This window comes from Zingiber officinale, chromosome 6B (genome assembly GCF_018446385.1).
Source record: "Zingiber officinale cultivar Zhangliang chromosome 6B, Zo_v1.1, whole genome shotgun sequence".
In the NCBI taxonomy this organism is placed as follows: domain Eukaryota; kingdom Viridiplantae; phylum Streptophyta; class Magnoliopsida; order Zingiberales; family Zingiberaceae; genus Zingiber; species Zingiber officinale.
Window position 1 is genome coordinate 6,974,931 of NC_055996.1, and position 70,900 is coordinate 7,045,830.

Genomic DNA, 70,900 nt, shown 5'->3' on the forward strand with positions numbered 1-70,900 from the left:
CCTTCTTGATGATGTGGCTGGCCACCCTTGCTTGGTGCCCAAGCAAGGGCCGGCCAATCAATCCATGATTGATGATTGATTCAATCAAGAGGAAAGAAAAGGAAAAACAAGAGAAGATTTTAATTTTTGTAAAAAGACTTTCCTTATTTGCCTTGGGCAAGTAATATAAAAGAAGGGGAGGGGAGACCTCATGAGATAACAATTCTTATTCTCTTGTTGGTGCTCCTCTTGTGGCCGACCCTCTCCCCTCTTGTTTTCCCTTTGCTCTCTTTTGCTCCTTGGTGGTGCTGGTGGCCGAAACATAGAGAAGAAGGAGAAGCTCTTTGGATGGTGTTCATCTTGGAGGTTCGTCGCCCACACGACGTCCAAGGTGAGGCGAGGAATACGACAGAAGATCTCGAGGTCATTAGCATACAAAGAGAAGGTATAACTATTAATTTTCTTCCGCATCATGCTAGTTATTTTTCTTTGTATGAATTCCAAACACAAGAGGCATTATATTCTAATTTTTCGAATTTGTTATTCGAGTTTGTGTTTTTTTTTTGTTTTTTTAATTTGTGATTCGATTGTTCCTTTTGGTTAAACCTATAGTTATATAAGGAAATTAAATATTAGCTTTCCTTAAAAGGCTTTGTCTAGGAAGTGGTGGTTGCTCCCATATCCAAGAAAGCCTAGTGTCTCGCTATGTTTAACCTGGAAGCCAATTGTGGACATTAATATTTAATTGAATTTATAACATAGGTGGATTTGGATCAATAGTGTTAAGTTCCGCTTGCGATCCAAGTCTAAACCATTAAGAACAAATAAGTTAAATTTGGAATCAATAATGTTAAGTTCCGTTTGCAATTCCTAATTTAACTTCTAAAGAACACAATAGGTTATTTAGAAAAGGTTCGACACTTGTACAAAATTTGTGTACAGTGGAACTGGTACGATTTTCCTAGGACTAACCAACACTGGTCAGCCTGTCGACCTGTCTAGACTTCATGACAGCTATCTAGTCGGCTTGATTACCAAGCTAGACTTCGTGCTAGATATCCGATCAATTCGTTGACCTATTTGGACTTCGTACCAGCTATCCAGTCAGCCCGTCGACCTAGCTAGATTTCTTGCCAGATATCCAGTCAATCCGTCGACCTATCTGGACTTCTCCTACACACTTAGTTAAATCGTTAGATCACATTAAACCTAACTCAATTTACTTTGTTATTTATCAAAATCTGAGTTAGACCGTTAGTGCAACCTGCACAATCTCCCCTTTTTTGATGCAATGACAACCTAGGTTAAGTTAGGAAAAAATAATATGCAAAAATAAATGACATAGTTTTTAAGTTAGTCTTATTTTGATGTTATGCTTGGTATTTTGCTAACTTAATCCACCTAACCCTCCCCCTTTGAGATTCATCAAAAAATAGAAATAGATAATACATAGAAAAAATTTTCTAAGTAAAGTAACCAAAAAAAAAACTTTGACAATAGAAAATTTTCAAGATTACTCAAGGGAGTTAAAAATAGCTTAGAAATAAGTTAATTAACTTGAAGAGAATCTTTAAAGACATCTTGTAAAGTGATTTTTAAAAGTAAAAATTTTATGCCAGAATTTTAAAAAATAAGATGATTTTGAAATTATTTTCCAAATCTACACAGTTTTCAAAATATAACATTTTCAAAAGATACAAAAATTTGATAATTCTAAGTTTTTGTAAAAATAACTTTAAAGATCCAAAAATTTGAAATTGTTTTCAAAATCTACTAATTTTTCATAAGGTCTTCAAAAGAAAAGTTTTTGCAAAAATAACTTTAAAGTTAGAAAATTCAAAATAAAAACAAGAAATATTTTGAAAATAGCTAGGTTTTTTAAGATAACTTTTGAAAACATTTGAAATTTTTTTTTCAGAAATATCTTTTAAAATAATATTTCAAAAACTTAAATAGTCGTCAAACTGATTTACTAAGCTATCATTTAAAGACACTAAGGGGGTGTATTCAATTAAGAGATTAAATAACTTTCATTAACTTTTTTTAATGATAGAATTTTGTGGAGTTGATAGATTTTTATTGACTTATATAGAATCTCGCGTAGTTGTGAAAAGAATTCTATAGAGTTCTATAAACTTTTTTGCAAGACTTTTATAGACATTTATAAAAGTCTCGATGTTGTTGAGATCCACATCCTCATGGTGGTCTCTGCCGCCACAAGAGGAAGGGGGGGGGGGGGCGTAGAGGCACTTCGAATTCAGTGTTCTCTCAAAGTTGTAGGTGGTGGAGTAGTTGATCTCAAATCCCTCAACACCAAACTTGTGCTTTGACATTTCTCTTTGATTGGAAATTAAAGATTTTTTAAAAGGGGAATAAAGGAACTTATGATCTTTACAATCTTACCCCGCAAGACGTTGAGATAACTTTGCAACTTGTGATTGTAGATCTTGAATCTCATCTTGGGTGCTATGACTACCGTGTAAGGCTTCCTCAACCAGAATTTATCTTTCATGACCACAATGACCATCCATGGGATTTTGAGCTCTGACGTCAACTGACATTAAGTAGGATAATGATTATCCTGCAAGCTATTGAATCCATTGATTCACGCATAAATACTGGAAGTAATATTCTAAAACCTATTGATTCAAAGAGGAATACCAAGAAATAAGAAAATAATGACAATGTCAAAACTATTATTAAATCAAAAACTTCTCCTAAACATAAACTATTGGTGTGATTAGCACTAACGGTCTAACTCAGGTTTTGATGAATGACAAATTAGGTTAAGTTAGGTTTGTCGTTATCTAACACTCTGACCGAGTGTGCAGGCGAAGTCTAGACAGGTCGACGGGCTGACCGAATGTCTAGCGCGAAGTCCAAGCGGGTCGACGGGCTGACCAGACGCTTGGCACGAAGTCCAAATGGGTCGACGAGCTGAACGGACATTTGGCACGAAGTCCAAGCGGGTTGACGGGTTGACCGGACGCTTGGCACGAAGTCCAGCTAGGTCGACGGGCTGACCGGATAGCTGGCGAGAAGTCCAGACGGGTCGAAGGGCTGACCAGACGTCTGATGGGTAAGTAAAGGTAAGTCACTAAAGGGGAGTGACTGTGAGGACGCGTTCCCGGGAAGGGAACATTAGGCGTCAATCCGGCTTAGATCCATTTCGGATATCTAAGTCGAGATCGTGACTAGATTCCGGTCTCGGAAAGACAGAATCTAAGTCATACTCTTTATGTTGAACTTATAAATTGTGCTAACACTTTGTTTTGCATGATATACATTATATATTTGACTCGGACTAACCTTGTTTTGCAGGAGGACTTTTTCTAGAGAAAGGTGGTCCGGGCGCCCGGAGGCAAATGTTATCCAGGACGCGGCGTCGACACGTGGAGCTCGCTGGTTGGGACTACCACGTCACACCAGGGCGCCCGGAAGGGATCCGGGGCACCCCGAGCCTCCTATATAAGGAGGGTCAAAGGCGGAGCTCAAAACAACAACTCTGAATTAACGATCTGCTCTCCTGTGCTCTTGCGACGCTGCGACCTCCGACAAGTTCTTTTTTACTTTCTCATTTCTATTTATTGTCGGTTTTTATTTTACTATATAATTCCTGTACTGCATTTGTAAACACCCTTTTCGAATTATTAGTATTTGCCCATCGAAAGTACCCTTGTATGCGGGCCTTGGAGTAGGAGTCGTCAAAGACTCCGAACCAAGTAAATCCTTGTGTTCTCTTTGGCTTATTCTTTCTTTTCCTCTGCGTTTACTTGACGAATTTTCGTAATCGATATTCACCTCCCCCCCTTCTATCGAACGATCACGATCGAACATAAACTAAATATACCCTTATATAAACTCTAAACCTTAAAGCCAAAGAAAGTAAATAAATCTCAATATATATACTTTAATTCCTAACTTGTAAAGAAAGGAAAGAAATCTTATAAAAAAAAACTTACAAATTTAAAAATCTCTAAATGGATTGAAAATATAAAAATATAAAAAATTATAAATTATAAAAAATAACTAAAATACCTTAAATTTCAAAAAAAATAAAAATTATCAAAAATAATAATGAAATCTTTGAATCCTACTACATCATCATCAGTTATAATAAATCCTTGTATAATCCTTGACAATAACCCTTCTATGTTTTCTTAACTTATGTCTCGTATCTTACTCCAAAATATATTTTTTTACAACAATATCAAGAAAATTAATATAAATTAATATTATATTATATAATATCAATAATATTCAAATTACTTTTAAAAAATTCTTATAATAAAAATCTTTAAGATAATTTGTCTACATACCTCCATGTAGAACCAAAAATACACTGATGTTTTTTAAATTTTTTAGTTATGTATGTAGATACACTATAATCATCGAAAGTAAAATTGCATGAAATTTTTTTTTTCAAAATAATAAATTAAAGATTAGATGAAGTTCAATTACTAATAACATCAATACTTAATAATTCTCAATAATCCTCAACATAATCCGACCATCGTGCTGCAATATCAGACTTAATTATATTTATAAAATAATATTATAACATATACCCATTACAAATAATAATTAAATCAGAACAATAACTATTAATATTATAGAACTATTGATATTTATATGTAAAAAAAATAAGCACATCCTAAAATTTAATCATAAGTATAATATGAATAGTTTATAAGTTTTCATCACTTGACTCTATTAGTATATCAAGTTTTTCACGATTAGTCGTTGGATATCTCTATATTATCTATTTTCTCATAAGTGATATTTATATCTACAACTAATTGAGATATTGATTGAATTTATGAATTAATTGAATGTATCTCCACTTCCTCATTTTAAAATGGTGGCAAAAAAGGTGAACACGCACTCGCCCTCAACGCCTCCGCCAACCTGTCCTAGGGCTAACACGAAGGAGGGCGACTACTAATCTTTGAAATAGTGACTAACACATAAAGAAGACATTTACCTCGGCTTTACCAAAATTTGAACCTCAGACCTCATGAATCATGATGACAACATCTCATTCGCTAGCCACTAGACCGTCCTGAATGTATCTCCACTTTCTCATTTTAAAATGATTATATGGACAATATAACTTATCATCATCCATATAATTTCGTCATAACGAAATTTATAAACTCTTCCACTACACTAAAATATTTATAAGTAAGAAATCCATTTTCTAATATATTGTATATCTAAATTTTATTCATATACATGGTAACTTAAAGATAAATAAATTTACAATATTATTAAATATGTAAAATTAAATATGAATATATTTATAACTTAAAAATACTATTAATACCACTTAAACTGAACATGGAGTTTTAACCTCAAAAGAAATAGTACCACTGAAAGAGAAGATGCCAAACGAGCTACTGATAAGAGCTCAAGAATGGTATTACCTCCACGGCTAAAAAAAGATAAGAGCTCCGAAAATATGGTATACCTAAAGATAATAAAAAATGATAACAAGTTAATTAAAATTAATCATATTACATAATATTTTAAATAAAACAATGAAACTCTTTAACATACCACTTGATCCTGTCCAAACGCTGAATTGATAGACGCTGGGCACATGACGCTCTCCGAACCAATGACGTGGATCTCTGACCGGCCGTATGGAACTCCGACGAACCTGCAAAGAAGTCAGGTCGGAAAGGGGTTCCCGGCGAAGACCCTCTGACGCTCAAGTCAGGCAAGAGGAAATTATGAAGTGGCTTCCAATTTCAGAGATCGCGTACCTCCGGCGAAGTATGAGGACCCTTATATAGAGCTGTGAGGAGGATTATGCACACATACCGAGGTATATACGTGTCCTCTTACCATACCTCAGTATGGGCTTGCCAGAGGAGCTTACCTGCCACCATACTGCTACAGTCCGAGCACCTCTCTGATGGGACAGTAGAACCTTCCGTCCTAGGACTCTGTGCATGGCTTGGTCTTCGAACATGCTTGTTGTCAGAAGATGTTCCTTTGTCCTTTTGTCTTTTCTCTCCCCACGCCGAGCGCCCAGCCGCTCGACAGTCCCACCACATTCGACCAGACGCAGGTACTGGTTCGCTCGGGATATTCCCGGTCGTGTGCTCGGCTGAGACTGTTCCTTCACAGCATTGCTGCTTTTGGCCTCGGCCGAGAGGGCCACCCGCTCGGCCCGACGACCTTGTTCACCAGGAGCGTCGGAAACCCGACTCCCTGCCGGGTTGTCTTTGATTCTGTTCTGACCCGTTCGGCCGGTTGACCCGATCTTTACCCGATCGGCCAAACCTCATATTGCTCTTGACTTTTGACATCTACGTGTCATTGACTCCCCTCAAAGGGGTCCCCCGTCCTTACCGCCGGATCACTTGCCCCCCCTTCAAGTCTAGTCGAGGGAGGCGATTAGTCCGACTGACTGGACTGTGGGTAACTCTGAGCGGCACATCTATGAAATCATCTTCTGCTCGGCCCCAGTGGGGGTAGCCATGGCATCAGTCGACATTATTCCTCGGATCTTCTCAGAATTTGCGCCAAATCCCCTCCATTAAAGCCGCGCACACGCGCTGCGCGCGATAAGGGCGCCCATTAAATGCGACCTATGTCGCGGCGCCATGTGGCACCCCCGATGCCGTCAGCGTACGGCGGCGGCGTTACCTTCGATGGGACCGCCTTAATTTAAACTTGACGGCCAAATGCGGGCTTCGGTTCCCGTGACCTGCAATCGACGGCTGAGGCCGCTCGGGCTCAACCCTATAAAGCCTTCGCCTTCTCCTCCTCCTCGCCGCATTTGCATCTTCGCGTGCTCTGCAGCATTTCTCTCTCAGCACTCCGGCGACCCTGTTCTTCTGGTTTCCGGCGATTCCGTGTTCTTCGTCGACCTTCATCCTTCTCTGTAAGGCTCTTCTTCTTTTCTATCTTTAGTTCTTGTGTTTTCTTTGTGTTTGTTTTCCGAGTTTTGGTCATCTGGGCGCTGTTTCATCTATCATCTTCTTCCTTCTGTCATCCGCCTCTCTTCACCTTTTGTGATTTCGCCCGTTCGGACGATGGCTAGTTCCTCTGAGCCTCAAGACCAAGCCCTCGGCCCTTGGTATACTACCCTGGAGTCGCGCTTCGATCGGCGCGACGCCGATATTCTGATTGAAAATTTTGATATCCCTTCTGATTTTGAAATCATCTTTGTAACGACCACCCTTCTTACTACTACTACTCTCTAAGGATGACCGTTACTTAACTACTAACTCTACTCAACCGGTATGATTAAAAATCACATGGAAACCCTACCGAAAAATTTCGGCAGAGTCTCCCCTGTACCGGTGACCTTAAACTGACATACATAACATAATATACACAGCCACAGGCGGCTGGAACACATATCAAACACACAAAAGGAATAACATCACCACGCAGTTTAATGAAATCAAATTATGCAAGTAATGAGTAGCGGAAACAAAATAAAAACATACAATTAACTAACAGCGGAAGACTAAATGACTCATCTAATACATTCTTAATAAATGGCAATCTTAATAAATTCTTAAACTAAGTCCCAAGGCTTCCATAGTCCTAGCATCACACACCATCCGCGCCACCTTGTCGCCTTCCTTGCTAAATCTTTTCTTTTCCTTTATCTGCAGTAAGAGAAAGTGTAGTCTATAAGCAAAATTTGCTTAGTAAGCGCTATCTAACTCACAAAATCACGAATGTGCATGTGAATATACTGAAAACTAAAACTGAATGCTCAAAAGGGAAAACTCCTCATGCTCATCTACTAGTAAATAAACAAACATACTGAAGTGCTAAACATGTAAAACTACTCATGCTCTTTTATTAGCAAAGAACAGTAAGCTAATCTAAATAACATGCTAGCATAAAAGGGAACTAAACTTGCTGATTCTAAAACAAAGTGAAACTTGATTCATTTGTTCTAACTTATTCTTTAATACTTTATGTTTATGTAAAACTCGTTTTACTTGTTCAAAAACTTATACTTATAATACTTCAAAATAATAATCAACTTCTTCTTGGGCCCGGCAACTGTGCTTTTACTTTTGTAACGACCCGACCCATTCGGCGGCCCATTTGGCGACCCTATGGTCGTCGACCGTCGGCCGAGCCGTTACTACTAGGTTATCTAAACCTAGGGACGACTATGGGAGCCCAGCCCAAGGACAGAGAGTCCAGTACAGTGCCACTGATAAAAGTAAAATACTTGTTATCTTTTAATACTTCTATATAATGCCTCGGCATTTTCTTAAGCACCTTGTGTGCCAAAATCCCTAAAGTATTGACTTTGGGATCTACTTAAGGCCTCGGCCTTTTTCTTTCTTTTCTTTATCTTTCTTATATTTTTTTCTTAACCTCTTAAAAAGAACATAGGCATGCTACAACATAATTAAATTAAAGGAAAGGAATCTGACTTCTATAAGCATGCTACATCAGAAACAAATCAAAAGAAAGTAAATCTAACTTCTTCAACATGCTACAATAGATCTTAAACAAAGGAAGACAAATCTAACTTCTTTAAAAATAGAATATAAGCCTCCTTTTATCATGTTCGTAATATGCAAAAATCTATCTTTTACTTTGAACATTAACATGGTGGAAAACATGCACTTTTGATTTAACCGAAACATGATGTCCTAGCAAGATCAATCTGAACCATTCCATCTACATTAATCCGAAGCAAATGCAAAGCTACATAAACTAAACTAAAGCACTTCCATAATTACAAACATGCATCGTTCACATCAATTATAGCAAGGATAACAGTTAACCTTTAATTCTCAACTAGCAAACATGCACTTTCAAAAGAAAATGAAACAATGAAAACATTTGCTACCACACCTAAGCATAATCCTTCTAATCTGTTCGGAAATTCTGCAGTCAACTCATATCAATGTAAGCTTAAACATAATAGCAATATATTGGTCATGGAAAAATCCTAACAATACACAAGAAACCATTGCAAAATAGTCCTCAGGTTCTTTACTGTCGAAAAGGAAAAGAAATCCCAAAGCCATCACCAAATACAGAAACTCATCTCGAAAATCCCATGGTCACATACTTAATTAAGCAAATCTCGGAAATCTCCTTAAAATCCCTAGCAACAATTCACTTACAAGTAAGCTCTAAGGTTTCATGCAAAGCTTCGGACACAAAGAAAGGGACAAGGAATAATGCTCGGAGCTATCCTACTGCAGGTGAGTAGCAACTTACCTTGCTTCTTGGACTCACAACCGAACAAAAAGGGCTTCTAGGACCTTAGCCGTCCGCCGAAGATGATGCCCTAACTCCCTTTCGTTTTCTGCCCGAGCTCCGCCATCGTACGCAGAAGAGAAGGAGAGAATGGTTTAAGTCATGGGAAAACAGAGCATCAACTTATCCCTTTTTATAACTTAATATTTCTGTTAACTCCTTAAATAAATTCGCTATCTTTTCTAAACAGACAAGTCCAACATCAACTTATCCCTTTTATAATCCAATATTCTGTTAATTATTTTAAATAAATTCGCTACTTTTTCTAAACAAACAAATCCAACATCAACTTATCCCTTTTATAATATTCTGTTAATTATCTTAAATAAATTCGCTACCTTTTCTAAACAAACAAATCCAAGATCATCTTATCCCTTTTATAATATTCTGTTAACTATGTTAAATAAATTCGCTACCTTTTTTAAACAGAAAAATCTGTTTGCCCACCTGGTCAGCTGGGTTTTGACCGAGTCAAAGGTCGTGGGTTCAATTCTCGGATTGGACATTTTTTTGTCGAAACTTCCTTCGTTTAGTAAAAATATCAAACGACCTCCAAAAATTACATAAAAATACTCTAAAAATTTCTAAAAATCCCTAGAATATTTCTATAGCATTTTTAAATATTTTTAAATTACTTTTAGGACTCTAATTGAGGAAATTTGGGTCGTTACTTTTGACCTCTACGTGTCATTGACTCCCCTCAAAAGGGTCCCCCGTCCTTACCGCCGGATCACCACTTATTCTCTTAGACCTAATAATGCAAATAAGATCTAGTAATCAATTACTTGTATATAAAAATATAATAATTTTATTAAAGATTCTAGGTAGAAAATTATCTCTTATAATGCACATACTTTAAGAAACTACAATTGAAATTTATTGAGAAATGCATCACATTATGCGCTTACAATCACATGCAATGCGAATGTGAAGGATATTGGACTCCTGAACTGCGGTAGGATATTCAGATTATTACTTATATATTCACGGTTTGAACCCTAGCTATGATGAATTTGTAAAAAAAATTCCTCCAAATGGGGCATGCAACTAAAGGATGTTGAACTCCTGAGTTGTCCGCTGCGAGCGCTTCCCGATTTACCCTGATGGCCGGTAGAAAATTTTCATTAGACCGAATCGATCACTCCAGACTCAATGTTACCCAACTTGATTAATCAAATTTTTTTTTACAATCATATCCAATGCATCAGATTATTTTAAGAAACTACAATTGAAACTCACTTATTGAGAAATGCATCACATTATGCTCTTAAATGACAATGCATTGATCTCATGACCAGACCTGAGGCCATGGGAGAGGTCATGGTGACATGAGCTCCTAGTTAGGGTTGAGGTCACGGTTGAGCTCGCAACCGAGGTTGATCAGACTGTGACTGAACTTGCACCTAGGGTTGAGGGCGCGGTTAAGCTCATGACCGTCTAGCGCTGCAGGCTTGGTCAGGGCTATGCACACACCCGACCACCTATCACCTGGCTAGGGTTGCACGCGCGCTTGATAGCTCAACCAAAGTTGTGTGCGCCCGACCACTCGGCCAAGGTACATGGCTGATGTCTGCCTTGTCTCACGACCTCGCTCCGAGGCCATGGCCAAGGCGAGATCTCGATGTGAGGCAGTGGACAAAGCGAGATCTCGCTGCAAGGCTACGACCAAGGTGAGACCTTGCTGCCAAACCGCCGCCAAGCCGTCTCTAAGAGAGGAGAGGGAAGGGGAGAGGATTAAGCGTATCGATGGGTTGTTTGCTGGTGTCGGAGATAGGAGAGGAGAGGATCGAAGCGTGCCAAAGATCAAAGAGGAGGTCGATCAAAGAGGAGAAGATTTTAAAATGCCAGAGAGAAAATATCGAGATTGAAACCCCTAATTAGAAAGTCAATTAACGATGAAATTGAATTTCATCGCTAATTAAATAGATTAAATAAGAATAGAGACGGAATTGATGATAAAATTTAATTTCCGTGTCTAAATTAGCAATCATGATTTATTTCGATCGCTAATTAACAATAAAAAAAATTCTATTACTAATTCAGTCGTTACAGAGTATTCTTATAGGGTAAATATTACACAATAAATACTAACACTTATATATTACATTAAGACTACGTTTGGTAGGGTGTAATCTGCCTTGTAATGTAATCAAGATTACATTACAAGGCTGATTACTTTGTTTGGTTTAACTTTAAACTTGTAATGTAATGTAATATCGATTACAAAAGGTAGTGAAGTTTTGTAATTTGGATTACAAAGTAATACTATGTAATCCGATTACATTACAAGGTCACTGTTTAACTAAAATTTAAATGCCGAATATGTTAGACCCCGTGGTAGTTTTGATGTGATCAACCAAGTTGGTTAGGTCCTGTTTTGTGTTTGATCTCTGTGTCTGAGTGTGCAGAAGCTTAGGAGCACAGGAAGTCGAGCAAAAGATGCAGCTAGCGAGAAGGACGACACGGGAAGGGAGCCGACGGGCTCGGTGCGTCCGAATGACGAGAGAGCTGCGGAAGAGTACTCCGGTGGGCGTGAAGAGCGTGTGCGGCGTTCGAGGGACGTTAAGCCGGGACGGAAGGCTGCTCAAGGAGAAGGCCGGGAATTGGGTTCAGGTGAGCCCTATTCCGGTTGACCGCAATCACCCAAAAGATCCGTGATTAAAGTCGCAAAGCGGAAATTACAAGGAGCCCCCATCCTTACGCCGGATCAATCCGACCATTTGCCTTCGGATAGAGTTCTATCCGATCACTTGCTTGGAGGCACCTTGGACCCTCGTTGGAGGCGCCTTGGAGCTTCGAGATCAGATTTCCAGAGGCTATTTAAAGGCCCATGGAGCTAGGAATTCAAAATATCTTCTACATTCAACTCTGTAAGCATTTCCTAGTAGTAGTTCTGACCCATTAGAGTGTAAAAGGTTTCTCTGCCTTCAGCAAAGAAGAATTTTCTTAGTGTGCTTTCTTACTGCCCTGGATTAACAACCCTCTTGGTTGTAACCAGGTTAAATTCAGTTTCTGCTTTTATTTCTGCATTTATTTTATTTACTATTGCATTAATTAAGTTGAAAGAACGAGGAGGGTAGTTTTATTTTTGTTTACAGTAATTCACCCCCCCTCTTGCCGGCCTCTGCTGCACCTACAGAATACGCCCCTAGTCGTCGACCGTCGGTCGCCCGTCGCCAACCGCCCACCGTCGGTTACCCGCCCGCCGCCCGACCACCGCCGGCAGTGACCAGTGGTGACGGTCACTAATTGCCGATGACTGCCGCAAGCTTCGACAGAAGTGCGGTGGCCCGTCGATAAAAGTCGCAAGATATTTTTATCATTTTATAATAATATGAATTACATTACTTATAAAAAATAATGAACACCAAACAAAAGAATGTAATCATCCTTGTAATCAAAGATTACATACATTATATTATAAAACGTTGTAATGTAATCAAGATTGCATTACATTATATTACATTATAAATTTAATTATATTACAAGCTCCATTATATTACACCCAATCAAATGTAGCCTAAATGTCAACTAATATTTTATTTTTTTATTATGTTAAAGTGTTAGTAGTTTGATAACGCTATTTATTCATCTTATATAGCTACACTATTTACGAACTATTTAAAGTGTCATGGAAAATAAGAACAATGACGATCAGCTTGTATCCTAAACGTTTAGGCATTTAATTGATACCCCACATAACTTAGATAATTAAGTAACAAATATCATTGAAAATAATTAACTACTGCTGCAGACCATATTAATTTATATTTTCGTATTTACCTAGAATTATATTTTATTATTATTATTTTTTAAAAAAAAACAAAAATTGACGTCTATATATCATTAATCCCACTTCCCATTTGTCGGACGACAAAATCCACCGATATATATTTTGCTGTCTGCTGAACTGTGGAATGACCCATATGCCCTTCCTCAGTCAATGGGCACATGCAACGTCGGGCTTTAGTCAGTCAACCAAATCATATTCTCGCTTTCATAGATCTGTCAACTCATAACAGTTACGTCCTGCATTAAATGCGTGTCTTCATCCTCTCAAATCATTCAACTAAATCTTCACATTTCCTAATACCTTCATCATCCCGATAACAATTTGTTGCTTCTCCATCTCTGCAATATATTCTTCCTGCAATAATAATAGCATTCAAATAACCTAAGCCCCATAAGTCTCTTCAACCTAGATTTGGTCAGCAACAAGAAAATCTGAGAGAATCCACCAAGGATTTTGTAAACTATGGCTGCGGTGCTGAACAAATTAATCACTATTTCCTCAGGTTGCAGTCAGGGAAGGTGCAAGATCGACCATGACAAGTCCAAGGTCCAACTTAATGTAATCTCATTCTCATTTGTTCCTATATATGTGTGTTCATATTTCTCATGGAAAAAATATGGATAATTTTTCATTAATTTGGACGTATAGTTGAAGCTTTCTCTATATATATCTGTCTTTCATTTTCTCAGTAGATTTCGTACAGCAACTCATGGATTCTCTGAGAGGTGGAAGAGAATCTTACTGTATCTTTGCTGATACAGTGATCGATATATACTTGTCTAAATCTAGAAGCAAATTAAGTGGATTCACATCCGGAGAGAGATAGATTGGCCAAACGTCTGTTCACAAAAATTCAATGAGTTCGGTAGATTACCATCATGCGTGGACCATTCTTGATGCTGGTGAAGTCAATATTTGCTCAAGTCTCCAATGGCGTGAAGCATCCATATTAGTTTTGTTAGAACAGTTACTCCATGTCATCTCTATTTAATTTATTAATGATGAAAATGAAATTATTTAAATTAAACTTAGGAATGACTACTCTTTAATTAAAGTCCCTCTGATTGGAGCAAACTAATTGACTTTTGAGAAACCTCAAAAAAAAAAATTAAAGAAGGGAAAAATATCTTTAATCTACCCAGAAGTATTTTATCCCTTTATAATTAAAAAAAGATGACATTTAACTCCGACCAAATTAAAGTCAGATGTGAAGTCTTTTTTATTTTTTTTCAATAATAATTCAAAGAGAAAAAACATATTAAATTGATTATTGTATCCTTCAATAAAAATACTCATAAAATTTATACATATACTAATATAAATAACGGAAAAATAATAATTCTGAGAAGGATAATCAATTAAAAACTTATACCACCTCCTCACCAAACTAAAAAAGAGCAAAAATTCTAAATTGATGAATCAAAATCATATGAAGATGGAATAAAACTTATCATTAAAAATCTCTTCCTCATCGTCAAATATGACATACAATGAAGTAAGAGTGATTTTGGTTCATCAATTTAGAAGTCTAGCTCTTTTTTGATTTGGTGAGCGTGGTTGAATGAGTTTTTGACAAGTTATCTCTTTAAGAGTTTTTTTTTATGCCGGTGTATATATGAATTTTATGAGGATTTTTATCGAAGGATATAATGGTCAATTCAATATATTTTTTCCCCTCTTAAGGTTATTATTAAAAAATGATAAAAAAAATATATAATGAGACAATTGTCTTTTATTCATTGTATGTCACATTTGAAGATGATGAGGAAGAGATTTTTAATGATAAACTTTGTTCCATTTTTATTTAATTTTGGTTCAACAATTTATAATTCTAACTTTTTTTTAGTTTGATGAGAATGGTGGAATGAGTTATTTTTTTCAGAGTTGCTATTTTTTATTGTTTATGTTGGTATATATATAAATTTTATGAGAATTTTTACCGAATGATACATTGATCAATTCAATATCTTTTTTCCTCTTGAGATTATTCTAAAAAAATAAGAGTATAATTATCTTTAGAAATTTTTGGTCAAAGAAGATTATATATTATTTGATCATGTCCGAAAGTCGATGAAATGGAAAGTTGAGGATGTGGTGCTCTCGCTGACCACTTGTAGACTCTGCTCCGACCTGCAATACAGATTACGTCAGTGTCGAACCATGGAAGGGGTCCCCGGCGTTAGCCCTCCAACGCTCAAGTCAGTTACCGACGATGAACTAGAAGGCAGAGCAACAAGAATGAACAGTAGCGAGAACAGTGTCTATCGCGTATTGCCTACCTTCGTTGATGCTTGGACCCCCCTTTATATAGAGCTCCTGTAGTGTGCGTGCATGCTCCCCAAGGCGAGCACACTTCCCCAAATTTTTCCTGAAAAGACTTATCAGTAAAGTGTCTCTAACACAATACAACAGGCCGAGTATATCTCTGAAGTGATAGTGGAAGCTTCCGCCGTACGATTTTCTTGTTGTTCATGCTCGGTGTCAGCGGTACTAACTCCTAAAAGGATGTCGATAGATAATACAGGGGGTCTGCCGCTAGGCCGAGTGGGTTGGCTGCCCGCCCGGAACTTCGTTGTTCCTATGTCCCGTCCACTCGGGCGGAACTTCACTGTGTCTGTGCCGCGTCCGCTTGGCCGGAACTTCATTGTGCTTGTGTCACGCCTGCTTGACCGAAGTTCCATTCTGCCTGTCGAGTCCTGTTGCCTAGCCGAGCAGGGTAGCTGCTCGGCCCGTCTTTTGCACACTGTTTCTTCCTCCGTCCGGCATCCAACACTCTATCAAGCGTCATTTGACATCTCCCCGTGTCAAAGGTGGAGTCGAGCCAAAACCTTCTCCTCCTGGTCGGGGCATGTTCGCTTGACCGCCCGATGATATCCGAACATTGACTTAATCGCTCGACCAGCCGATGATATCTCAGCATTGACCATCTTAACTTTGACCTCCACCGTATTAGTTATCCTCCACGGGGTGAGACTCCTTCTTATCACCACATCATTATTTTTTAAATAAGGTGGTAAAATGCTACATAGAAAATAAAGGGGGAAAATGTATTTTTCCCTAAAAAAGGAATGTGTTTTTCTTCCTTAAAACGTGGGGAAAATTAGTATTTTTCAGTCTATTAATATTAATGATATGTCATCATGGGATGAAATGCATTTTTTAAAAAAAATATTTTAAGTCGGTATTAATTAAAATTAATTAATGATTTGTAGGCAATTTCAACACTATAAATATAGTTCCCCACTTTACCACTTTAGCCACCATCTTATTAATTAATTAATTAATTAATTAGAAGTTAAATGGCCGTCGGAATACTAATTAACCTCCTCCTTCTCGTCGTCGCATACTTAGCCGGCGCGGCGAGTGCTGCAGCCGAAGTCTCGTCTTGGTTAGACGGCGTCCCGTCCGAGATCGCAAGCAAGCTCGATTCCGGCAGCAACGCCGCCGCCCGATTCGCCACCGACTACGGCGGCGTCACCCGCGCCGCCTATCCAGCGGCCGTGTTCCAGCCCTCTACGGCAGACGACATCGCGGCGCTCCTCCGTTTTGCTTACTGCGCCGAGCCACCCTTCCCGGTGGCTGCCCGCGGCAACGGGCACTCCGTCCGCGGGCAGGCCCTCGCGCCCGGAGGCGTGGCTCTCGACATGGCGGCTCTCGGCGGCGGGAGGAACAGGATCAACGTGTCGTCAGAGGGGGCGTACGTGGACGCCGGCGGGGAGCAGCTGTGGATCGACGTGCTGGAGGCGGCGCTGAGGCACGGGCTCTCGCCGCGGTCGTGGACGGACTACCTCTACTTGACCGTCGGCGGCACGCTGTCGAACGCCGGCATCAGCGGGCAGGTTTTCCGGCACGGCCCGCAGATCTCCAACGTCTACGAATTGGACGTCGTCACCGGTATCAATCATTAATTATTATAATTAAAAACAAAATATCATATATATTTAATTTCTATATCACAGGAAAAGGTGAGATGATCACATGCTCCAGCGAGTCGAACCGGGACTTGTTCTACGGAGTCCTCGGCGGACTCGGGCAGCTAGGCGTCATCACGCGTGCCCGGATCGGCCTTCGACCGGCGCCGGCCAGAGTTAGATGGCTGAGGCTGTTCTACACCGACTTGGGCAACCTGACCAGGGACCAAGAGTTCTTGATCTCGTTGCCGGACCCGACCGGGTTCGACTACGTGGAAGGGCAGGTGCTACTGAGTCACCAACGAGTCGACGGCTCTACCTTCTACTCGAACCAAGCCGTCGACAGCATCAATCGCCTCAAGGGCGAGTCGAATACCATCTACTTCCTAGAAGGAGCCGTGTACTATGACTCTCCCTCCATGGCAGACCAAGTAAACAGCTATATTAACTACTTAATTATATATCATCACTTAATGGCCTCATTATATATCTATTAATATGGGTTAATTGTGCTGTTAATTGTTGATCGATCACAGAAAATTGAGGACTTGATGAAACAGCTAAACTTTGTCCCTGGCTTGGTCTTCAGCAATGACGTGACCTACCTTGAGTTCCTCAACAGGGTGCACAATGAGATAGAGAAACTAAGCTCCAGCACAGTTCTTCTTCATCCTTGGCTCAATCTCTTCTTGCCCAAGTCTAGAATCAGAGACTTCCAAGTTGGGGTGTTTGGAGGGATCCTTCAAAACGTTAATCACACTGCAGGCCCTATACTTCTCTACCCCCTGAACAAGCACAGGTACGTACGTCCATGCATGGTAATTAACTAACTTGTAGTGTTAATTGATTTATTTATATAATTTGCAGGTGGAATGATATTATGACTGCCACAGTTCCTGATGAGGAGGTGTTCTATACCGTAGGGTTTCTCTGGACTGCTGCCACAGTGGAGGACTGGGGGACCTTTGATGCCCTGAATAATGAAATACTAGGGTTCTGTGATCAGAATGGGATCGAGGTCAAGCAGTATCTGCCTCATTACACGTCGAAGTTGGATTGGGCGAGGCACTTCGGATTAGTTAAGTGGGAAAAGTTTGTCCAGCTGAAGAGGAGATATGACCCAAAGGCACTGCTGTCCCCAGGGCAACAGATTTTTACAACGCAGGTAAACAACAAAGAAGGAAGGGAATGCATGCATGCAAAGTTGTAAAGAGATTACAGATTAGCAAGCAAGTAATATGACGTAAATATATATATATATATATATATATATATATATACATGCATTGACTGATATGCAGTTTAACAATATGTATAATAATATTTGGCAAAAATTGAGAAGTTCAACCTAGAAATTAAAGTAGGGTGGTGCCTTGTTTTGGATATTTTAATTAAAATAATCAGTTCCATTAACGTTTGATCAGCAATCGAAGATTATCTTAAAAATATAAAACCTTAGCTGGCGCCAAATAATTGGCTGTATCACTGGTGGCGGAAAGCATCTTCTGGAATATACTAGAAAATTCCACGTATGTTAGATCTGTTTGACTTTCCTATTTAGACGGTGGATGAGGAAGCACCACGCCGATCAACGGGCCCACGTTGGTGATTTGAAAAATGCAGTTCATGGACTGGGTCCCACCCAGTATGCGGATCCGCTGTGCTGTGGAGCCCAAATCGTTTTGTGCGAGGCTGCGTGAAGCGTTCTTTTATTGCTCCAAATGGATGTACTGTGTTCGAAGGCATGCATCGAATCCCCCCTAATCGCTAGCTGGCTTGCTCGTTATCTTTATTAATTTAACTACTTCGCCGACGGGGGTGAAATCCGAAGCGCCGTTGCCGTCTCTTCTATTTGCTGTTGGCCCTCCTCAATTGTTGCTATTTGGGTACTGGATCGCGATCGACTGCCGGCGATGACGACCTACGGCACGATCCCCACCTCCACCGCCCCTTCCTCCTCCTCCTCCCCCCTCGACTACATCTCCCGCGCCAAGGAGCAAGGCCGATCCGCGCTGGCCTTGCGGCGGCCATGGCGACAGTTAGGAGACGTGCGAGCCCTCAGCCTCCCGCGAAGCCTCGGCGACTCCTACACGCGGATCCGCACCAACGCCGCCTATTTCGCCATGAACTACGCCATCGTCGTGCTCCTCGTCGTCTTCTTCAGCCTCCTCTTCAAACCCGTATCCCTCATCGTCTTCATCGTCTGCACTGTCGTCTGGTGTTTCCTCTACTTCTTACGGGACGTGCCCCTCGTAATTTTCGGCCGCGAGATCAGCGATCTGGTGGTCCTCATCTGCCTGTCCATCTTCACCCTAGTGGCTCTGCTGCTGACCAAGGCAACCGCCAACATCCTTATTTCCCTGATGATCGGCCTGGTTCTGGTGCTGATCCATGCTGCGATTCGGAGGACGGAGGATCTAGTGCTGGAGGAGGAAGCTGAAGGGCCTGGGAGATGGTATGCCGCCGGGCCGTAGCGAACTCTCCAGGCAGTACTGTCTCAGCCGTGCCTAGTAATTTCTCTCCCTTCTTACCCCTGTCAATTCCGTTGTTGTATGACTGGATTGATCTGAAATCTGCGGTGTTTTACGCGCATCATTTGTTTGTTAGTTTGCCTGTGTGTGGTAAGATTATTTTGCCATCCGAACTCGTTTGTACATTGTTCCTTTCCCGTTGATTTATCTAATAAGATGGATCGCCACATCAAAACTCCTGCTTTGACCAGTATTACTCAATTCATGATCTTCTTCTACACCGGCATATACTCATTTGCTTGTTGTAATGTGACAATCACATTTTATTGATCATCTTGAAGGTTCAGCAAAATTAGCTGCGTAGAATAACCTATGCGATCTTCAGAACTAGGAACAGGGAGTTCTAAAACCTAATTGTAAAATATTTTGATAGGTTGGTATCATGAAGTCTTGGTTAGACAATCTGTCAATTGGTAAGGCATTCTTGAAAGCTAGATTGCAAATAACAGTTTTGAGTTTACACCATGATGAAGCTGTTCTGTTCTGATCAACTGCTTCCTTCCCCTAACCGCAATCCATGCTCGGTTTCTATTGAAAAACTATGACTTACTACTAGCCTCCGGCAGTAAGATAGTAAATTAGGGTCAGTGGTTGAATATGCGCGGTTAATCACTAATTTGATCAGAGTGGTAGTTTCACAATAGTTGAAGGATAAGCTTAATGAGTAAAGAGAACTTGAGGGTATAATAGGCTGTTGATGCACTTCATGTTGTAGAGAAGACCAAAGCATCACCTTCAACCTCTTGCTTCACTGGTCATGGATCATAAACACAGAACCTTAAGGCTGTAGTGCTGAGACATAGAAACAACAGATAGTCTATGTAGCCAAGTTTTCAGATAAATTTTAGCGACTACAAATTACATGATATAGACCAAACTTCCAAATCCAAGCTTTGCATGTTTGAAGTTACAGAGCCATGTCTCAGCTTTCATTTTTAACTCTCTTATCTTGTTTTTTTTTTTAAATTGCAAGTGCACTATACAATGAACTATGGGGAAAACATGTTTCCATCTACTCATTGTAGTGAAGATACTCCAATAGTTAAAAAGAGTGATTGAACAAAAGTAGCAAAGAAATTTGCTTGAGATTAACCCCTTGGAAAACAGCTTCACATGGATTCTAAACTGAAACTTAAATGACTTTCCCTAATCAGCAACCTGGAGCCAGAAGTTGTAACAATAGATAGCAAGAGGTGATAGAAACTGTTCAGCTACCATATCAACGATGCTGCTACATATGACTTAAAGATCAGTTAAACATGATTTCAGAATAGGAAAAAAAAAATAACTGTTGTTGTGGTAGAAGATTTTGAGTTGGATTTGTTAGTTCAGTGGTAGTTGTCCATATCTAGTGTTCTAAAAATTGGCCTAGGCGGCCGCCTAGGCGCTAGTCAGCCGCATCGAAAATAAGTTAGTCGGCCAGCCTTGCCGACTTTAGCACCTAATTGGTTGAATCGTCTAGGCGCCGTCGAAATAGTGCAGGGTTTTTATGATTTTTTTATTAGTTTGAGCTTTAAAATTTAAAGTTCAATTTAAAATAAAACTGAAATGTATCCTTGAGTTTGTGTCCGCTGATGATATTGAGTTTGTGTCCAATGAAGAACAAGTTGTTGAAAATTATAGAGAAGGAAAAGTGGAATAAATTTATGATATTTTATTAGTTGTGTAATTTTGAACTCATTTTAAATTTGATTTATTGTGTGTGAGTTATAGAATGTGATTTATTATGTAATTTATGTTGATACCGTGGAATCTGCCTACTGGCGCCTAATCCTTGCCTAGGCAGCCTAGGGGCTAGTTTGACGCCCGATTAGCGCATAGTGAATTTTAGAATTTTGTGTGTGAGACAACCAAAGATGACAATGGAATAAAGTTCTGAGCTCTTGGACAAGGACATTAAGGTGGATCACATGCCATGCCTCTACTGAAACAATTGCATGCTTCCAATGATACAAAGCATAGATCAACATTTGATTTGTAAAATATATTTTGTTGAATCAATATTATTTTCAAAAGGAGTAAATGATTGGGCCATGGCAAAAGAGCAAAACTCCAAAGCATGGAATCAACTAAGTGGAGGCAAGAATCTGTGTGTCTACCTTTTTTTATTGTTCCAAAAATATTTACCCTTTTCCTTTCCCTTTGAATTTATCTTGTACTGTTCTTACTAGAAATATGGGAGGATATATTATTGGTGTGCATTAATAAATTAAGGTCATTATAAATCTACTTATTAATAGAAAATTGGTAATAAAAATATATTATGAGCAATAATAGAATTGTATAGTACAAATTACTTAGCTATGCTAAATTGTTAATATATTTTTTAAAATAAAAGTGTTACTAATTGGTATTCAATATCATAGAGCTTAGATTGCTTTTAACATGTCAAATTTTAGCTAGGCTGTGCTTCAAATTCTACCTCCAAGATTAGTCGGGCGTAGTCCGGACACCTAGATTATATATGAAAAAGAATGAATAATTTTAGGATCATTGTTGATCAAAAGAAATCAAGCTAGTTCAATTAAGTCAGGCAGCTTAGTTAAGTCGATCAAACCATATGACCATTTCAAACTAGGTGGTCACTTGGAGTTGGCTCGATCATCCAATTGGTCTGGGTGGGATGAGCAGGCCTATAAAGTTGATGTTGTGTGAGTTTGTCGATACGATTACAAACCTAATAGGTCGATCAAGTTGAGCAGACTAGTAAGTTTCGGGTGGGTTGGATCAATCCTGTTAGTTGATGATGAATTAATTGAGTCAGTTGCGCAAAGATGAAGCAATCAAGCAAGTCTATACTATTGCCCCGGAATCGGCCAATCTGCTCAAGCAAACCTATTGAGCTGGTCAAGCACTCTAGTCGGTTTTCGAGCTAGACTAACCAACTGAGCAAATTGCTAGGTAGAACAAGTTGAATATGGCATCAGGATATCTGATGATTAGCATAGAATTCATTGCATGAAAAATCTGTATGGAAACACACATCAAACAACAATGGTAGAAGCTCTTGCTTTGTCCAATTCATCATTCACTGCCTCCACCACAAACTCCTTGAATAACTCCTTGTCGCAGTCGCAATCCTGCCAAAACATATACCAATAAACAAGGGCATTATTGTTGAGTCATAAAATTTGACGACGATACCTTAACCGACACTGTGATGCTTGCTTTCATCTGAATATTTGGTCGCCGAGTTCTTTCGCTTGCCTCTATCGCTACCAAACTCAAATCGGCCTTCTTGTTCAGACATTCAAGTACAGAAAGAATCAAACTTATCATGTTGCATTCGGTCCTCACTATTATTGAGAGTGTGATTTGCTTGCTTGTAGATGTCGATTCGGATGTTGATTCGGCTACATAAACTTCCACTCTTTCAGTATTTGAATCATGTTCATGCTCATCAAGTTTAATCTGCATCTCTAGTTGTTGATTCCTCTCCTCGAGCTTTGATATTTGGGTTTTCAATGCGTTTACAAAGTTCTTAGCATTTGTAAGCACTGATGCCTTGTCCTTCTATTAATTTCAGAACACAAATTAACAAGTGAACAATGCAATCTTGAAGCTTTTTCTTTTTCTTATGATAATCTAAAGAATATTGGATGTATACCTTGGTCCCTTGTGGGAGTACCATTCTAAGAGTCTCAAAGTTCTCATTGATTTTCTCGCGACGCCGACGTTCTGATATCGTGTGAAGCAAGTGGTTGTTGTTACTTGTAGCGGCCCGAACCTCTTGCATTTGCGCTTCAAACCCTACTTTGCTTATGTTCCTCAAAAGGCTAGACATCCTTTTAATCATCCTCTGTCCATCAGTAATAGGTGCAAAACATGAACCTCTATTGGTTTTATCATAAGGTTCAAATGCTTTTGTAGCAGCCTTAGACGATAGCTTATAGGAGGTATTAGTAGTCGAGGAGATGACAGCGAATATGGCTCTCGCGATCACTTCATTGTCTCGAGAAGTGTTAGAGTAGGCCTTTGCCGTGATATGGTATGGTAGAAGAGGAGATACATCCTCTGGGCTTTCAACTTTGTTAGACGAAACTAGTGACGATGAAGAATTCGATCGATTGTGGCCTATAAGCGGTGTCGTTGGCCGCAATTCCTCTCCGAGTTGTGACCGTTGTATGAACTCCTGAGTGAATACTTTCTGGGCATTCATATGCAAGTTTGCCTACCAAAAGTTACAAAAATGGAGTTCATGCTACAGATAAAATAAACAAGTTCTTTGGCATGATGCTAATAGAACCGGCTCAAGTTCAACAAATTATGAACTTACATAATTTCTGGATATTGTGGTGCCGATTTCTATTTCTCCGCTCGCGCATCGCAGAAAAATCGCGGTCTATATCAAGGAAGAAGTGAGTTAGTTGGAACCTTGACTGATAAAACAGTGAGTTAACAACAATTGATCAACAAGATTCAACATTTTGTAACCAACCTTAATTCCAGCTTCCTGAAACGAAGAAGTGTATCAGTAATTAAGTAGTTGCAACAACAAAAGTAACATTGATATTTGAAGTAGTACTAGACCTGATAGAATTGTCGTTGAACTCGCAACAAAGCCAAGTCGATGAGGTCCGATTCGCCTAGTTCGACGCAGGGAAGGTTGTTCGTGTATGCCAATCCTGGAACAGAACTGAACAGGCACAAATGAAGTTCATTGAAGATTTATAGGAAATCCTTTGTATGTTGTGGAAGAACATCCAAAAACTCAGATGAGTTTTCACCTCGAGTGCTGGATGTTGATAAGAGATCCAGTGTAGGCTTCGAAGAGGCTTTTAGTGTTCGAGGAGATGACCGAAGAGGAACTAGGCTGCCGACCGCCATTGTCTTCGTGGTGCCATCCATCCTTGGACATGAAGTAATAGCTACTACTAGAGAGAAGTAGTACAAATATATTAGAATTCCTCTTCATATAGTTGAGTGTAAAGGACTAATGATTACATGTATGTGTAACATACGTGGTAGCTGATAAATAGTGAAGAGGAAGAGGAATCCATAAGCAAATATAAGAGCATCGCAACGAGCTGCCGGCGCGGCAGAGGAACGGTCGGCGGGCCTTGGGGGTGAGGAGAAAGATGGAGTCCATGGCTAAATATACGTCTAGCAAAATAGAAGAAAGAATAGTAGTGTCATTCAAAGGCTTTGATAACTTATGGTGGTTTAAGTAGTGAGGTGGGTCAAAGGATCCAAGTGGTTAACAAATCTAGAAGAAAAGTAGTAGGTCAAAGTCTTTGATTAGTTATGGAAGTCAGAGTGGTATAAATTGAGATGGGCCAGACGATTGGACTTGATGTTTGTATTCATTTATCGGACTTAGGGGTCCTTTCAAGTGGCTCCACATTTTTAGAAGGGGATAAATCAAATATAGTATTTATCTAAGTACAACAGTTTCCGTTAAAAATTAATCTCAAAACTTATTATAATAAATATCTATATAGTATATTTGTATCCATTATTATCGGTTGAGAAAGTATGAAATAACTCATACAAGTGGATAAAATGAACTGAAGGATATTGTAAAGTTTTCATTTGGGGGAATAAAATAAGAAATTAGAAATACTTGCTGAGAGACTTTTCAAGTTTATGTACAATTTTAGATTATTTTTTTTAGTATCTAGAAAATTGACCAGATTGACTCGAGATTGAATTAGAAAAGAGAGGTGAGTTTATTTCTTCTACTACTTGAGAAGAAAGTTCAAAGTTGTGGCCATGCATCCTGACTTGCAAGCAGATCGAGTTCTTACTTGCATGATATGAGAAGCTTAAATTAAATAAAAACAATATTAATTTAATATAAAAAAAATGATACACATAATCTTTGAAATGGATTGTAAACTTTCCTGTAAACATCATGTGTGAATCCCGTGAACAAATAATCACGCCTTCTTTCATAATTTGAACCAAAAACTAAGCCAATCAAAAGATCGGTGATCAAGCATTTGATTGAAAAACAGTAGCTAATAATATTTATATATATATATATATATAAATAAGCATCAAGATGACGCCGCCATACAATCAGTATAAAGCTCTCCGCTTTAAGCAGAATGGAGTGGTGCATGAGAACATATTTTTACAAAAGGTGCGCAGGCAATCAGATTAATAATGCGAGCAAAAAGAACAATCAAGATATGCAAACAAAAAAATGGAGGAAAAACAGCCTGAGTTTCTGAGCTTTAGTACACCAGCAACTTATTCATGCAGACATTCGTCAAATTTGAAGTTGTGAAAGGAAATTAGTGTGCCGCCTCTCTGCTGTAATACTGATCTAAGGTCTTTGCAGGAATACGGTGGAGAAGCTCGCGAGGAAAAATGCGTAGTAGAGTCCATGCGAGATCAAGGGATTGGAAGATGTTACGGGTGTCGTAGGCCCCTTGTGAAACGAATTTCCTTTCGAACTTGTCCAGGAACTCCAGGTAGAGCTGCACCACAATGATTGAAAAATGGTAGTGTCATGGTTTCGTAGGAAGTCCATACAAAACAGTGGAAGAGGAAGGAGAGAAAAATACCAAGTCCTCAGATGAGAGAGCCTCCTCTCCCACCACTGCTTTCATTGCTTGCACATCCTTTCCAATGGCATAGTTCGCATAGAGCTGTATAATGAAGGAAAGCAATAGAATGAATTGAGATTCAAATGCAAAAACATAAATGTAATCAGTGTAAGAATTTACGCAGACCTGGTTAGAAACATCCGCATGATCACGACGAGTCATGCCCTCACCAATAGCACTCTACAAGCAAATTAATTAAATTATAGAGGGATGTAGTATGATCTCCATGATTTGGAAACAAAATGTAAAATCTGTCAAGAAACTAACTTTCATCAACCGAGATAAAGAAGGGAGAACGTTGATTGGAGGATATATCTGCAAAGAAGAAAAGACTAATCAGTTTAAACCCCAATGGCAAGAGTATTATTCCCATAATACCAAGTAACAAAAGCTATACTATCGTTCCACTATTTTAGGAACAAATGTACAATGTAACCATGTAAATTACCTGACGATTATGGAGCTGCCTATCAATATATATTTGACCTTCAGTGATATAACCAGTAAGATCAGGAGTAGGATGTGTTATATCTGTCAAGAAAAGCAAAATTTCAATCAAAAAACTAGTTTGCCTACCTAAATATACAGCAAATGGGAGGAAGCATGGAGATATTCAAAACATAATGAAAATGTAAAGTATAATCTCTTCTAGATATCACATTCTGATTCTATGCAAGAAATTTACTAGGCTAAACTTGCATTTGGGAAGTGAATGAGAAAAGGGAAGCCTAGTAAGTTACCAAAAGTGTGTAGTTCTATACATACCATCATTTGGCATGGTTAAGATGGGTATCTGTGTAATAGAGCCTTTTCTTCCTTCTATACGTCCAGCTCGCTCATATATAGTTGCCAGATCAGTATACATATACCCAGGATAGCCACGTCTACCTGGCACCTCCTCTCGAGCTGCTGATACCTAAAAGCATTAAGACGAAAAAAAAAAGGCATTAACTCATCAGTTTAGTCACATAATAACAATTGGAAGGGCATGATCCAAGACAAGAATCGTAGAGTTAATAAAAGAGAAGCAATTTGCCTAAGCACAAACTAATTGGAGCTAAGAAGTGCTTAATTGGTAGAGCAAGATGAAATGAAGAGTACAGGCATTTGTACAGAATGAAACTCCACTTTGGATGACATTTCAGAGACACGGGCTGAAAGTTGCTATGTAGAATGCTATGTTTAAAGTGTGCATCTTAATACTCTTCAGGAAATAATGGTAAGATACAAGTTATGAGAGACAAAACAATCAAGCGCTTGCAAGATAGCCATGGCAGATGACAAAACATGAACTAAAAATCATGAAACACCAACTTCAAAAGTAAAATCAGAGGATGAGTGATTATGCAATCAGATGAAATGCTTCACCCTTTTATCATAGGTCATAAAAACATTATTAAAAAAAATAAACACCTGTACGGACTTATAGTTTAGAAGTTAATTTCTAGAAAGTTTAACTAACTTTACACTATATAAAAAAATTTCAATTTTTTTTTTTGACTATTTTTATACTGTTTAGATGATTTTGGATAAATACAAAATAACACAAATTTATTATGGCACATTAACTGGTTAAACCATAAGATGAATTGAGAGTCCATCACCAACATATTTTGATGCAATAAAGAATGTTGTGAACATTCATCAGAAGCACTAGAGTGGAATTTTACCTCACGAAGAGCATCTGCATATGAGCTCATGTCAGTTAAGATGACAAGCACGTGCTTCCCACACTCATAAGCTAAATATTCAGCTGTTGTAAGAGCAATTCGTGGAGTGATAATACGCTCAATAGTGGGGTCATTGGCCTGGACAACATAGTATGAAAGTGAATGCATCCTGAACCCATTTATTGCACACCAAGTATTGCTTTGCCAAGGGAAGATGTAGTAGCATAATTATAGAAATATCAAAAAACTTACCAAATTTAGAAAGAGTGTTACTCTTTCCATAGAACCGTTCTCTTCGAAGTCACGCTTGAAAAATTGTGCAGTTTCCATATTGACTCCCATCGCAGCAAATACAATAGCGAAGTTATCTTCTTCACCATGCTGATGGAAGGAAACAAATATATGAATAACTTGCATCAAAACGCCTAAGTAGAAATTACTAGATTTAATGATGAAAACCAGTCATGCTTTTATGGTTATTGCAATTGGTCTCATCACCTCATTACCTATATCTGTAAGCCAAATAAATACAAACATAAAAGGTAATCTTCTTAACTGTGTGGAAGATATACCCAGTAAACAACTCATAAATTAAGGATATGAAAAAGCATAGTGGCTATGTCTTACATGATGTATATCTGAACATAACCAACTTCTGATAGTTTGTTCATAGCAATCAGTAGCCCAATCCAAGACAGTTTAGGATTTGTCCAACCCAAGCACCAAGGATATATCATAAGAAACTGTGCAACTCATTCGGAATCTTAAGTTTGGTGGAGATGAGAAGTCTAATATTATCAATTATTATATTGGATATTAAGAGATGAAAGGAAGGTGCCAGATGCAATGCAAATCAATTCTAATTCTTCAGCTCTTCATCAACTCATCCATACCCATATAAGACATTAACAGTCCGAATAATACCCAACACCTTATCATGGGGAAAGTTTTAGAAACATCATCTCAGATGTTTAGATCTGCATATTGTCTCATTACACAGACACACAAAAAAGAAAAAAACAAAAAAACAGAAACAATAACCAATCCTTTCTTTGTGAAAAATAAGAGTGAGACATAAGCAAAGCCGTATAGAAATCTAATACTTCTGTAATATTGCTATAGTCCAACTACCATCAGCTGATGGAATTTGGTAGGTTAAGGCACAACATTATGGTCTTGGCAATAAACAAATTTTACAGTCTAGAATGTATTTGCATCAGGTGCCAATAGAATTTGTAACTTGATTACAAGATATCCTATTGATCTCATTAAAAAAACGAAACCAAGAATGATAGCATACAAAATTAATCACCTCCAAAAGGTTGTCAGTTTTTTCTAGACGCTTCACAAGACCAGCCTGACGACAGATTTGAGCAGCTATTTCATTGTGTGGGAGACCAGCAGCAGAAAAGAGGGGGATCTTCTGTCCTCTAGCAATAGAATTCATAACATCAATGGTTGATATTCCTGTTTGGATCATTTCTTCAGGATATGTTCTTTCACTGGGATTGATGGAACTTCCTGGAACAAAATGTCAGTCATTGGAAGTTAATAATCCTTTTCAAGGAAAAAAAAATACTGAACTGTTAAGGTTTCAAAGGAAAATCCATTTTTATATTATCTCACCAGAAATATCCAAATAAGCCTCTGGCAAAATAGGAGGGCCATTATCTATAGGCTTTCCAGAACCATTAAAAATGCGTCCAAGCATATCAAGAGATACAGGGGTCTTTAGAACCTGAATCAAGCAAAGAAAGAAGTCAGCATTGTGCAGGAAGCCAAAAAACACTTACAGGTAGCATAAAAGTAAAAAACTCATAACAAGCATAATTAGATGCAAGATACTGAAATTTCAGATGCTGATGGTGATTAAAGTTGAATATTGTTGCACATGTACATGACATGATGGTGTAACACAAATATGACAAAGATTGAAACACAAACTATGGAGCCGTTGCTGTAAGAGGATACAAGTAGGAGAAGAATACTAAAATTGGCACTTTATTGAATAAATTATTTGATGCACACTGAAGTAGAAAATTTAGCTAAATTTATAGATACAAATTGAATTTTAGGAAGTCTTGGCTAGTTTTATATGGTTTTACATCATTTGACATAGACGGGCATACAAACTATGCAACATAAATTGTCAGACCTAGAAAAATCTTGTCTTCATGTGTTGTGCACATTCTTCAATAACAAATTCATGTAGAATGATAGGTAGGGGTGGTAGGGGTTGAGTCCGTTCAAGGAAAAAAGATCCCAAGCCAGTCCTTGAGAAAAAATGACCCAGTCAAATTTTCCTAAATCAAGATTTTTTAACGTGTACCAAAAAATTAATTGTATTAATTAAAATAGGATCATATTGGTAGGTTTGGCAATATGGTAAAATAAATTTCCTAATCTTTAAGTTTTTAAAAAGCTTTTGGAGATAAATACATTTTATATACAATTTGGATCTTGATAAGTTTTCACATTCAGTAGATCTTGTCGAAATTAGACCTGAAACGTGAATCTTAAAAAAAAAAAAAAAAGGGAGCAACCCGGTGCACGTGAATCTTCTTAAATATAAAACTTGAAAGCGACTAGAATAAAAACTAGGGCCTAATAAGAAAGAGATGGAATAAAATAAACAGACCAAGTCATTTGTAGTGCACATCGTGAGGAATGAGGGAGCAGTTTTTCAACTCAGCTACACATCTAGGTGAAAGATTGCTCCAGAATGAATATATTCATTAAATTGATTTAACTAGAAAAAAGCATATCATATGTTCATAAGATAAATGTTGAATGGGCTACTAGAATAACACAAACTGACTAACATGGTAGTAGAAGACTTGCATAGGTTGCCTTCTACTTTGTTTGTTTGAGGCTTGAAGTTATAGCATCATATATAGTAATCCGAATGACTGTAAATTTTGAACTTCGTGAATGGAGACAGAAAAATCAAGCTCAGATTGCCCAATAACTAAAGCTCGAGTAAGCGACTGGAAGTAGTTGTGTGTCAGCTTAAAATTCAAGCATACATAAGGCATATCAGTGAATAAAACTAGTTGCCACACAAACGGACTTTCCATCTTCTATGTGTACCAAATTCAGAACTAAATCTAATACACTTTTAAAAACAAAATAAATCATGCTAAAACATATTAGTGCAGAAATATGCATGTGTGAAAATTTCATATAGGAGATCAAAAAGATTCACCTCCCCAGTGAATTGAACAGTGGTGTATTTGTTGTCAATTCCTGAAGTTCCTTCGAAAACCTATGCAACATAGTGTAAAAAATACAAATAAGATAAGCTTTAAAAGCAGATGTATTTCTTGATCCTCAACATCTTTGGTGAGTTCCAAAGCAGTAAGAAATGTGGTTACTTTACCAAACAAAATGAGACATTGGTGATTAACATACTTAATGTGTAAGCATTGAGAAACAACAAAAAGTGCTGGTTTTCAAGCAAATAATAAAAGGCAGCCCGGTACTTTTCAAGAAAATAATAAATACTTAAAATCCTTGGAATATGAAGTTAAAATATTCCCATTCTAATATCTAAAAAAATAATGCCTTGGTAGAAGCAAAATCTCTAAGGTTCCATCTGCCATGCCAGATTATTACAATTTTCTATTCTCTTTTGCCAACCCAAATCCTGGAAATACTTCATCCACGTGATGCGGTTTAAACAAGAAATATTCAAATTTGGAAGTATTAAAGTAAGAAATTTTAAATGTATATGGGGTTTAAGTCAATAGAATTTGTAAGATATTATTTTGGTTAAGACATAGTCAACCAGATAACTTTTAATTATTAGTTAGGGGAATAAGTTAGTTTAAGGATAATTTATTAGTTTAACAAGTTTGCACGGTTAAGTTTAATTCCAAGATTGACTCATCATTCGCCCTTAAAAGCCCCCAATATCCCCTTGTTTGATTTTCTTTCAGTTGATGAAATCTGGGTCTCTTTATGAGTTTTGATTTTCCTATTTCCAAGTTTTGTTCATGTTAGTCCTACATCAAAGGGTAACAGAGCAGTTCACTACTCTATTCTAGTTCTACCTCTCCCACACAACTACCATATCCCTTTGAACCTTTATGATCCCTACCATTTAGAAACCTGTCTTGCAGATTTGTTCCCCGATAGATCTGAGAACACCTGCACCTTCTTGTTTGCAACAACATCCCATGATACCCAGATCCCTACTCCTGCTCCCTCTCCCACACAATGGCACCTTCCTCTGTCATCTATTATTGAAACTTCCCATTGCCGCCTACTGAAGCCAACATTCTCTTAGAAATATGATTGGCGTACACCACCATGCATTATCAAACCAACAGCTGATCCTCCACTATACAGGGCTCATCACCTTTGTCTCTGTCACAAATAGTCAGCAATCTCGCTGCCACCATATCGTCTGCCAAACCAATAAGGAGCCAGGAGCCACTGCCTCAACAACAGGCAGGCACTCTCTGCATGGATAATCATCACTAGCACATTCTTGGTGGATCTGACATCATCACCAAATCATCTCCATGATCAATACCTTCCACCTGCCGATCTGGACAAATAGATTCCACACCCTTCTCCCAACCCATTAGCACTCAATGGCACATTTTCCTCTTGGAGTCCTCCTGCAGCATTGCTAAAAAATGACCCCAACTTCAGAATAAACACCCAAAACTCCTTAAACATGCTTTTTTGACTCCAGCAAAGTTTCATTTGAATTAAAGGGCAGCCCGGTGCACGAAGCTCCCGCTATGCGGGGTCTCGGGGAAGGATTCATTGTACGCAGCCTTACCCTGCTTTTTGCAGGATTCGAACCCGTGACCTTTTGGTCACAAAGCAACAACTTTACCGCTACATAATTCAAAGTTTCATTTGCATTATGTAACTTAAATTACGAAGGTGCCATGTGATGATTTGATGCGAAGTTTCAATATTTGTTCCCTAGTAAGCTTGGTTCGTTAACGTTCATGAACAAAGTTCATGAACAATTTATAACTTATTTATCAACTCGTGTAAAATTTAATTGTAAATTTGTTTCTTTTTTTATTATTCAAATACATAAAAGTATAGTATTTTATAAATTTATAATCTTAAATTATTCATGATATGTTAAAAATAAGAAAATAATATAAATTTCATGTATTAGATAAACTTTTAATATAATTTTTAAGGATAACAATGTTATTAATTGAGCTCAATCTCGATAACATTTTTAATAAACAAGCTTGAATAAGATCGATAAATAAAGCTTGAACACAACTTAACCCGGCTCAGCACATTTACACCCCTAATAAAGTGTGATACTCAAATTCAGTTTCCTCAATTTTGTACATATTACATAGTTTACTGCAATATATAGAAAATATCAATCAATTCTGCAATCTGTCTTCATGTGGATTATTTTACCATGATCTAAAATTGTGTCAGTAACTCCTGCCAAAATTATGTCATTCATAATGTCACATATTCCTAGATTCTTAGATAGAAAGACACTAGCTAAGATCGAGTAAATATTCAAGAAAAATGTTCTTAGTGACTCTAAGTATCCATTGCCTTGCAGTTCTGCAAACAAAATTGATTAAGCAACTAATTTGTGTCTTTACCTTCCTCTGTTCTGACTTTTCTTTACACAGAATTTTTATCTTAGGGGTTAATTTTGTTGTTTCAATCCTCCTAGGGTCCTAAGTAAGACAATAGATACATGCAAAGATATGGCAAATAAGAATAGGCAAAGGTATCAAAAACTGATGAGACAGAATTATTATCAGAGCCTTCTACAACTTAATCCACGTAAGTGAGCAATGGACAGTATGCCCACATTTAACTGACAATAATAATACAGAAAAACATAAAAGAAAAAAAAATTATAAGTGCTCTACAAAACTTAAATGGAGTGAATATCTAAAATCAGACACACCTGCACAACAGCCTTCTCACCATCAACTTCCAGGACCTGACCACGTCGAATAGTGCCATCTCCTAGTCGAATATTGACAATCTCCTGGTACTTGGGACCCTGAAAGACAATTGTAATAATGAGAAAATGAAGTGTGGGAAACAAAGAATGGGAAATCAATGTACATTTTGATAATGGAAAATACAAGAGATAAGATCATGTAACACCTTCACTTTATCCAAGATAACTAGCGGTCCTGCCACTCCAGAGACTGTCCTGTACTCTGTGTCAACAAAAAGGAATATATAGGTCCACAACAATTGCCATTCTCAGGTCTAAGAATGAAGACAGAAGTAAAATAACAAAGCCCATTTTGAGTTTAGAAGAAAAAAAATCTGAAGAGACCCAACTATTTCACATCTTGTATTGAGTTGAAATCTTATTATAAGCCAACAAATAGTCAATTCATAATATTTTTTATTACATAATGCATCTTTTAAATGAAGAAACCAGCGCAAAATTATGCTTGTTATCATAAAAGAACAATTGACATCAATTTAAATGGTTAGTGATTTCTTCTATTTCTACCATCTTTAATCCTAACTGGAAGCAAAAAAGGAATCATCCACTGAAGTATCCCCTAAAGTTTTTAGGTTGTCCAATAACATGGAGGTGAAGGAAATGACTATTAATGGTGTTTATTATAATTTTTCCTTTTTTCTGGAAGTAAAAAAGAAAATGCATATAGGTACTGAGGATTCAAATGCTTCTGAAAAGAAATACCATCTTTAAAGTAACATGAGTAAACTCCATGTGATAGATCAGCTAGCCAAGCAAAAATGCACAATCAATTATCAATCAAGTAAAGTAGACACAGAATTTGAATATAGGGAGACCAACAGATAGTACAGCAACATCAAAAGGAAATTTCCAACTATTTGGAGCAAGATAAATGTATCTTATGCAGCCATTGTACTTTATGTGAGGCCATACACTTTGGTGCAAGGCCCAAGGCAATCTCTCTGAAAAGGCAGTTCATTTATAGCTGTGGGCATCGTAAGCAATCCACAACATGTTAGCCTCAAGAAGACGCAAATTTAGTGAAAGGCAACTAGAATTGTTGAACTCTCTAATCCAAGATATAACAACAGTTAACTCAAGGTAGTTGTAGTACACCCTTCATCCGCAGTTTGATGATGCAGTTTAGCCCTATTTTACCAATTTTTTTCTTAATTTCATAATGTAAAAAATATAGTCAAATCACCTAATCAAAGCATGGTGTGTTCTGGATCAAAACTATATATGCATACAACTCTAGAATATAAAACATGGTTGAAGCACAATTATGGCAATTTTCTGAAGCCTTAGATTGGTAGGACTCAAAGGATGTTGATTGTTGATGCTACTCAATAGTTCAGACCTTTCCACCTACAGACAACTAATCAACTGAAAAATACCCATCAAATTTCTTTATAGTTTATTTGGTCAGCATAGATCAGACTATACAAAAGAAAATGTAAGCAGGCATATGATGATATCTCCATACCCATGCCAATCTCCAGTGATCCCTCCTCCATGTCGACACCCTTCTTTTCGCCCATGCTTGAAACCTGACAAAGTTAAGAAGCAACAGCTCTTATCATAACATTTATTAAATGCAACCATGTGTTTAGTATCCTATCACACACTGATAGACGAAAATAAGTTTTGTTCTGAATTATAAAGAAAAATATAACAACAACACAGAATGGACCTTTTGGCTTATGCAGTCAACTTATTATGATGACAAAAGAATGAAACGTTGAAAACTTTTTAACTCAACTGTCAGCACAAGATAGAAATTTCAAGAACAACAAATTACATGTTCTACACGAAAAGAGGAAAAGGGAACCAAGCCGTGATCTAATCTGGGCTTACTTCTAGAATAAACATAATAATAAACGCAGAACTCAAATTCTACTGTCAACGAGTTCAGCTTACACACGTGTGCGTACATGTTTCGGTCAAAATCAAAATTGAAGAACTCTGCTAATAGTTATCAACTCAGATTTCGCTCTCTTACCTCCAAGAAAAAAAGACCTCAAACGAGAGATATCGATCGAAATATAGCACCATAAAGAAAACTAAAGAAGAATTGTCATATGCAGATCCAATAAAACGATATGCTAGGTCATTTTCTCTTCTAAAACTGGAATCAATCCATTAATCCGATCCGCCAAACCAGCAGATCGCTCAAACGTATATACGGCTACAAGGATCACGAATCGGAGGGCCAAGGAGACGAGATTTCCTCTGAGAAGACCGATCGGAAGCATACCTGAGAGTGGATCACCGAAGGGGGTGAGGGGGCAGAGCAGTGGGCGAAGAAACAAGGTGGAAATCTAATGAAATCCGATAAGGCCAAAGCCTAACCGATCCGGGCATGGCCCGTGACAAACTGAAACCGAGCCGGGTCAGTCTAGCAGCCGGGCCCTGGGACGGGTTAACGGGTTGACGGGGCGCTGAGACAAGCCTATTGCCACAATGATTCGAAAGAAGATCATAAAGTCAAGCAGATTCTCTCGCGCACAACGGTTGGAATCTTAGCTAATGGGCTGCTCGTACTTTTAGATTTTCCTAATAGATGAATTAAAGAAGATCGTCCATCTCCAAAATTAAAAATTAATACCGACTCAAGTAAATTCTCCCACCCAACGAAGATTCGAATCTCAGGACCGTCAAAAAAAAAAAAAAAAAAAATCACCATCGCATTCAAATTACCAAGACAACTAGACTACTAAGCTACTGGATTACTCGTGCTTTCAGATTTATCGTCCACCTCCCAAATTAGTCGAGTAATAAACATTCTGGATTATAAAAAGTAATAATAAAAATAATACAAGAGAAAATTTAAATATTTATTTATGATATACAAAAATATATTTTTTAAAATAATTTTGACTATATTAAGTTATTGAAACAAAATCCCTCTAAATTAAGACAAGCCTCCCAATTGATAAAATGACCTCTAATTTGTTGGAATTAACGAGCTGATTTTTAAAATTCAACATTTTTTTAAAATGTCAAATTTATTCAAATTTCAATCAACTTTTTTTTTCTTCACATTTTAGAGAGTTTAAGACATCCTTGGATTAATGCATTCTAAAAATTTAACCAAACAACTTTTGTCTTAGTCAAAATAAAAGTCTTCACTCACGGAGGCTTAAATTATGAGTTTGAGGATATCTCCTAAATATCATTCATCCTGTCTAAGAGTTGAGTCGACGGATGTTGGGGATGTGGCACTCTCCACTGTCTCTGACTGGTGACAGACATCCCGCTCGGCCCTGAAACCTTTTTATCTTGAGCATCGGAAACCCGACCCCTAGTCGGGTTGTCTTTCATTCGGCTCGAGGGATTCACGGCCGGTCGGCCCTCTGAGTCCAGTCGATCGCGTCTCAGGGTTGAATATCTTGACCTTTGACCTCCACGTGCCGTTGACCTTCCGCCAACAAGGATCCCCCGTCCTTACCACCGGATCAATCATTATCTCAAATTTATCCTAAATCTAAATGGTCAAATTTTACTCATTTGTTTGTGTTTTTATTTTAAGATTATCTATGTTAGCGGTGTGTTATGCTGCACACCCTGTGTACGCGACCCGCGTGCTTAACTGAAACCTATCATGTGGGCTGGTACCCACAACACATGGGGTGCAGCATAACCAAACCATCTATGTAATCATGTCAGCATCTATTCATTATCTTATAATCATTTCTTATGAATTTTCCTCATATGAAATTAGGAAAAAGCTAGGCATTTATGCTTATTTTGAATTATAATAGTTATTGTGAATAAATTTTATTTATAAATTCATATATTGACATCATTCGGCAATGTGTTAGACTTCTTAATTTAAAAGTTTTCCAGTCTACGACACTCGCACTGGATAAAACCCCACAAGATAAGTGTCATTTGGAAAGTAAATTCTTTTTCTTTTTCTAAGAAAGAGGTAGAGACAAATTTTTTCTAGTCTACTGTTTTTATCATAGTTTATAATGAAATAAGAATCACAAATGTATTTCTGAAAAAAAATCATTTCCACTAATTTGAGAAGTCATTTCCCTCGAATGTAAATGTTTTTTTTTAAATTTTTTTACCAATATAAATTTTCCCACTGACCATAACTTTATATTACATCAAATACAAAAAATCAAAAAAAAAAACAATTCTAAAAGGTACAATCTGTCTGTGCGCAGCAAACGCGCTGAAGGTGCCCTGACCGTGAATGACAGCAATAATAATAGACTCGAAGATTTTCTGGTTTCTCAAAAATATACAAACAGAATCGAGTGCACCAGCAACTTATTCACGCAGCACCAATGGAGTTTCAGATCTGCGATAGGAAATTAGTGTGCCGCCTCTCTACTGTAATACTGATCCAAGGTCTTTGCAGGAATACGGTGGAGAAGCTCGCGAGGGAAAATGCGTAGTAGAGTCCATGCGAGGTCAAGGGATTGGAAGATGTTACGGGTGTCGTAGGCCCCTTGTGAGACGAATTTCCTTTCGAACTTGTCTAGGAACTCCAGGTAGAGCTGCACCGCAATGATTGCAAAATGGTAGTGTCATGTTTTCGCATGAAGACCATACGAAACAGAGGAAGGGGAGAGAAATACCAAGTCCTCAGATGAGAGAGCCTCCTCTCCCACCACTGCTTTCATTGCTTGCACATCCTTTCCAATGGCATAGTTGGCATAGAGCTGTATAATGAAGGAAAGCAATAGAATGAATTGAGATTCAAATGCAAAAACATAAATGCAATCGGTGTAAGAATTTACGCAGACCTGGTTAGAAACATCCGCATGATCAGGACGAGTCATGCCCTCACCAATAGCACTCTACAGGGAAATTAATTAAATTATGAAAGGAATGAAGAAAGAGTAAGGCCTTCATGCTATCAGGAAACTAACTTTCATCAACCGAGATAAAGAAGGGAGAACGTTGATTGGAGGATATATCTGCAAAAAAGAAAAGAGAAGTCAGTTAAATCCCCTATGACAAGAGCTACACTACTGATCCGTTAAGCTAGAAATAAATGGACAATGTAGACATTTAAATTACCTGGCGATTATGGAGCTGCCTATTGATATATATTTGACCTTCAGTGATGTAACCAGTAAGATCAGGAGTAGGATGTGTTATATCTATGCAAAAATGCAAAATTTCAATCCTGACTCTCTAGTTTTTCTACCTAAAGATACTGCAAATGAGAGAAAGCACAGAAGTTTCCGAGATATTCAAAACATCATGAAAATGTAGAGTATAATCTCTTTAATGTGGCAAAAGATGATTCGCTCACCTAGCGCCCGCGCCAACCCGTCCCTGGGCCAACACAGATGAGGTAAATCACGGATGACTATTAGTCATTGGTGCAGTGGCCAAGGCATGCTCGGACATGCTAATTTTGACCCGACCTAATGTGGCAACACCTCATACCTCAACCACCGCACCAGCCCAAGGGGGCAGAGTATAATCTCTTCAAGATATTACATTAGGATTATTTGCAAGAAATTTGCTAGTCTAAACTGCCTATACATACCATCATTTGGCATGGTTAAGATGGGTATCTGCGTAATGGAGCCTTTTCTTCCTTCTATACGTCCAGCTCGCTCATATATAGTTGCCAAATCTGTGTACATATAACCAGGATAACCACGTCTACCTGGCACCTCCTCTCGAGCGGCTGATACCTAAAACCATTAGCATAAAGAGAGCCTTTAACTCATCAATTTAATTGCATAATAGCATTGGAATGGTTTAAGACAAAATGAGAATTAATAAATGTAATTTTCCTGAACATAGACAAACTAGGGCTTAGAAGTGAAACTTAATTGCTAGAGAAAGATGAAATAGGGAGTGAAGGCTTTTACAAAGAATGAAACTCCACCAGGACTACACTTCAGATGGCTGAAATTTGCTCTGCGGAACCAATGTTTCAAATGCGCAGCTTCATATTCACCAGGAAACAATAGTCGATACAAGTGAGTGAGACAATGAAGAGCTGGCCAATTAGCCAGAGATGATAAACACAACAAGAACACTAAACATCCTGAAACATTTAATAAGTGACGTAGAATGAATCTTAAACTGGTGACAGGACTCTACCAATTCAGCATACGCCATAAAAATCATGATTTTTAAAAACAAAAGGAAAATTTTCAGAAACTTTTTTTGATAGAAAGTTTAACTTTGCACTGTATAAAATAATTTTCAAAAAATTCTATCTAGTTTAATACTGTTTAGATGATTTTGTATGAATACACAATAACACAAACCTATTACAATACAACTAGCATGCCATTACATGGATTGCCAGTTCATCAACATCTCAAGGGATTAACGAAAAATAAAACAACACACAGTATTGCTTAAATAACATAAACAATTCCTTTTGTAAGTAAATTCTTTAAGCATGCTACATACATTCTAGACATGATATATAAAACATACATATAGAAATAAATTTGATGATATAAACAATGTTGTGAACATTCAGCATGAAGAATTAGAATGGAGTTTTACCTCACGAAGTGCATCAGCATATGAGCTCATGTCAGTTAAGATAACAAGTACATGCTTCCCACATTCATAAGCTAAATATTCTGCTGTTGTGAGAGCAATTCGCGGAGTGATGATGCGCTCAATAGTGGGGTCATTTGCCTGGATAATATATTCTCCACTTGTTTATTCACGTTAATCATTGGCAGGGGGGAAAGAAACAGTAGCATAAGGTAATTATATAAATAGTAAAGAACCTACCAAATTTAGAAAGAGTGTCACTCTTTCCATAGAACCATTTTCCTCAAAGTCACGCTTGAAGAACTGTGCAGTTTCCATGTTAACTCCCATGGCAGCAAATACAATAGCAAAGTTGTCTTCCTCACCCTGCTGATAGAAAGAAGAAATAAATGAATAACTATACACACCAAAGTAAGAAAGTAATATTGTTATTGCAACTGATCAAATCACCTCCTATATTACCTATACACGTAAGTTAATTAAATGCGAACAAAAAGGGTAATCTTCTTAACCGTGTGGCAGTGCAAGTTATACTCGTTTAACAACTCATTAAGGATATGAAAATAAGCATAATGATTAGTCCCTGCATGTTAAATGAATATCTAAGCATAACCAACTTTTGAGTTTGTTCAATCAATAGCCTAATCCTAGACAGCTTAGGATTTGTCCAACCCAAACACCAAGGACTATAGTCTATTAGGCAAAACATTTATGTTCTTGACAATAAAGAAAATACAGTGTTCAGGATTTCTTTACAGTGTCAATAGGACTTAATACTTAATTAGGAAATATCTTGGTACTTCCATCAAAAAATCAACAACCAGAAACATGGGTGTATTTGCATATGCAGTGGGGCATCTGTGGTGGGAATATTTCTTAGTTAATTCTATTATGTAACATGGGTGTATTAGCATAAACATGTCGGCGGTAATGTTTTCAGAAACAAATATTTATGTACCCATGCTATAAACCTAAAAACATTGCTCAGAAAAAGTTATTTCAAGTCTTACTCCTAAATTAGTCACCCAAATGATCATAGTACTAGTAGTTAAATAAGATCATTAGGGTTGGGATACCTCCAAAAGATTGTCAGTTTTTTCTAGACGTTTCACAAGGCCAGCCTGACGACAGATCTGAGCAGCTATTTCATTGTGTGGGAGACCAGCAGCAGAAAAGAGGGGGATCTTCTGCCCTCGAGCAATAGAATTCATAACATCAATGGTTGATATTCCAGTTTGAATCATTTCTTCAGGATAGGTTCTTTCACTAGGATTGATGGAACTTCCTGGAACAAAATGTCAGTCATTGAAAGTTAGTAATCCTTTTCAAGGAAAGAATTACTGGACTGTCGAGGTTTAAAAGGTAAAACCATTTTTAATATCAACTCACCGGATATATCCAAATATGCCTCAGGCAAAATAGGAGGGCCATTATCTATAGGCTTTCCTGAACCATTAAAAATGCGTCCAAGCATATCAAGAGATACAGGGGTCTTCAGAACCTGAATTAATAAAAAATATTATGAGGTAAGCCCAAAACACTTGAAAGTAGTGAAAGAGTAAAAACTAATCAGAATAATAAGACTACAAGCTACTGAAATTTTCAAATGTGGATAGAAACTAAAGTTGAATGGTTGTTGCACATCCACCTGACATAACAACGTGACATTAATGTGACAAAAATTGAAACACAGACTATGGAGGCAATGTTGCAAGATATGCCCCCAGGGTTTGGCTGAGTTGGTCACCACACAATTCCTGGCAAAGCACGGAGAAATACCCTCTCATGTGGTGGCCTGCATAGTTTCCTGATTTACCTCTCTACAAATGGTTGTGGGGCCGGACGTGTGGGGCACCTGGGTCAGCGTATGACCTTTTTGCCAAATGTTGCAAGAAGATACAAGTACAAGCAGAAGATTCAAATTGACACAACTACTGAATAAATTATTTTATATTAATTCCAAGCAGCATAAGAAGTTTGAACTTTTAACTAGATTTACAATTATAAATTTAATTTTTGGAAATCTTAACTAATTTTACATGGTTTGATATAGAAAAATCATGTCTACGTGTTGTGCACATTCTTAAAGAACTAATTAGTGCAGAGTAATAGGAATTAGTCGGTAGGGTTGAGTTGATCAGATTTTGTGAAAAAACCAACACACTCTCATGGTTCATGGGAAATGACATGATAGAATAGTCCTGAATCAATTTTTTTTGAAACGTGCAGAAAGTTTTAATTATTTGAACTTCAAAATAAAGTAGGATGAAGTTGTAGCTTTGGTCATATGGTGATTTTTTTCTTAAAATCTCCAGGTTATTTTTCAATTTATATATATAAATACAATTTATATTCTATAGAATTTTGATCGTGATAATTTTTTAAGTTTTTCTAGATCATGTGAAAATTTGACCCCAAAAATCAATCTTATAGAAGATAAAATTTGAAAGCAACTAGAAGAAAATTCTAGGATCTGAGAACAAAAAGGAATTGGGAAGCAATTTTTGAACTCCATAAAACATCTAGAACAAAGCTTGCTCTAGAAATTCCTATCCATTAAATTGATTCAACTAGAAAAAGAGCATATCATATCTTCATAAGATAAATGTTGTGTGTACCACAAGACCAACACTAAGTGATTGACGTGGAGAAGCCTGACATGGTAGAAGCCTAACATATTTTGACTTCTGCTTTTTTTTGTTCGACTTGAAGATATAGCATCATACATAGATAATCTGAAATGACTGTACATTTTAAACCGCATGAATGGAGACAGAAACAGCATGCTCTAATTGTACACTAACTAAAGCTCATGTGAAATAACTGGAAACAGTATGTTGACTTAAATTCAAGCATGAAGAAGAACATGTTAGTTAGTGCATAAAACTAGTCACCACACATAAGGATTTGCAACCTTCTATATTTACCAATCTCAGAACTCTAAAAGGAATATATCATGCTAAAACATATTAGTTTATAAATATGTGCATGCATAAATTTCATACAGGAAGGTCAAAAAATATCACCTCGCCAGTGAATTGCACAGTGGTATATTTGTTGTCAATTCCTGAAGTTCCTTCAAACACCTATACAACATAGTGTGTAAAAGAAGATACAATTAAGACAAGCTTTTAAAACAAAAGTACTTCTAGATGCTCGATATCTTTGTTGAATTCTAAAGCAAGTACAAAATGTGTTATTTTTTACCAACCAAAAACACGTGAAATTATGCAATTTGGATATTATATTATAGCCTAAAGCATTAAAAAAACAATAAAAAGTATCGGTTTTCATGCAAATAAAAATTCCATAAATCTTTGGAATATGAAGTTAAAGGAAACTGTCTTCATTATTCTCTATCAAATAATCAAATGGCTCAAGCAAAAGCTCTAAGGTTGAAGACAACAACCCAAATCCTGCAAATACTTCACCCAGGTGAGTTTTCAATAAGAAATTTTCAAATTTGCAGGTTTAAAGTAGGAAGATTCAAAATTTACCCGTTTTGGAGGTCTTCGAATTTGTAAGATATTTTTTGATCAAAATTATAAATTATTTTAATAGGTTATTCATTTACCACCTTGAAAGAGACCACAATTCTCTCTTGTTTGCTTACTTTTAAGTTAATAAAATTTGAGTTCTCTTCATGAATTTTGGATCCCCCTTCCTAGGTTTCGTTCATCTTTGTTGTTGCATCAAGTGATATCAAAGTCAAACTTGGTTTGGTACCCTGTTCTCATTCTTCATTTCCTACACAATTACCCTATCCCTTTGAGCCATTATGCTCCCGACCTTCAAGAACCTGTCTTTCTGATCTATTCCCCAATACACTGCATGAGGCAACCTGCACCGTCTCGTTCAGAACAACATCCCTATAAAACTCAGATCCTTAATCCGCCTCCATCACCTGCACTATCACCTAGTCATGTATTGTCAAACATTCAATTGCCACATGCTAAAGCCAACATCTTTTAGTGATACAGCTGATGTAGGCTGCCATGCATTCTCATGCCAACAATTAATCCTCCATCACACAATTCACAAAAGGACCAAAAAGAAAACATAAATGCAATTATTCCTTTTATTTATTGGAAGAGAGGACCAGAGAAAAAGATAATGCATAATTATGTTATGCTCCTTGAAGATCAAAATTCAGATGATGTGACAAGAATTTCTTATTCATTAAAAAGAATGCCCAAATTGAAGATGTTGATAAATCAACTCGAGTTGACTTCTCTTTGGTAGGGGAGATATGACAGAAAAATTAAGGGGTTTTTTAAATTGAAACTTTGAAATTTTATATGTTTGAAAAGTCGTAAGATTTTTCTTTGGTTAAACATGGCAACTAGGCTAATTGGATTCTTCTTTAGGGGGATAAGGTATTTTAGGTATAATTTATTCATTATCTAGGTTGTAGGGAAATTATGCTTATTTCTTCTAAAATTGGTCATGGTTAACCCTTTAAAAGAACACAACCGTTCTTGTTATGTCATCTTTCAATTTAATAAAAGTTAAGTTCTCTTCATGAGTTCAAGTTTCTTCTTCGTGAGTTTGTTTTTCCTACAATTTTATCACAAGGAATTCTCCAACAACAACGGAAAAATAATAAACTTCCCATTGTAGTCATTTCTTTCTTGGTTCTTGAACATTTGGGAATCTTCATGACAAAATATATAGATACGTGCTCAACATTTTTATAGCCCTGGAGAAATAACAGGAATCACAAAAGTGACATTTGACAAAGTGTTTATACATTCCTACAACTTCCTCAAATTAGTACAGATTACATAGTTTACCCAAAATGCAAACAAAAAAATCAATTGATTTTGCAATCTGTCTTCGTTGTGAATTTCTTACTGTGATCTAGAATAGTATTAGTCAATTTCTGCCAAAATTATGTAATTCATAATGTAAAATATCCCTAGATTCATAGAACAAAAGACACAAGATAAGATCTAGTAAATTATTCTTAGTTACTCTTAAAACCTATTTCCTTACAGTTCTGCAAGGAGAAATTATTTAGTGATTAGTCTGTTCTATTACCTTCAACTATTCTGGCAGATCTTAACACTTCGAATTTTATCTTAGGAGCTAATTTGGTAGTGCACAAGATGTGTACAAAGATATGACAAAGAATAGGTAAAGGTATCAAAAACTGATGAGGCAGAATTATCTTCAAGCCTTCTGCAACTCAAACCAAACAAGTGAGGAATAATGGATTACCCAGACAGTACTTTCATAGTTGATTGACAATAATCATGCAGAAAACTGTAAAGGAATAAATGACAAGTTCTCTTCATATTTTAAATAGGAAGAATATCTAAAATCATTCATACTTGCACAACAGCTTTTTCACCATCAACTTCCAGGACCTGACCACGTCGAATAGTGCCATCTCCTAGTCGGATATTAACAATCTCCTGGTACTTGGGACCCTGAAAGGCATTTGTAATAATGAGAAAATGAAGTCTGGGAAACAAACAATTGGAAGTTAGTGTACATTTTCATAATGAAAAATTGAAAATACATCAGAGGTAAGACAATGTAATACCTTCACTTTATCCAAAATAACTAGTGGTCCTGCCACTCCAGAGACTGTCCTGTACTCTGTCTCACCAAAATGAAAAAGAAAATTAATATGAACTTCTAACACATTATAATGTTACAAAAACTCATTGACACTTGAAAGAGTCATGAAATCGTTACCAAAAAAAAGTGCCATAACAGAAACCAAGAATAAAGCCCACTACACTTCTCTGTGTCATTAATAGCAACATTTATGCCAACTCAAGTTGCATTGAACATTTATAATAAAAAAATCATAGAAACTCACAATACATCAATGTAATTTTTTTAAAAAAAAAATCTGCTAGAAATGGGTGGAAAAGTTCAGCATAATTGCCATTCTCATGCTTAAGAATGAAAATAAAATATAAAAAATCCATTTTGAGTTTTGATGAATTAATCTGAAGAAATTCAACCAAATTTTGCAGCTAAATCATCTTATAAGCCAAATAATTGTTAATTCAATTTTTTTTACACATATTGCATCTCTTTAACGTAAAAAACTAAATAGTTTATTTACTTCTAAAAATAAGACTATAATAATTAGAAAATGAATTGAATTAAAAATTCTATTGCATTATATCACACTGATATGCTCCACATATGTTAAAGTGTATTGAAATGAATTTAAATGGATCTTACTCATTTAATCCCTACATTTTCTCTTTTGATAACACCATATCTATTAGATAATTGAATTAAAAAAAAATCTTAATAATTTTTACTTAAAAGTATATTGAGACCAATTTGTATAGATTTTAAAGATATGATTATAACAATTAGATAATCAATTAAATTAAAATTTTGGAGAAAGAAACTACAAAATGTAACAAAGATTACTTGAATTCATCTTGACATATACAATGAAATATGCTAAAACATGTAGAGTGTCAGCATAGTAGAATCCTCATTAACGCAATCAATGTAGGTGGCACATAAGAGATTAACATGGGTACATTTTGACTATGTCGCCCGGCATGACACATGATTTCAAAACACAACTTTAGTAGACCATTCACCTCAATTTGATAATGTAGTTTAACCCTACTTTATTTTTTTTCCCCTCAATTCCACTATGCAAACCAATAGTCAAATAACCTAGTCAAAGCATGGTAAGCTCTAGACCAAACTATATGCATACAACTCTAGCATGTATATCATCACTGAAGCACAATTATTAATTCCCTGAATCCTTGGACTGGTGGGACTTTAAGGATCAAGCTCAAACAATGTTGATTGTTGATGCTACTCAATAGTTCAGACTTCTTGATATTAATGGAAAATTAATCAATACAAAAATACCCACCAAATTTCTTTAGTTTATATGATCAAACAAAGACAAGTTCAAAAGCATAGATCAGATGATCTTAACAAAGGAAAATGTTCAGCTAGTATAAAGTCAGACTGATGATGATAGCTCCATACCCATGCCAATCTCCAGTGATCCTTCCTCCATGTCAACCACCTTCTTTGCCTCGCCCATGCTTGAAGCCTGAGGGAGTTAATAAGCAACAAATCTATCATAATTTTTAGTAAATGCAACCATCTATTTAGTATGACTAATACACTAAGACACGTTTTCCTATGAATTATAAAGAAAAATATAAAACAACAGCGCAGAATGGACCTGGAAGCCAAACCGTGATCTAATTCGAGGCCTTAATTTCAAATTTGAAAAACAAAAACTCAAATTCTAATGCCAAGAAATCTAATCTACTAACGGTAATCAACTCAGATTTAAACGAGGAATATCCACCAAAATATAGCGCCTTAAAGAACTAGCTAAGCAAGAGTCATCGTATGCAGATCCACAGTAATAAATCATTCCGTCTACCTAATATCAATAAAACAAAAACAAAAACAAAAACAAAAACGATCCGCCAAACAAGCAGATCGCTCCCAAACAGAAGCACACTTGGCTACGAAGATCTCAACAATCATGAACCAGAGGTCAATGAAACGAGATCTCCTCTGACGAGACCTATCAGAAGCGCACCTGAGAGGGGATCGCCGAGGGGATTGAAGCGGCGGAGAAGTGGGACGCGACGACGACGAAATAATTAGGCGGAACTGAACGATTTCATCGAACTTCTCCCACCGCGGCGATGGTAATCAAATGGGCAACGATATGGCAACCGATAGCCGTCCGATCGAGAAAATAAAATCAACCGATGGCATATGTTTGGTTGTAATATGAAAATAAATAATAAGTTTCAGCATGCACTATTGCTTTTTTTATCGGGAAAAAAAAATAAGTAGAAAAAATAATTACCAATTTCCAAATATTTTTTGTGTAGGGTGAAAAATATTTATTAAAAAAAATTACTCGTTTTCATAAGATAAATTTGATTTCTTCTTAAAAAAAATGTCTCTTCAACATTTTACTCCCAAAGAACTAAAAACATATGTATATTTTCACACATATAAGAAATACTTTTCATGGTCTTATCAAACTTAAATTGTTGATAAAACAATTTGATTGATTGAGAATTTCAAAAATAAAAAGAAGAAGAATATCAGCAGTGGGAAACATAAAAATTATTTACCACAAAATTATGAAGATCATGAAAGCTAACAACAAATGCAAGTTAGCGAGCAATTTTGTATAAATTGTTCCAAGTTATACTCATCAAATATGAACAATAAACAGATTAGCTCAAAGACAGATTGAAACTAGTCCACAGAACATGAGCAAACAATGATACCAATGGAGTGAACTAACTCAAGGAAAAACAACAATAAAGATGACAATGAACTTGCTGTGTGTAAACTATTTCCATGAAGCTTGGTACAACAACCTATACGATACAACATATGGATTTATACATTCAGGGGGATCACTAAGCGAACCCTATAAGAATATTATGAAATGAAACGACTAAATTATCAAAACTGGAGAAAAAGAATTGGAAGCCATAACTATAGCAAGAAAAGGAACGTTATATACTGAAGAAACAGAACCTCAGGTGAGCTACTCTTCTAAAGATTGAGAAGTCGACAGGGCTCTCTTGTTTAATCGCTCCCTGAGTTGCCTGATCTTCGCATCCACCCTGGCAGTAAAACCAATCTTAGTCTTCTGTCTGGCCTTCGACTTTTCTCTCTTCCACATATGTGCATCCTCGATGTCCTTCTTATAATATTTGATTTCCTGAATCACATGCTGATCCTGTGGGTTGAAGGCCCTTTGGAAGGCCTTGTGCGTCAGATATGGAATATTGCAGGCGGCTGTGACTATAATCGTTGCGATCCAAAATATTGGTGCTGGTCCAAGAGCCTCCAAGAGTATCTGATAGGCATTTCCAGAGATTGTTGGCGAGGACATTCCATAGGCAACCAAGAAGAGGTACCATGTAGCAACACTGCCCCACACGAAGAGATGCTGGATCCATGTGAAGTGGTTCATAATAAGGGCAATTTGCACATTGACAGTCCAAATAATTGAGGTGAACATTGTGGTTCCAACGACAGCCATATCTGCGGTCTGCCCTCCTGAGCGAAATGCCTGATGGTAAAGCATCCCAATGCTGAGGAAATATATGGCAATGGATGTATATAGGCCATTGAACATCCATCCGATAATTCTGTACCAATCAAAAAATAGGTTCCTTTGCCCTTGTTGGTACAATGCTGGGAACTGCAAGACAATAGCCATTTATGCTGTCAAACAGGTTCAAGCTTGCAGTTGTGAATCAGAAAAAGTTTGCAAGTTAAGGATAAAAATGTTAGATAGAGAAAATTGCTCTCAAAAGGAAATTCAGAGTACTAGTATTTCTTTATATGACACTAGAACATGGAGAGCATATAATTCTAGTATAAGAAAATAAATTCACAGGTATACCTGCAAGCAAACTTCGGAAGAGACATCTTGCTCAAATACACCCAATGTAATGACTGGCAATGAAGTGAGAACAACATTGAATAGAAGCATATACCAGTCATCATATACTGACTGCCCAGAGAACCCCGTATATGCCTCAAAGAAGAATATTGTGAGCCCAAATGCTATGTTTTTGTAGAAGAAATAGCAAATCTGGGGGGAAAAAATGCTAAGTTGGTAAAGAGCACACTCTTACAGTAGAACAGGTACCTAACAAATATTATTAAGTGCAAAAGTCCTAGGATCTCACCATGAGTGCTATTCTCTTGTAGCACCAGTGACCATGTACAACAAGAAGTCGTTCTAGGAATCTAAACTGAGAAATAGAGAAATCGCTAGCCATAACAGCCTGCAAAAAGTCAAGTCATGTAAGTTCAGAGATTGTTAAATCAAGCCCACCTTTTGGTAGCTCAGACAATTTTGAAACAAGGGACCTCGTAGTTGCTGATATGCAACTGTTGATTATGTAACATTACCCACCTGCATCCCTTCTACACCACTTATACCTACACCAATATCAGCCTCCTGAATCATGCCCACATCATTCGCACCATCACCAATGGCCAGAGTGACTTTTCCAGTGCCTTCTTTTACTAACCTAGTAACCTGAAGCGAGAAAAACAATGAAAACCTGCAACACAATTTCTATGCATGTAAAAGTCAGCCAAATGAGATAAGATACCAATGCTTTCTGCTTAGGAGAGACACGGCAGCATATGACAGAAGCACAGTTGACTGCGAGATTTAGAAAATGATTCTTCATATCATCCTCTAGGACATATGTTAGTGTTTTTCCATCAATTATTAAAGCAAATGCTTCATACGGATCCTTCTCCAAATTGATCATTTGCGAGGCATTAGTTATTTGCATCAAAAGGCTCTCTTTAGCTGCCTGGTCAATCATCAAATATAATTTACAGCCTACTGTCAGATGCTTGTTCACAAATCAGAACACTTAACCTAACTCAATTTTTTTTAAAAAAAAACACAATTTTAATTGAAATGTTAAAGATCTACCTTGTTAGCATCCTGTGCTACCACATTGTTTATGGTGGATAGACAAATTTGTTTCATGCCTTGCCTAAGCAAACTGCAAGCAAATCTGAAAACAAAAAAAAATAATGTCAACAGAATATTTCTTTGTGAATACAGAAGACAAGTCCCACAATTATGACATGTGGTTTTAAGTAAAACTAAATGTTATAAAATGTAACTTCAATATCAGAAATGATATTAAAATTCCGAATTTGGAATTCAACAAGAATAATAAAGATCTAATTGATAGAAAAAAACAAGGGAGGGGCCAGTGAGGAGTTTCCAAATAATTTTGTGATTTTCATGCATCTCTTAAATTAAAAGATTTTTTATAGGTTATAAAATGCCATACCTATGGCTCAAAGCAAATAGAAATATTAGGAAACAACACATAACAAAAGTGAGAATGCAAAGGTGGATGTGTGGAGTACATGAAGGATAAAAATAAAAATATTAATTTCTGATAGCAACTTGACGTATCCGTAATAGATGATAATATAAGAGAAAATGAATTAAGAGAATGTGGAAAAAGTTCAAAATGAATAATAATTCTCTTACTAGACAAATTGAATTGATAGGAGTTGAAAAGTAAAAAAGGTATAATAAGACCAAAGAAAACTCTGAATGGAATAGTTAAATATGATTTAATACAATGAATAATTACAGATGATATATCATAAGTTCAGCGGATGAAAAATTCATGTAGCTGACAGCTGACCCCAAATAGGTGAGTCAGCATACAACCCCAAATAGGTGAGTCAGCAGGTGATGTAATGAACATAGAAGACTTATAATATACTGTCACTTAGGTTAATGCAAGGAAGACTGCATATGCATACCCGATATTAATAGCAGTTTCAATCTTATCACCTGTCAGCACCCAGATCTTCAGACCAGCCTGCGCTAATTTGTCTATACACTGAGGAACCTATACAGGATAGAAGCAAATTAACAGAGGAACTTGAAAAAAAAAACGAATGATATAGATAAAAGAATACCCCTTTCTGTAATTTATCTTCCACGGCAGTTGCACCAACAAGAATCAAATCCCTTTCCATTAAATCGGAGATTCGCTCAACTTGAGCTTCTCTATCAGGTCCAATAGTAGTTTTTGCTTTTAGAAATTCTGCATTCCAATCAGAATACTCAGATTCATCTAGCACCCTATATGCCAGTGCTAAGGTTCGCAAACCCGCTTCCCCATATTCTGTTAAATGCTTGTTTGTTTCACTCTCATACATTCTTCCATTTTTTGCCAGTCTATCAAATATGATGCTGCTCAACAAAAATAATTTAAAAAAAAAATCAAATATCAGTAACAATTCAATTCGTATGTACCACCTACATTAGTGATTTCAGATCTGACTAAAGACATAATTCACACAAACTACATCTCCAGTCACAAAAAAAAAAAAAAAATCCTTTGTATAAAAGTTAGACATACCTATCAGCACCTTTGCAAAGAAGAAAAATTTTCCCACTTGCATCACGCACAATTACAGACATTCTCTTCCTTTTGCTGTTGAATTCCAGCAGATTGAGAATCTTGAACTCCCTATGTTAGAATAAAATATCAAGTTGCCAAGATCTTCATAAAAAAAGAAAACTTGTTAATTAAAGCATGCCAACTGAATTGTTACCTCTCAATAAGATCTTCAGAAGATGAATATTTCTCCCTAATGAATACACTAGATTGAGTCCTCTTACAAAACTCAAAGCCAAATTCCCTGGCAGCAACAAGAAATGCTGCTTCATCTGGTGACTCTGCTTCATAAGTAAAGCCACCAGTTTTCTCATCTGGTTCAGGAATTGCACTGTGACACAATGCAAGGATCCTGAAGAACAGAAGAATGGTATCAGCTGTGGGTTCCTTTGCCCAATTTCCATGCATAAGCCTGTCATCTTCAAAACTGAAACCTTTAATCGTAGGTTTTCTCGGATTATCACTTTTGAAATCTATCTCATGATCCAACTCAACTTCATATGACCCATAAACACCTGCATCATCTCCAGTAGCTTCTGATTCCATATGCTTGGAAGCTGCAATTTCCACTTCACTAGAACGCACACCATAGGAAACACCAGCAATCGAACACTTCAAAAAGTCCATCTGATTGCAGGTTAAAGTTCCTGTTTTATCAGACAATATTGTATCAACTTGCCCAAGCTCCTCGTTCAAGTTAGAAGTTCGTGCCTGTGCATGATTTCCTGTATCCTCGTCATACATGAGGATATCTCCATTAATGAATGTGGCTTGTAAGACCTTGACAACTTCTATGGAAACATATAGAGAGATAGGTATCAGATATCCATAGAGAATAAGAGCTGTGACCAGATGGAGGAACCCAGAGAGTGCTGCTCTATCTGGATCATACAAGCTTGTTGTCTGATCTGGTTGCAAATACCACCAATTCGGCATCTTATTTTTGGTGATTATAGCAAACCCTATTGAGCTAATCACTGAAATGAGTACAAGAAGTGTAAAAAGAACATATATGATTCGATCCATTTTCTTCTCGATCCTGCTCCTCTTAGAAGGTGACTTGGTTGCATTTTGCATAACTTTGCTATCATGACCAGCAAAGATAACTACTCCATAAACATAATTAGTGTTCCTTAACTTTGAATCTCTGAGCAGAATATGATTTGGCTCGAGTGCAAAGATTTGTCGTTCATAATCAAAGTTGCCAACAAAAGTGTATAGATTAGGATTTGGGTCTTCACACCTTATGGTAGCTGTAAAGTCCCTGAAAGCCTCATCATCATCCAAAGCTAAGGTCACTTCCAAAGATCTTTTGACTTTCAAATTAGTTTCACCGTCCAAATTCATTGTCTCCACATAGCAAATTCCATCCTCATAGCTCGACGATAGCAGAAGCAAGTCAGCTGGAAAAAATTGGTCCTTCTCAACCTTCACAACATCTCCAACACGAATATTTTGCCACTGCTTGTGGTCAAACTGTCCCTCCCCCTTGTGAACATTGACCTTCCGCATATTTACTTTCATGTCTTGCATAAATCTCCGCCAATCTTCCAGTGCCTCTTTTGCCATACTCAACCCTACAACGAAGGCTAAAGGAGCAATCATGCTCACCGGAGTGAAGGGGGAAACAGGGGTAAGAGAGAGGGCCGCAGCCAAGAGAAAATAGATGTTGGCTACTCGGCGGAATTGTTCAAATAGCGCTTTTGGAAGGAATGTGATGACATTATACTTTGTGGTGGTGATGTAGTTGCTAGAATACTTGAAGGGCTTCTTACGGTGGAGCTGGGGCTGGTTGCAGTGGACAGTGCGGGAGTAACTAGGGCCTCCATGGAAGGAAGGTTGCTCATCATCTCCCACGGTGGGCCAGAAGCGGGCAAAGGTATAGATCTTGCTCCATCGTAGTCGATCCCTTCTTCTTCCGCCTGGCATCACTAAATTTCTTTCAGCTCAAGCTAAGCCGTTTCGTCCTTCAAAATATGGGAACTTTCTCCTTAATCTCTAAAAACAATATGGCCGACACAGCAACGAAGAAAATTTGCAGAATGTATTGTTGGGACGGAAATGTTCCAGAGATTATCTGAGAAATTCAAAAAGAAATGAATTAAAAGCAACTCAGAACGCTGTGTTAGTCATTCAGACCCGACTGAAAACGATCAGATTTGGACATTCCAATTGCTTAACAGCATCGATTTCCAAATCGGACTTCATGTTCACTGGCCCGACAACAAAACTCAAAATTTTGTAGCTCGAACGACAAAACATCATCGATCTGCAAGTTGGACGAACAACTCGCCCCGAGACGGTATCATCCCAAATCTCCGCCAGTAAGAAGAGAACATGAACTGGATGAAGACCACGAGAGAGGAAGCCAGAAGAAATAAGAGATCTAAGATTAAGCCGAAGCCAGAGGAGGCTAAACCGCACCTAGAAACGTCTTCAAACTCGCCGCCGAATTGACCGTGAGGTCGAGCGCCACGCAGATCTCCTCCGCCTCCACCTCCGCGATCTACCAAAGGGCGACGAGAAATCGATCGAAGTACCTTAGCTGTGCAGAGAGACGGAGATCGAAGCACCAACAAAAGAAGTTATATCCTCTCTCTTTCTCTCTCCGCGTGTCTCTGGAAGCACGCAGAGGGGGACTAATCTTCGTCTTCGCAGATTTTAAACAGCGTATTAGAGCCAGTCTAATACTGTAATTAATGTATAAACGCAGGCCATTTGAACGCGTATCGATTACCTTCGAAGCGCCCAGTCTCTTTGACGGAACCCGGGTCTCTGGCTTTGATCCAATCAAAACACGGTAACTTCTGAGTAGTCTTGTGATGATTAAGGTAAAGCGGGACCCACCAGGACAAACAGAGGTGCCACGCGTGACGGCGCTGACGGCCTTGCCATCGCCAAGGCGGCCCGCTACCGCTAGAATGAGACCTGACCGGTTGATCCGACTTTCGAAAGTGACCAACGAAGCAAAATCTAAAAAGATATTTATGGACAGAAATTAACTAATAAAATTATATATTATGTCGATAATAATTTTATTTAAAGATTATATTTTAGTAATGGTCAGTTTTGATAAAATTACATCAAATTATTAATTTATTATTTATTAAAAAAATTATATCGAAATTACTCTTTTATTAATTTATTTAAAATTATTTTGACTTAATTAAATTATTTAAATATTATTATATATTTTAATAATCCAAGTTTTTTTTTTTCAATTTTCGACCTGTGCTAATCACTTTCTTGTTACAACTTTTATTATAATTTTAATATAAAAGTTTACTAAATAAATTCAAAATACAATTTATACAAGATCAATCTCTAGAATACTTTTTATTAAAATTTGAATGCTAATTTTTTTTATTTGTTCATTTAGTATTCATATCTACCACCATAATAATTACTAACAAGAAAAATAAATAGCGTTCATGATTATCTCAACAAGATTATGTTTATTAAGTGACGACGGGACTTGCACTACGTACACTTGTATCAGTCATGATTCATTTGTTTTCTTTTTTCGTTTTTTTTTTCTTTTAGGGATTTATCCATTTGCTAGAAGTTAATTTAAACTTCGATCGATACGTATTTATTATGTAACGTGTATCTAGTAACACCATATTAATCTTTGTTTTTGATGAAAATAAAAAATAAGGTGGCGTTTGATTCTCTCATAACAATCAAAATGAGAATGAGTATTATAGTATTGTGAAATGTAAATAAGTATGAGCTTAGATATCATTTCTTAAAAATAATATTTAGTTAGTTGAATATTTTCAATAAGAATGGACTTAAATAAATAAAAAGATTCATTCAAATTTCGATAATTTATCAAAAGGCGTATCCAAATTTTTGAATTTATTAAAAGACGCATACTATTTTATTATTTACCAAAAGATGCACCTTTTTATAATGTTTTTCTCATTCTACCCTCCTGATTATTTTTTTAATATTTTCTCTATTATTTCTCTCTTTTCTCTTTCTTCCTATGCATTCAACGTTTTTTCTCTTTCCTCTCATCTTTTTTCCTCTGTTTTGCACGTTGATTCTTTTAAAAACATGTTAACACCTTTGAGAAGCTGAAATAAACAATGAATAACATATTTGAACTCCTTGCAACCCTAGAAATCCACAAAAACTGAAATAGGTACAATCGGAACTCTCTAGGTTCATTAGTGAATTTTTATTGAAACTCACTAATGGACATAGAGAGCTCTGATTGCATCCATTTCAGTTCCTGTGGATTTCTGGGGTTGCAAGAAGTTCAAATATGCTATCCATTGTTTATTTTGGCTTCTCAGAGGTGTTGAAATATAATAAGGAAGAATCGCCAAAATTCTCCACATTGGACCTGATATCATTCTATATTAGGCTCACATTAGGCTTGATATGATTCCATATCAGCCCAACGTGGAGAATTTTGGTGATTCTTACTTATTATATTTTAACACCTCTGAGAAGTCGAAATAATATGGGTCTGATATAGAATGATATCAGACTCAACGTAGAGAATTTTGTCGATTCTTTCTTATTACATTTTAACACATATAAGAAATCAAAAAAAAATAATAAATAGTATATTTAAACTTCTTGCAACCCTAGAAATCCACAGTAACTGAAATGAAGCTCTCTAAATCCATTGATGGATTTCGACCAAAATCTACTGATAGACCTAAAGAGTTCTAATTACACCTATTTTAGTTCCTATGGATTTATGAGGTTGCAAGGAGTTCAAATATAATATCCATTATTTATAATTTCGGCTTCTCAGAGGTGTTAAAATGTTTTTATAAGAATTAACGTATAAAATAGAGGAAAAAAAGAGGAGAATAAAGAGAAAAATGTTGCATGCATAGGAGAAAATAGAAGAGAGAGAAATGACAGAAAACATATAAAGAAAAGTAATAAGAAGAGTAAAATGAGCAAAACACGTAAAAAACTACATCTTTTAATAAATAACAAAATAGCATATGTTTTTTGGAAAATTTGAAAATCTAAATACACCTTTTGATAAATTACCTTCTAAGTTTGTTCCCAATTTTCCCTTGTCATCATGGCGGAGCCATCCTTGCTAGCTTAGGCTCTAGTTTCACCCATTTTTTAAAAAATAAAAATAAATTTTTATTTAAACCCCATCCTATTTCCAATTAATCCTTAATTTTTCAATTACACCGCTGGCCCAATTAAAATTAAAATTTTATTTGAGCTCACCACAATTTCAATTAAATTTAAAATTTTCCCAATCTAATTTATAACCTCACTCATTGTGTGTTGCTCAATCTTCCATACGAGTACGTTGTTGTCGGCACTGTCTTCCTTATCTCTCCTCTTAAGCATTCGACCGCGACTCAACCAGTACAATAGCGAGCGATATTCCTAACTAATAGCGAGCGATATTTATACGACCATATTATTGTGGTCGCACTAGCCACATCATTGCTGCATTCCTTCCTGACTATCATCGAGTTATGTTCACTGTTCACTACTCTTAATTTCTTTACGGCTGCTCTCTTGTTGCAAGCAACGTCGACTCTACCTTATGATCACAATTTAGCGACTACCATCATTGTTGGAACAATTCCGTCAGCCAACTGTAACTGTCCTGATCCTGTGCCACCACCAACCTCTGAAAACTGTCAACGATCACATATATACAGCGCACGACTGCATCGAAGAAGGGTCGATTGATGTCGCCCTTCCCAAAATAAAAAACATAGGGTAAATTTTTTTTTAAAAAAAAAACATTGCAAATTATATAAATAGTTAAAGACAAATTATATAAATAGTTAGAGACCGTCCTTAAAAAAAATAAAAATTACGTCACATCAAGTATTTTATTTAAAAAATATATTTATTTTAACGTTGTTATAATAACCATCGAATAATTTATACAATATATAGAAATAATTTTATAATATTACTATGTAATCATTACTATAAACTACTTGAATCCTTATAAAATAAATGTCTTCCTTATATATTATGTTAGTCATTATTTCAAAGATTAGTAGTCGTCCATAATTTACCTCCTCCGTATTAGTCCTGGGATGGGTTGGCAGGGGCGCTGGGGGCGAGCGTATTCGCCTTTTACTATCTTGAATCCTGATAAAGATGTCCCGGTTCATAGTGTCGTGGTAGGACATCTAGATTGTCACTTAGGTACTCGCGATTTGAACCTCATCTACAATGTATTTGTAGAAAATTTTTCTCCAAATGAGAGGCGTAATCAAAGGATGCTGGGCTTCTGGGCTGATCGCTGCATGCACTTTGAAACTTCTGTGGGATCGGGTCGGTCACCCCAAAGACAATCAATGAGGTTAACTGAGATTATCATTTTTTTTAATACTAAGAAATTATCCTCTCATATAATAACTAATTTTAATTTACTTATTTATATTCTTCTAATAATATGAAATAGTGGTGGAGGATGATAGATTTCATCTTTTGCAGAATAGAATCTAATTTACTTCCCTCCAAATCGGATACGTAATCAAGGGATGTTATGCTTTTAGGTCGTCCGTTGTGATTGCTTCCTGATTGACCCTAATAGTCAGTGAGAAATTTTCTTTGGACCGAATCGATGGCCCAGATTTGACTTTACCTGACTTAGTTAATTTTTTTTGTATATAATATGATTTACCCTCTCCCAATGATGTGAGACAGTCGTGGGGAGGGGGGCATCAAGGTAACGAATTTCACTTTTTTTTTTTTAAATTATAATCTGATTTACCTCATTGGGTATCTTATCTCCTCCTTATAAAGGGTCACTGTGTTAAGAAAAAATATCCCTCGTGATTTATCTGTATGTATCTAGCAGAGGTCGACAATACTAGGCCGCATGAGTGACCATTATCACTTTTTTTTTTTTACTCTAATATAATGTTATTTATCTCTTTTTACATAACTTGGAAACGGACTATGAGAAATATATGGAGTGAGAGTAATGAGACTAGGGAAAAAACATTTCCTGTACTTTATCTGCTTATATTTCATCATGAGACTGATGATATTGAGTCGATTAGAGTGAGTGATATCATTTTTTATTCTAATAAAATTTATAATTTATGGTTTAATTTGAAGTAGATGACTTTTTGTTATTATTACATAGCTACCAATAGCTATGGTATAATTATAATTAAATTTTAAATCTTAAAATTTTAAATTTTAAATATTAAATTCTAAATACTATTATATTAAAATATTATTTTATTAATTTAATTAAAATTATTTAAATTACATTAAAATTTTTTAAAAATAATTATAAAAACTACTAAATAGTTATTACTTTATCATGATTTATATATTATAGTAATTCTAAAAATTACTAAATATTAGGCGTTATACATTATCACAATTATAGAATTGTTCCTATACATTATATTAATTAATTATAGCGGTTATGATAATATTGAAAATAAAAAATAATATTGAAATAAGGTGTATTATGGAATAAAATATATAATGGGTGCTTTTAAAAAACAAACTAATCGCATCGCCTGTGGAACAGTCGATTAAGAGGGTGTTTGGCTAAGCTTATAAGCTCTCTAAAATAGCTTATAAGCTGTTTTGGAGCTTATAAGCTCTTCAAATTTGTTTGGTAAATTTTTTTTCAAACAGCTTATAAGCTGTCAAAATAAGCTGTTTTGGAGCTTATAAGCTGTTTTTAAAAAAGTATGGAAGAGCCTACTTTTTTAAAAAATATCTTATTTTAATAATTTGTTTCTCTAAAATATCCTTATATAATTTCATAAATTCCCATCTTATCCTCGATAAATTTTTATAAGCTTGATATCTTTTTATCTCCGTCGACTTTTCTTCCAACATTGTATCATCTTCTCCACCAACGCCTCTTTCTAATTTTCTCTCCCCCGATGCAGAAATTCGCCCAAAACCCTCTATTAATAAAAATATCAAAACTCTCTATTAATAGTATTATACCCTTTTTGGTAATTTTATTAATAAAAAGATCTTATAATACCAAACACATCAATATCTTTAAGTTGATTATAATAAGTTCACCCAAACACTTTAACAACTTATTTTTAAAATAAGACCTAACAACTTATAAGCTCCTAAAACAACTTATAAGTTGTACAAGCTTATAAGCTGTTTTTAATAAGTTTAGCCAAACACCCTCTAAGTTTCAACTTCTGTTTTTTTTTTTGTCGTCATTTTAAAAAACCCCTTTTCAACGTATCAAAACAACGTCATTCCCTAAGACAATGATGCAGTTGTAATATATTGATACGGCGGGTATTAAACCGGTCTCGAGCGTTAAGTAGGTTAAAACAGTATACCGAATTGGATGAAAGCCCGTAATGAAAGACTGAAGGTAAAATATATCTGACCCACAAGAATAGATCTAAAGTGACACTGAGCCAGAGGCGATAGCTTAGAGGCAAAGGTGATAGCATGAATCAGGAGGATTATACGAATCTTCTGACACCTTCAATCTTTAATTTCTCTTTTTTGGGAGTCTAGGGACTCAGTTAATATAGAAGACGACTGATCACTCTCCTCTCCCCCTGAGTCACGAGGACACGGTCAATATTCCAATCACATCATCGGCTTTCCATCTATCTCAACTTTCGGACATGCAATTTTAATAATTTTAATGAATTAATAAATTATCATCATTTCGGAGGAGATCAAATATTTCTCAATTTATTTTTATTGATAAATTTTTTTCATGAACCTTATCATCATTCTTAAAATTAACCAACATAAATTCTTAGGATGCGTTTAATTCAAGTCATCGTATAAAGGTTATTGGGAATAAAATATAACTTAATGTTGTTTTGTTCAATCAAAGTCATGTAACCAAAACTTATTTGTTTGAAGATTTTAATGTATAATCTAATTTAATATTTTACTGTATTATCCTCCGTTATAAAATCAACTATACATATTATATATTTTTCTTTCTTTTTACAATTTTATTATTATTTTTGTGAACTTTACTATTTTTTCCTTATTTTTTATGTTTTTTTTTTTTTTTAGTTTACGTTTTTTTTCCCCCTTTTTTTTTTATTTTTGAAGTTTACGTTTTTCTTTTTTTCTTTTTTTTTTTTAAAGTTCGCTTTTCTTTTTTTTTTTTTTTATTTATGATCATGTCCCGAAGCTGAGTAAACGACTACCGAGAAATACTGCTGATGTGGATCTCCGTGTGCGGTGAAAACGCCTCGCTCCTGCAATCACAAGTCGTTAGTGCCAAGCCGGGAAGGGGTTCCCGGCGACGACCCTCCGACGCTCAAGTCACACAACGGCAAGAAGAGAAATGAAAGAAAATGAAGAAGTGAATGGTGGTGCTCAGAGACGTATCTGCGCATGCCTCCGCGGGTAACTACTCCTCTTCTTATATAGAGCTTCGATGGATTGACTGCACACTTCCCGGGCGGACGTGACTTCCTAAGCTTTCCTCAATAGTTAACATTGGGAAAGGATATCTGACACCTTACCTTAACGGGGCGGACACATTTATGCTAAGGCGGCGCAATCTTCTTACGTACGATTTCCTGTCCATTCGCGCCGTCAGCCGGCGGCATCAACTCCCAAAAGAATGTTAAGACATATTTCCCTTCTTAAATGTCAGCCGTTAATCTGCTGTCACTTCCTTGGGTCTATCCGGCCGGCTCACTCTTTGGTCTTCGACGGGTATCTCTATTCCGATCGGCATGAGTATCTCTTTCCCCGACCCACCTTAGATTCGGCCCGCCTTCTTTGAATTCTTTAGGCTGATCGGGTTGCGGGCTCGGCCTCACCGCCACAAACTCCTCCTGCCGCTCGGCCCATGGAGACTTTGGTCTGGCAAGTCTCTTAGGCGACCGCCCTTTGACCTTGACGACCATCTGAACGTTGAACCTCCCCGGCGGTAGGCCCCCATGGGTCATCACCGGATCACATGCCTCCCCATTAAGTCTAGTCGAAGGAGGCTATAAGTCCGACTGATCACTGGACTAACTGGTGTGAAAAGACAATATCTTGCTGGGTCTTTCGATCAACTATGCCTCTTGGCCAGCGCTCGGTTATCTGGTCTTGATTTTCCTTTCGACGGGGTGCTCTCGACTAGCCGATCGGCAGGGACGAACGACTGTGTGAGCTGTATAACTTGCTGAATCGGCTTAGGGAGCTGTTGCCTGGGCGATCTCCACAAAATCTCTCAGAAATCGTATCACGCAATTGTGCCGCATGCTTCCTTAATTACTCTGACAACTGCCATATCGAGGCACGCCACGCGCCGTCCTTTGCCACCGCACGTTTGACGTGACCCGTTGGGATATGACCTTTGGGTTGTTTGAATTTGAACGGCCAGATCTGCCTCTAGGTGTTCATGCGGTCTATCGGACGGCTAAGCGAGGTCTCTTGGTGTTTATAAGCTTATCGCCGCCGTCTTCTCTCTTTCTTGCTTTTGTTTCCGGCGACTTCGTTCGTGCTCTTTATCGATTTTCTCCGTGTTCTTCGACGAACCCCTCGTGTTCTTTAGCAAATCCTTCTGCTCCCTGTCATTCCTATTCCGGGTGAGTTCATTGTCTTCTTCTATAACCCCTTACTGCTCGGTCCTTTGTGATTTTCCGGTGGGCTCCTGTTCTTGCTTTTGCCTTCTTTTTCTTTTTGCCCTTCCTCCTGACTCTTCTCGTTCTCTCCCTTTTATCATGGCTAGTACATCGCAACCTTCCTCTTCTTCGGGTCCTTGGTATGAGACTATGGAGTCGCGGTTCGATGAGGATGATGTCCGAACCCTAGCCAATACCTTTGAACTCCCTCCTGGCTACGAGATACATGTCCCACTAGCCACCGATCGTCCTTCCGCTCCGCCGACCGACTGTGTCTGCTTCTTCCGTGACCAATTTACTGCCGGCCTGCGGCTTCCTCTTCATCCCGTCATCCTTGATGTTTGTAGATACTTTGGTCTATCCCTTTCTCAGCTAGTCCCCAACTCCTTTCGCCTCCTATGCGGGGTAATTATCTTATTCCGCCTACATCGCATTCCTCTAACCCCTTCGATCTTCCACTTTTTTTATTACCCCAAGCTATCCGATCAGCCAGGCACTTTCCTCTTACAAGCTCGACCGGGGTTGGTCTTTTTTGATAGGATGCCTTCCTCCAATAAGAATTGGAGAGAATACTTCTTCTTTGTACACTTCCCCGATCGACCTTCCTTCCAAACCACTTGGCAACTTTCACTGGGTCCTCAACCCTCGTTGTCTCGGTACAAGAATACTCCTGCTTACTTGCTTGCTGCCTCCATGCTGGCTGGCCAGAAGTTCAACATTCACAAGTTGTTGGAGGAGGGAGTTTTGGCACTTTTCGGCCTTAGTCCGATCAGCCCATCCGAGCCAGTCAACATAGGTACATAATCCCTTTACCTTTTTCCTCTTTATCTAACTGATTTTTCTCTTTATTTTACAGCTGACATCATGATGAGGGCACGCTTGATCGGACAATCGAAGCTCACCACTGCCGATGTTGACAAGGTAGTGGTTGAAGTCTTGGCTGAGCGAGAGTTTCAACCGTCAGATCTCCCCGAACCGCTAATACCCAATCAGGGGCTTACTCAGGAAGTTGGAGGGGAGTCGAACGTAGTGCCGGTCGGCTCAGCGGCGGTGGAAGCGCCAATTGCAGAGCCTACGGCGGCTCAACTTCTTCCGGAGGAGGGCTTACAGTCTGAGGCGCCGCTCGAGAATGCACGCAAAAGGCATCGGGCGAAAAAAGCTGCTTGCTCTGCGTCTTCAGTTGAAAGGGTAGCCGATCGGACTGGCGTTTCTGGCCCGATATCGTCGGAGGCCGTCCACGTCTCGTCCGACCGCACACCTTCCGACCCCCTCGTCGACTCTCCGACCGTTAGTCTGCCACCATTGTCGGCTCAAGGCCGCATCTTGAGGTCAAGCATCAACCCCATACCCACCTCCTCTCGCGCGGGTCGATCGGTCTCTTCCCATCCGGCCACGGCTCGTCGGAGACACGTTACAGCCACGCTCCACCTTCCTATTGAAGACCTTTCAGCGCCGGGGCGGCTCCGCTGATCAGACTGAATACCGGATTATCATCAAAGACCACTTGGCGGAGATATGGGAAGATGCCCGTGCCCGGGCGGCTGCCGCCCCTCCTGGCGTGTTAGCAAACAGTTATACTAAGCAAATCACCAAGGTAAGTTTCACTTTTGACTTCCGCCTTTATTAATTTAGCCTTGCTTCTGACCCACTTCTGCTTCTGCTTTTGACTTCCATAGTTTTGGGTGGACGACCTGGCTATGAGGCAGAGGCTCGCCTTTGTGGAGGATGAGCTGAAACGGTTACAGGAAGCCCCCGGCCAGCCGAGAACCACTCATGGTTTAAATGACACCCAGGTGGCTCAACTGCAGGCCGACCTGGCTAAGAGCGAGGAACTACTGACTGCCGAGCGGGGCAAGAGCGCTGAGCAAGTCGGGTACATTGACCAACTTAAGAAAGAGATATCCACCTTTGAAGGCAAGATCACCCTGGCCACCAACCGCAAGCAAAGGGCTGTTGAGGATTTGGAGAAGAAGAATGTGGAAGCCCGGACTCTCGAGCAGAAATTAAAGCAAACCGAATACAAGTTAAAAAATGTTGAAGGTATGCTGTTATTCGAGCGGTAGGCTCGCGAGTCTGAGGAAGCCACTTTGAGAAGCCAGCTGTCCGACAAGGACGCCGACCTTGCGATGGTGAAGGCGGATCTAGAGAGCGCCCGGTCGGCCCTGGAGACCCACAAAGAAAATGAGCCCAGCCGATTCGAAATGATGAAGGTGGCTTACATTCGGTCCGACACTTTCGTGAATAAGTTCGTCGACCGCGCTCTTCGACTCTTCGGCTGCGCCGTGGAGAATATTTTCGACCAACTCAAGAAAAAGGGGCATCTACTTGCCGATCTACCCAGCTCCACGATTGATTGCGACCAACTTAATGCCTCCATCCCCGACGATGCTTTGGATTATTTGGAGTGAACCCTCGAACGCCCCCTTATTCACCAAGTGACTTTTTGGATTGTATTAGTCGACCACTGTGTGTATCCGGTTGGCATAAACTCTTAGGACGTGACTTGTTTCTATCTTATCTATGATGATTTTCTTCAACATTTTGCTCGTCTTTGAATATACTTAGGCGATCGTCTTGCTTTTACTTGTCGATCGATCACGCAAGAGTTGAAAGTCTCCGCTCGACCTCCAATGACGCGAGGGTTTAAGGTCGCCGCTCGACCGTAGATGACGCAAGGGTTTAAGGTCGCCGCTCGACTGTAGATGACGCAAGGGTTTAAGGTCGCCGCTCGACTGTCGATGACGCAAGGGTTTAAGGTCGTCGATCGACCGTCGATGACGCGAGGGTTTAAGGTCGCCACTCGACCATCGATGACGCGAGGGTTTAAGGTCGCCGCTCGACCGTCGATGATGCGTGGGTTTAAGGTCGCCGCTCGACCGTCGATGACGCGAGGGTTTAAGGTCGCCTCTCGACCGTCGATGACGCGAGGGTTTAATGTCACCGCTCGACCGTCGATGAAGCGCTTGATAGGAAGGCTTTTAGAAGAGATCCAATTGTTTTCTTCCTGCGTTCAAGGAAACATACATACATGCACGTGTACATGAATTCATTCGCTCACCTCTCATCCGGCTCTGTAAGGTTGGAGGTGATTTGCGCTCCATGGTCTATCCAGTCTCCTTCCTTCTGCGTCCTCCAAATAGTATGCACCCGACCGCAGACTTTCTAAGATTTTGAATGGACCCGTCCATAGAGCTTCAAGCTTTTTGACGTCCCCAACCGACTTGACCCTTTTCCAGGCAAGGTCGCCCACCTGGAAAGATCTGGGGATAACCCGGCGATTGTAGTTTTGCCGCATCCTTTGTCTATAAGCTGTTAGCCGGGCGGCCGCTTTGTCGCGCGTTTCGTCAACCATGTCGAGCTCCATCCGTCGCCTTTCCCCGTTTTCTTCGTCGTAGTGGAGCATCCGATCGGACTCAATCCCGACTTCGACTGGGACGACTGCCTCTCCTCCATATACTAAATGGAATGGCGTGAAGCCAGTTCCTTCATTAGGAGTCGTCCGCAACGCCCATAACACACTGGGTAGCTCATCTACCCAGCTGCCCCCCATGTGATCGAGTCGAACCCGAAGAATTCGCAAGATCTCTCGATTGACTACTTCGGCTTGACAATTGCTCTGAGGATACGCCACGGAAGTGAAGTGTTGTTCGATGTCATACCCTTTGCACCATTCTCCGAGCTCCTGACCCACAAATTGTCGCCCGTTATCCGAAATGAGCCGACGAGGAATGCCGAACCGACAAATTATATGCTGCCAGATGAACTTTTTGACTATCTGCTCGGTTATTTTGGCCAGTGGCTCGGCTTCCACCAATTTTGAAAAATAATCAACAGTCACCAGCAGGAATTTTCTCTAACCGGTTGCCATAGGAAAAGGACCGACTATGTCCATTCCCCACTGGTCGAATGAGCATGAAACGGTGGATGTTTTCATCTTGGCGGTTGGTTGGTGAGTCAGATTACTGTATTTTTGGCAGGACAAGCAAGTAGCTACTGCCTTGCTCGCATCTCTTTGGAGTGTTGGCAAAAAATACCCTGCTAGGATAATTTTCCTCGCCAACGATCGTCCGCCCGAATGTCCTCCGCAGGAGCCTTTATGTACCTCTTGAAGGATGTATTCGGCGTCCTCGGTACCCACACACTTGAGCAGAGGACGTGAGAAGACTTTTTTATACAATTGCTCGCCGACCATAGTGAACCGAACGACTCTCCTTCTCAAAATTCGCTCGGCTTCGCGATCTCCTGGTAAGGTTCTAGATTGGAGGAACCTAATGGTGGGTGCCCTCCAGTCTTCCGGAAGTGATATTTCTACTGACCGATCAACGTGCGCCACTAGGGAGACCTGTTCGATAGGACAACCGGCGACGATCGGCGTCACCGCGCTAGCCAGTTCATCCGTCGCTTGGTTCTCTGATCGGGGTATCTTGTGAATAACGACCTCCTGGAAATTCGCCCTGAGCTTTTCAAAGGCATCCGCATATAATCTGAGCCGAGCACTATTGATTTCGAACGTTCCATTCAGCTGTTGGGCTGTCAACTGTGAATCCGAATATAAGAGTACCTTGGTGGCCCTGACTTGCCGAGCAGCTTGAAGACCAACTATGAGAGCTTCGTATTCAGCTTCGTATTCAGCTTCGTTGTTGGTGGCTCGGTAGTCCAATCGAATGGACAGATACATTCGGTCTTCTTTCGGGGATATAAGTAGGATACCTACTCCACTACCAGGTCGGGCGGACGAGCCGTCAACGTATACCCTCCATGGGGATTCAGGATCAGGGTCTGGTACTTCTGTAATGAAATCTGCCAACGCCTGTGCTTTGATAGCCGACCGAGGTCGGTATTGTATGTCGAACTCACTGAGCTCCGTGGTCCATTTGATTAACCGGCCGGACGCTTCAGGGTTAAGCAGGACTCGACCCAAGGCGCTATTAGTCATCACGATTATGGGGTGAGCCAAGAAATAAGGTCGAAGCCTCCGGGCAGCGAGGACCAGAGCGTAAGCAAGCTTCTCGAGCCCTGTATAGCATAACTCAGCGTCTTTCAATATGTGGCTTAAAAAATACACCAGTTGCTGACTCCCTTCTTTCTCAGTGATTAACGCTGAACCGATGGCATGCTCGGTGGATGATAAATAAATTAAAAGCGGCTCTCCCACAGCTGGCTTGGCTAGGATGGGCAAGGAGCTGAGATATTGCTTGAGTTCTTCGAACGCCTTGTCACATTTGTCATCCCACTAGAATTTGGTCGCTCGCCTTAAAATCTTGAAGAATGTCAGGCTCCGGTCAGTCGATTTTGATATGAACCTTGATAGGGCCGTGATTCTCCCAGTCAGCCTTTGTACCTCCTTCAGGTTGCAAGGTGGTGCCATGTCTTGGAGAGCTCTTACCTTGCTCGGGTTCGCTTCGATTCCCTGTTCGGTGACTATGTATCATAGAAATCGTCCACCTTTAGCGCCGAACAGACACTTGACTGGGTTTAGCTTGATCCCGTACCTTCGCAGCGTTCGACACGTTTCTTCTACATCTGCACATAGGTCAACAGATCAGAGTGACTTAATGAGTATGTCGTCGACATATACCTCCAAATTTCGTCCGATCTGCTTCCGGAACACCTTGTTCATCATTCTCTGATAAGTGGCGCTTGCGTTCTTTAATCCGAACGACATGACCTTATAATAGTACGTCCCGTCGGCCGTTACGAAACTGACTTTCTCCTGGTCTTCGCGCGCGAGTGGCACTTGATGATAGCATTGATAGGCATCAAGCATGCAAATCAGCTCGTATCCGGCCGTCGAATCCACCATCTGGTCTATCCTGGGTAGCGGGTAGGAGTCCTTGGGACAGGCCTTGTTTAAATCCCTGAAATCGATGCACACCCGCCATTTATTACCTGGCTTGGAAACCAACACTACGTTGGCGAGCCATGTCGGAAACTGAATTCCCTTGATGTGTCCGGCCTCCAGTAGCTTCTCTACTTCAGCTCGGATAATCAAATCTTGCTCAGCGCTAAAGTCACGCTTCCTTTGCTTGACCGGTCGGGCGTCTGACCGAACATGTAGTTCATGCAATGCCACACTTGGATCGACGCCAGGTAGTTCGTGTGTCGACCAGGCAAACACATCGTGGTTCCTTTGAAGGCAGGCGACTAGCTCCTTCTTTTGCGTGCTGGTCAGATCGGATGCTACGAAGGTGGTAGCTTCCGATCGACTCGGATGTATCTGCACCTCCTCCTTATTGTCGTATATCAATGAGGGCGACTTCTCTCTGATGGTGTTTACTTCCAATCGGGGGCACTTGGCAGCCTTAGCGTCCGCCTTGACCATCTCCACATAACACCGCCGGGCTGCCACCTAGTCCCCTCGCACTTCGCCTACCAAATTCCCCACTAGGAATTTAATCTTCTGGCAGTAGGTCGATACCACAGCTCGAAATTCATTGAGAGCTGGTCGGCCCAATATCACGTTGTACGCCGAGGGCGCATCTACCACGATGAAGTTCGTGGTGCGCGTCCTAACCAAGGGCTCCTCTCCGAGCGAGACGGTCAATCTTGTCTGACCGATTGGCGAGACTTCGTTACCAGTGAAGCCGTACAGTGGTGTTGCCATGGGCAGTAGCTCAGCCCTATCAATCTGCAATAAATCGAATGCTTGTTTAAAAATAATGTTTACCGAACTTCCTGTGTCGATGAAAGTCCGACGGATGGTATAGTTTGCGATCACCGCCTTGATGATCAGCGCATCATCATGAGGGATTTCGACCCCCTCCAAGTCCTTAGGGCCGAAGCTGATCTTGGGTCCCTCTGCTTTTTCCTTGCTGCATGCTACAGCGTAGATGGTCAGCTGCCGTGCGTGGCCCTTCCGAGCTCGGTTGGAATCTCCCTCGGTCGGGCCACCCGAGATCATCCCAATCTCTCCACGGGAAGCGTTCCTCCTGTTCTCCTCTTCTCGTGCTGAATGTTTGTTCCGATCAGCTGAAGCTCGGGCAAGGCTTCTTTCTTAAGGACGGTGTTCCCGCAGCTTCTGAGCCCCTCGACGCTCGACTTTTCGATCGATTCGGCGCTCAGGATGTCGGTCCGGCGTGGGCGACCGACGTCTATACTCCTTGGGCGCGAGCCGATGTACATTAGGGTCACCTCGGCACTCCCACGTGTTGTGCGTCCCTGATTGATGGATCTTACAGAACATTGGGGGTTCACTTTTTGCCCTTCTTGAGTTGGACGGCTTCCATATGGACTGCATGTGTCCTTGGCTCGGGATACAATTGCGACCCCGTGGCCCTGGGACCGGTCGGAGGCTGGTGGTTGCTTGGTCTCCTCTAATCAGGCGCCTGTTGAGGGTCAGTTGGCCCCTCTTTCCTTCGGGCTGCTTGTGCCTCTTCCACATTGATGTATTCCGTGACCTTCCTTTGAAGATGAGCGAAATCCTTCGGGGGCCTGCGAATGAGGGATCGGAAAAACTCACCTTCCACGAGCCCTTGAGTGAAAGCGTTTACCAGTACTTCTAATGAAACTGCTGGTATGTCCATCACCATCTGGTTAAATCGCTGGATGTACGTCCTGAGCGCTTCTCGAGGACCTTGTTTTAGTGAAAACAAGTTGACGCTGGTTTTCTGATGTCAACGGCTACTTGCGAAGTGGTGCAGGAAAGCGGCCCGGAAATCCTTGAAGCTACGTATGGAGCCGTTCGGTAACCTGGTGAACCACCGTTGAGCCGGTCCTGAAAGTGTTGTCAAGAATACCCTGCACTTCACTCCATCGGTGTATTGATGGAGAGTGACTGCGTTGTCAAACTTGGCCAAGTGATCATCTGGATCGGTGCTCCCATTGTATTCCCCAATCGCCAATGGGGTGTTATGGCGAGGTAAGGGATCTTCCATGATACCTCGCGAGAACTGCCCGTTGACCCGCTCGGCGAATCCTCGTCTCGTAGCGCTTTTCCCTTCCTTGCATCCCTCTCAGGCGCCTCATCTGACGAGGAACCTCGGTCTCATCGGGCTCCGCCCTCCTCTGAGGGTGTCCTAAACAACGCTCGGTGAAAAGGAATTGGTGCGTTTGGCGCTAGCCCAGTCGTCTCTGATCTTTTGCCTCCGACTGGCTGGATTATAGGTTCAGCCATGCGCCCAAGATCTCCAGGCTGGCCGGATCCTGAGATGGCTAGCTCTTGTGCTGGCCGATCGGCTAACATTCGCTGCTGCTGTTCCATTGCTTTTGCTATTCCGGCTTGGATTAACCTTTCCAAC

General features: G+C 38.7%; 6 protein-coding genes across 7 annotated transcripts; 2 read left to right on the forward strand and 4 right to left on the reverse strand.

The window, feature by feature from the left end:
• Window positions 1–16,309: 16,309 nt before the first annotated feature.
• On the forward strand, window positions 16,310–18,303 carry LOC121989900 (cytokinin dehydrogenase 7-like). The gene is made up of 4 exons (XM_042544200.1): window positions 16,310–16,924; window positions 16,990–17,372; window positions 17,478–17,740; window positions 17,809–18,303. Exons 1-4 carry the CDS (start codon window positions 16,330–16,332, stop codon window positions 18,149–18,151), a joined length of 1,584 nt encoding a protein of 527 aa, XP_042400134.1. The 5' UTR covers window positions 16,310–16,329; the 3' UTR covers window positions 18,152–18,303.
• A 430-nt stretch (window positions 18,304–18,733) lies between these two features.
• On the forward strand, window positions 18,734–19,647 carry LOC121989901 (PRA1 family protein F3-like). The gene has a single exon (XM_042544201.1). The coding sequence runs from the start codon at window positions 18,855–18,857 to the stop codon at window positions 19,413–19,415; it is 561 nt and encodes a 186-aa protein (XP_042400135.1). The 5' UTR covers window positions 18,734–18,854; the 3' UTR covers window positions 19,416–19,647.
• Window positions 19,648–22,456: 2,809 nt separating this feature from the next.
• On the reverse strand, window positions 22,457–23,637 carry LOC121990724 (putative transcription factor bHLH041). Its single transcript, XM_042544803.1, has 3 exons — window positions 23,080–23,637; window positions 22,617–22,985; window positions 22,457–22,552 (listed from the first exon to the last, which is right to left on the reverse strand). Exons 1-3 carry the CDS (start codon window positions 23,629–23,631, stop codon window positions 22,457–22,459), a joined length of 1,017 nt encoding a protein of 338 aa, XP_042400737.1. The 5' UTR covers window positions 23,632–23,637.
• Window positions 23,638–25,429: 1,792 nt separating this feature from the next.
• Window positions 25,430–36,056, reverse strand: LOC121991830 (V-type proton ATPase subunit B 2-like). The gene is made up of 15 exons (XM_042545885.1): window positions 35,910–36,056; window positions 35,139–35,202; window positions 33,820–33,875; window positions 33,614–33,712; window positions 30,902–30,961; window positions 29,323–29,434; window positions 29,009–29,217; window positions 27,949–28,077; window positions 27,697–27,834; window positions 26,792–26,942; window positions 26,475–26,557; window positions 26,294–26,341; window positions 26,153–26,206; window positions 25,985–26,068; window positions 25,430–25,897 (listed from the first exon to the last, which is right to left on the reverse strand). The coding sequence occupies exons 2-15, from the start codon at window positions 35,191–35,193 to the stop codon at window positions 25,712–25,714; spliced, it is 1,464 nt and encodes a 487-aa protein (XP_042401819.1). The 5' UTR covers window positions 35,194–35,202; window positions 35,910–36,056; the 3' UTR covers window positions 25,430–25,711.
• A 1,635-nt stretch (window positions 36,057–37,691) lies between these two features.
• On the reverse strand, window positions 37,692–47,857 carry LOC121991833 (V-type proton ATPase subunit B 2-like). Of its 2 annotated transcripts, none has more exons than XM_042545890.1 (15): window positions 47,709–47,857; window positions 47,138–47,204; window positions 45,699–45,754; window positions 45,484–45,582; window positions 43,177–43,236; window positions 41,540–41,651; window positions 41,227–41,435; window positions 40,391–40,516; window positions 40,154–40,291; window positions 39,171–39,321; window positions 38,693–38,775; window positions 38,542–38,589; window positions 38,416–38,469; window positions 38,248–38,331; window positions 37,692–38,166 (listed from the first exon to the last, which is right to left on the reverse strand). In XM_042545890.1, the coding sequence occupies exons 2-15, from the start codon at window positions 47,193–47,195 to the stop codon at window positions 37,981–37,983; spliced, it is 1,464 nt and encodes a 487-aa protein (XP_042401824.1). In that variant the 5' UTR covers window positions 47,196–47,204; window positions 47,709–47,857; the 3' UTR covers window positions 37,692–37,980. The 2 variants fall into 2 exon arrangements, with proteins under 2 accessions (XP_042401824.1, XP_042401823.1); XM_042545889.1 differs by having other exon boundaries at window positions 40,391–40,519; window positions 47,709–47,856.
• Window positions 47,858–48,386: 529 nt separating this feature from the next.
• LOC121991831 (probable phospholipid-transporting ATPase 4) lies at window positions 48,387–54,755 on the reverse strand. Its single transcript, XM_042545887.1, has 11 exons — window positions 54,532–54,755; window positions 52,265–54,184; window positions 52,069–52,179; window positions 51,623–51,899; window positions 51,464–51,552; window positions 50,607–50,691; window positions 50,272–50,481; window positions 50,070–50,195; window positions 49,840–49,938; window positions 49,551–49,742; window positions 48,387–49,346 (listed from the first exon to the last, which is right to left on the reverse strand). The coding sequence occupies exons 2-11, from the start codon at window positions 54,034–54,036 to the stop codon at window positions 48,684–48,686; spliced, it is 3,624 nt and encodes a 1,207-aa protein (XP_042401821.1). The 5' UTR covers window positions 54,037–54,184; window positions 54,532–54,755; the 3' UTR covers window positions 48,387–48,683.
• Window positions 54,756–70,900: the final 16,145 nt, after the last annotated feature.

Bases quoted from the DNA above. Each gene is read 5' to 3' on its own strand.
- LOC121989900 (XM_042544200.1), top strand. From the start codon at position 16,330: ATGGCCGTCGGAATACTAATTAACCTCCTCCTTCTCGTCGTCGCATAC. The intron at 17,373-17,477 runs GTAAACAGCTAT...GATCGATCACAG, and splicing joins CTCCCTCCATGGCAGACCAA to AAAATTGAGGACTTGATGAA. The intron at 17,741-17,808 runs GTACGTACGTCC...TATAATTTGCAG, and splicing joins TACCCCCTGAACAAGCACAG to GTGGAATGATATTATGACTG.
- LOC121989901 (XM_042544201.1), top strand. From the start codon at position 18,855: ATGACGACCTACGGCACGATCCCCACCTCCACCGCCCCTTCCTCCTCC.
- LOC121990724 (XM_042544803.1), bottom strand. From the start codon at position 23,631: ATGAATGCCCAGAAAGTATTCACTCAGGAGTTCATACAACGGTCACAA. The intron at 22,986-23,079 runs GTATACATCCAA...TGAAATTAATAG, and splicing joins TACTCCCACAAGGGACCAAG to AAGGACAAGGCATCAGTGCT. The intron at 22,553-22,616 runs GTATCGTCGTCA...ATGTTTTGGCAG, and splicing joins GCATCACAGTGTCGGTTAAG to GATTGCGACTGCGACAAGGA.
- LOC121991830 (XM_042545885.1), bottom strand. From the start codon at position 35,193: ATGGGCGAAAAGAAGGGTGTCGACATGGAGGAGGGATCACTGGAGATT. The intron at 29,435-30,901 runs GTGAATCTTTTT...TGCTTGATTCAG, and splicing joins CTGTTCAATTCACTGGGGAG to GTTCTAAAGACCCCTGTATC. The intron at 26,069-26,152 runs GTCTGCGTAAAT...TTCATTATACAG, and splicing joins ATGCGGATGTTTCTAACCAG to CTCTATGCGAACTATGCCAT.
- LOC121991833 (XM_042545889.1), bottom strand. From the start codon at position 47,195: ATGGGCGAGGCAAAGAAGGTGGTTGACATGGAGGAAGGATCACTGGAG. The intron at 40,520-41,226 runs GTATCCCAACCC...TCTTTCTATCAG, and splicing joins AAACTGACAATCTTTTGGAG to CAGGGTGAGGAAGACAACTT. The intron at 40,292-40,390 runs GTAGGTTCTTTA...TATATTATCCAG, and splicing joins TGACACTCTTTCTAAATTTG to GCAAATGACCCCACTATTGA.
- LOC121991831 (XM_042545887.1), bottom strand. From the start codon at position 54,036: ATGCCAGGCGGAAGAAGAAGGGATCGACTACGATGGAGCAAGATCTAT. The intron at 51,900-52,068 runs GTATGTCTAACT...TTTGTTGAGCAG, and splicing joins CTTTGCAAAGGTGCTGATAG to CATCATATTTGATAGACTGG. The intron at 49,939-50,069 runs GTGGGTAATGTT...GACTTTTTGCAG, and splicing joins GTGGTGTAGAAGGGATGCAG to GCTGTTATGGCTAGCGATTT.